This window comes from Apium graveolens, chromosome 5 (assembly GCF_009905375.1).
Source record: "Apium graveolens cultivar Ventura chromosome 5, ASM990537v1, whole genome shotgun sequence".
In the NCBI taxonomy this organism is placed as follows: domain Eukaryota; kingdom Viridiplantae; phylum Streptophyta; class Magnoliopsida; order Apiales; family Apiaceae; genus Apium; species Apium graveolens.
The window spans coordinates 207,109,687-207,181,775 of NC_133651.1; the positions used below are offsets into that span (position 1 = coordinate 207,109,687).

At 35.0% G+C, this 72,089-nt stretch overlaps 4 protein-coding genes across 8 annotated transcripts; 3 read left to right on the forward strand and 1 right to left on the reverse strand.

The window, feature by feature from the left end:
- Positions 1–39,509: 39,509 nt before the first annotated feature.
- Positions 39,510–40,934, forward strand: LOC141661567 (putative galacturonosyltransferase-like 4). Its single transcript, XM_074468578.1, has one exon. It carries the CDS (start codon positions 39,686–39,688, stop codon positions 40,733–40,735), a length of 1,050 nt encoding a protein of 349 aa, XP_074324679.1. The 5' UTR covers positions 39,510–39,685; the 3' UTR covers positions 40,736–40,934.
- A 1,205-nt stretch (positions 40,935–42,139) lies between these two features.
- On the forward strand, positions 42,140–46,721 carry LOC141724739 (putative sugar phosphate/phosphate translocator At3g17430). Of its 5 annotated transcripts, none has more exons than XM_074526984.1 (11): positions 42,140–42,453; positions 42,526–42,642; positions 42,913–43,106; positions 43,854–43,961; positions 44,074–44,105; positions 44,237–44,287; positions 44,545–44,606; positions 44,690–44,951; positions 45,227–45,492; positions 46,128–46,222; positions 46,317–46,721. In XM_074526984.1, the coding sequence occupies exons 3-11, from the start codon at positions 43,023–43,025 to the stop codon at positions 46,506–46,508; spliced, it is 1,152 nt and encodes a 383-aa protein (XP_074383085.1). In that variant the 5' UTR covers positions 42,140–42,453; positions 42,526–42,642; positions 42,913–43,022; the 3' UTR covers positions 46,509–46,721. The 5 variants fall into 5 exon arrangements, with proteins under 5 accessions (XP_074383085.1, XP_074383082.1, XP_074383084.1 ...); XM_074526981.1 differs by having other exon boundaries at positions 42,535–42,642; XM_074526983.1 differs by having other exon boundaries at positions 42,541–42,642.
- A 299-nt stretch (positions 46,722–47,020) lies between these two features.
- Positions 47,021–52,363, reverse strand: LOC141724740 (putative plant SNARE 13). Its single transcript, XM_074526986.1, has 11 exons — positions 52,225–52,363; positions 51,965–52,095; positions 50,328–50,420; positions 50,044–50,137; positions 49,264–49,301; positions 48,734–48,828; positions 48,144–48,223; positions 48,006–48,062; positions 47,816–47,908; positions 47,650–47,724; positions 47,021–47,457 (listed from the first exon to the last, which is right to left on the reverse strand). Exons 1-11 carry the CDS (start codon positions 52,318–52,320, stop codon positions 47,350–47,352), a joined length of 960 nt encoding a protein of 319 aa, XP_074383087.1. The 5' UTR covers positions 52,321–52,363; the 3' UTR covers positions 47,021–47,349.
- Positions 52,364–54,329: 1,966 nt separating this feature from the next.
- Positions 54,330–54,857, forward strand: LOC141660613 (uncharacterized). Its single transcript, XM_074467601.1, has one exon. It carries the CDS (start codon positions 54,330–54,332, stop codon positions 54,855–54,857), a length of 528 nt encoding a protein of 175 aa, XP_074323702.1.
- The last annotated feature ends 17,232 nt before the right edge of the window (positions 54,858–72,089 follow it).

Sequence of the window (72,089 nt, forward strand, 5' to 3'; positions counted from 1 at the left end):
TCAAGGTATAATCTCAGTGGGATTGATAAGAGTGTGAATCAGTTGAAAGACTCCTTTGTAGCTTTGCACAAGGTAGTTCAAGATCACATCACTAAATCCAATAACATATGGTGGAAGTTGGATCAAATGCACACTGCAAGATACACTCCTTTACCTTTGGTCATGGATGAAATTCAGGAACATGTGCAAGCTATATTTGGACCATCTACTACTCTCTCTACTACAAGCTCCTCTTCACTGGACCTTCAAGCACTCAAGAAACGGGTAGCTTCTCTGGAAACCTCCAATGCATCTCTGAATGCTCAAGTTCAGGATTTGACTTCTCTAGTCAAGAGTTAACAAGATAGACATCAAGACCCTGGTAGACTCTCACTAGCATCTCCAAATGCAAAACTCTGTAGCTTTGGGAGCCATCACGGGGAAGCTCAACATCTCTCTACCATCCCTTCTTGAACAGATAAGGCCTGAAATTCCTACTCCCCTTCTCATGCCTGCCAACAAGACTAAAGGGGATATATAGGCTAGGCTAGCAAAATCAAGATCATCTACTCAACATGTCCAAGGTGCTGAAAAGAGCTTAAGTCAAGAAGTAGATATTGATATGGAAAGGCTAATTAGGGCTGCTGAAGGACCAAGTCTGAGCAGGGAATTTGATGAATTGCTCAAGACTCTAAGGGGTTCTCTCAACAATAACCTCTTCACTTACAAAAAGGCCTTGGAAATGACAATAAATTCATTAAGGGTGATTTTGGTGACTAAAGACAATTTTCAGGAGAAGAGGATAATGGTCAATATAAATGACTCTGGGGTAGATAGATCATAGATATATGCAGGTGTCCCTCAATTATCTTATCTCAAGGAGGGCATCTGAGTTGGATATTCTGATAAACAAAGTCAAAGTGGTGATCCATAAAGACACCCTATTGCTAACTGAACTAAAAAATGCTCAAGTGGCTGCTTTTCCAGAAGCATACCTACAGCCAAGCAAGGGAATAGCATACATCTGTCCTACCACCAAACACTTCAAACACTTCCAAATCCCTAAACAATGTGTCATAGCCAATAAGAAGCTAATCATGACTCTAAAAACTGCTTTAAAGGTAAAGAATAATAAGTCTTTTGAAGATGAAGAGATGATTAAGCTATTGGGGAGATATCTAAGGGATGCTGAAGCCAACTTGCCCAAAACTCAAATCAACAAGGATAACTTGGATGATGATGAGCAGAAGAAATATGATCAAAAACCATCTGGCTCAAATCTAAGTTAATCCAGTAAAGAAACTGGAAGCAAGGGTGGATAGAGGAAGGAGGATGAGAAGAAGGATGGTGAAAGTAAGAGGAGAGGTGAAAGAAGGATCAAACAAAGACATGATGGCTCAGAACCATAAAAGACCCTAAAAATCCAAACACAACTAACTCAAACTTTGGCTCAACCTTCAAAGTCAACTGTCTCAAACATCAAACCACCTCAAGCCTCTAAGCCTAAATTTCTATACAGAAAAACTGCTAACTCTTTTTTAAAAATTCCAATCACCACAAGCCAAACATCTCTTAAGAAAATCTCAACCTTATATTCTGTCAAACCATCACACAAAACTCATTTCAAGTCTGTTGTGAGAAAACCTAAAGCTAAGCCTACTGAATGAGTTGAAGTTACTGAAAGGTCCATCTGGAATTGTTTCAAGCAGGATGATTTTCTACCCTTAAACTGGTGCAGTTCAGATGAAGACTATTTTCAATAACTGGCTGAGGAAATAGTTAAAGTTTGGGTTGTTACTCTAAAGGAAATAAGAATCTACTTTCAAGATGGGTCCTTCACTTTTCTAGGCAGCAATTTGATGGAAACTCTCTCTCCAACAGAAATCAAGAGAGTGATAAGTTTGCTGAAGGACAAGGATAATGCTACAAAAGCATGGAGATCAGTTCTAGCTGAATGGTTGATTGCAAGGGAGGAAAGAAAAACAAGGAGTAAAGAAGAATATGAAGAGAAAAGGAGAAAGTATGATGAGGAGACTGAAATGTATATCAAAAGATCAGAAGAACTTAAAGCAAAAGGGATGAGCAGAATCTCCAAAGATGGAAGATTTTTAAATATAAAAGCTGGCTCATTTTCAAGATTCAGAATTGAAATGTTAGATGGTTATCCAAAGCAAGATAGACTCAAACTAATAGAAGCTCTAACATGGACTCCAATCATAGAGGAACTTAAAATTCTTGTATATTTAAAAGACTGATAGGGATAAATAAGTCCTGATTTTATTAATAATGGGCTGCTGGACCCAATAATAAGATGTATAATATTCAGACCAGAAAGGTTAAGCCTGATGGACCAGATCAGGCCTGGTGGAATAAAAAAGGCCCAAAAGCCCTGATTATTAATAAATTTCGTAATTAATTAATAAGGGAAAAATCAGCTATTGAGAAGAGTCCCGATAAGGATATAAATCCTTATAGATTAGCCTCAAGGGGACCTAAAAGGATAAGGGATCAGCTTCCTACTTCCTAGGACTCCTAAGTCTATCCTAATTCAGAGGCTTGTCCACCAAGTCTCCTATACCAAGTCCAATTCAAGGACTCCCACATCTATATAAGGGGCCTCACCCCACAAATCAGAACTACATTTTTTGGCTTGATTCTCTAATTCACAGAGATACGTAGGCATCTCGTAAAGGCAGATTGAGTCACGAAACACGAGAGCAGCCATTAAAGGCCTTGAGCTCCCGAATCTTAGTATTAAATACAGCAAGTAATAACCTTGATTTCTTATCCATAACATTTGGCGCCGTCTGTGGGAAAAACGGAACAACAACCATGGCGAGAACACGGAGAACAACCAGCACTCTGGAGGAGGGAACACCATCAGGGACAACCCAGGTGATTTCATCAACCGTGGAGGTTCCTCCCCATTCAACTTATGCATCTACTCAGGGGGAAGCCCAGACAGGGACAACTCATCCTCAGCCACAAGGGACAACTCCCCCGACTATTCAAGGTACGAATCCTCAAGTTCAACAAATACATATACCTGTGAATTCTCGACCCGTCGGGTATGAATATTCAACTATTGTTACTACTAACCCCCCTTATGGGATGCCCCTTCACCCTGAGGTTGGAGGAAGTGGATATGCTGGGCGAAGCGAAGCACGAGGGCGGTCGACCCCCTATATACGAGGTTTGGATCCTATCCCTGAGGATCGGGAATTTTCTGGTCCATACATTGAGAGAGACTCCGAATCTTCGGATGATGAAGTGGCCCCGAGAAGGAGGCGTCCTGGAAAAGAGCCAATGGCCGATGGAAGGCAACGCCCCCAAAGCACCCCAGGGGCGAATCCCCAAGAAGTGCAGGAAAAGATCAGGGCTCATGAGGCCGAAATCCAAAGGCTGAGGCGTGACTTGGAGGCTCACCAAGCCACCAGAACCCACATACCACCTAGGGGTCTCACCCCCACCTATCAGAACTACGTTTTTTGACTTGATCCTTGGCAATCAGCAAGGTACGTAGGCATCTTGTTAAGGCAGATTGAGTCACGAAACACAAGAGCAGTCAAATCGAGCCTTGGAGCTCACGTTCCTTAGTATTAAATACAGCAATTATATATAGTAGTTTTAATTCCTATCATAGACCTGGATGGTCCGGTAAGAAGAAGGGCTGCTGTCCCAAGAACTGATCCAAGCAATCTCCTTCCCCTTGGAGATCCTGATGATCCAACTCCACCCTTCACAGAAGAGATAATGAATGCCCATATCTCAAGGAAATTCAAGATGCCCACTATCAAAGCCTATGATGGCACGGGAGACCCCGCTAATCATGTTAGGACATTCTCTAATGCACTGCTGCTGCAACCCGTGAATGATGCTATAAAATGTCGGGCCTTTCCTCAAACCCTGTCGGGTATGGCTCAAAGATGGTACAGTCGCCTACCCCCAAATTCTATTGGATCATTCAGAGAACTAAGTCAGGCTTTTATTAAGCAATTCATCAGTGGAAGAGTCCATGAGAAAAGTTCAGCATCTCTTATGAGTCTTGTGCAGGGAGCTAAGGAATCCTTAAGAGATTACCTGAATCGTTTTACAAAGGAGGCTTTAAAAGTCCCAGATCTTGATGATAAGGTAGCCATGATAGCATTGCAACAAGGAACTAGGGATGAGTTTTTTAAGATGTCTTTGGCCAAACGACCCCCTGAGAGCATGTTGCAGCTCCAAGAGAGGGCAGGGAAGTATATCAAGGTTGAAGAAAGTATGAGGAAGACCGTAGTAAGTAATGAGCCCACTGGAGGCAAGAAACGAAAAACTGATTTGGAGTATATCGCTAAGGACAAATATCCTAGAACCGAACAAAACCCTGATTCAACCCCCAAGAAGGGAGGACCTGGGCAAAAGTTCACTGAATACGCTAAGCTGAATGCTCCCAGAAGTCAGATTTTGATGGAGATTGAGAAAGATAGAGATATTTGCTGGCCTAAGCCCTTGAAGGCTGATCCCGCCAAGCTAGATAGGGGCAAGTATTGCAGGTTTCACAAAGATGTTGGCCATGACACCGATGAGTGTAGGCAATTGAAAGATGAAATTGAGTTTTTGATTCGAAAAGGAAGATTGAATAAGTATACTGGAGATGGAGGGGACAGAAATAATAATGGAAGGAAGAACTTTGAAGATCGTAGGAGGGACCAAGATGATCAGGGGCGGAATCCCCAACCTAGAGGACCAGTTATAAACACCATTTATGGAGGGCCGAGACCTCAAGGGCCTGTGATAAACACGATCTTTGGAGGTCCAACTGCTGCTGGATTGTCCAAAAATTCCAGAAAGGCATATACTAGAGAGGTTATGCATATTGTTGGAGAAGCCCCGAAGAGGGCCAGGACAGAAGTAGCATTGGCTTTTGATGATTCCGACCTAGAGGGTGTGAAGTTTCCCCATGACGACCCGCTGGTCATAACACCAATAATAGGAAATAGCCCGGTTAAGAGGGTCCTTGTGGATAATGGTGCTTCTGTGGATATCTTGCTCCACGACACCTTTCTAAGGATGGGGTATAACGACTCCCAGTTAACACCAACCGACATGCCGATATATGGATTTGCTGGAGTAGAATGTCCTGTGGAAGGGATAATCAAGTTGCCAACCACCATAGGTACGGAGCCAAGGCAAGCAACGCAGATGCTGGATTTCGTAGTGGTAAAGGCTAGTTCAACTTATAATGCTATCATGGGGAGAACAGGGATACATGCCTTCAAGGCAGTCCCCTCTTCCTACCATTCAGTCATGAAGTTTCCCACCCGAAACGGGATTGGAGAAGAGAGAGGAGATCAAAAAATGGCTAGAAGCTGTTATGTGGCCTCTTTGAGGGCAGATGGAGTCGGGGGGCAGGTTCTTCCTATTGAAGATATGGATGTTCGAGAAAGTGATGAGAATAGAGGAAGGCCAGCAGAAGAATTGGTTTCGGTTCCTTTAGATCCCAAGAATCCTGAGAGGATGACTTTCATTGGAGCTACATTAGAGGAGCCCCTTAGAGGGAAGTTAGTGAAATTTTTGCAAGAAAATAGTGATGTGTTTGCATGGTCAGCAGCTGATATGCCAGGCATAGACCCGGAGTTAATTACCCACAAGTTAAACGTGGATCCAAGCCGGAAGACAGTGAAACAAAAGAAAAGAAATTTTGCCCCGGAAAGACAAGAGGCTATAAAGCAGGAAGTGGAAAAGCTCTTAGAGGCTGGTTTCATTGAGGAGATTCAATTTCCGGAGTGGTTAGCAAACCCTGTAATGGTGAAGAAGGCTAATGGAAAGTGGAGGATGTGTATAAACTTCACCGATCTGAATGATGCATGCCCCAAAAACTGTTTTCCGCTGCCTAGAATTGATACTTTGATTGATGCCACCGCTGGACATGAGATGCTGAGTTTCATGGATGGGTTTAGCGGATACAACCAGATCAAAATGCATAAGGATGACATTCCAAAGGTATCATTTATCACTGACTTTGGTGTTTATTGTTATCTTGTTATGGCGTTTGGTCTCAAGAATGCAGGAGCCACCTATCAAAGGTTGGTGAATAAAATTTTTAAGGATCTTATTGGGAAGACTATGGAAGTCTATGTTGATGACATGCTAGTCAAGAGTCTAGTAAAGACTGATCATATAACCCATTTGAGGGAAGCTTTTGAGGTCCTGAGGTACCACAAGATGATGTTGAATCCGACGAAGTGTGCTTTCGGAGTAGGATCTGGAAAATTCTTGGGATTGATGGTCTCAAAGAGGGGAATTGAGGCTAACCCCGATAAAATAAAGGCAATCCTGGACATGGAACCCCCAACAACTGTCAAGGATGTTCAGAAACTCACAGGAAGGGTTGCTGCGCTAGGACGATTCATCTCCAAGTCAGGAGACAAGTGCTTGTCATTCTTCAAGTCATTAAAGAACATTAAAGACTTTGTATGGAGTGAGGAAAATCAGAAGGCATTTGAAGAGTTAAAGAAGTATATGGGCCAGGCCCCGTTGTTGGCCAAGCCAGTTCTGAGGGAAGTTTTATTCTTGTACTTGGCTGTTTCAGAAAGCGCCTTGAGCGCGGTGTTGGTTAAGGAGGAACTGAAAGTCCAGAAACCCGTGTACTACGTCAGCAAAATTTCGCATGGTGCTGAGTTGAATTATTCAGCCATTGAGAAATTCGCTTTAGCCTTGGTGATGGCTTCAAGAAAGCTGCGTCCTTATTTTCAAGCTCACCAAATTGAAGTGCTAACAAATCAGCCACTGAGAAATATCATTCACAGTCCCAAGGCAAGTGGGAGACTAATTAAGTGGGCAATAGAGTTGGGAGAGTTCGATCTCAAGTATAAGCCACGTATGGCCATAAAAGCCCAGGCACTAGCTGACTTCGTGGTGGAATGTACCATACCCAACCAAGAAGTCGGGGGGCAGGAAGATACCACACCTCAAGACAAGGGAGTCGACAATGGGGACAAGGAGAAAGAATATTGGGTTCTCTATTTTGATGGAGCATCAAAAACAAATTCCAGTGGAGCAGGGTTGGTTTTGCAAAGCCCTGATGGATTCTTAATTGAGTATGCCATGAAGCTAGACTTCCCAACCACAAACAATGAGGCAGAGTATGAAGCCCTGATTGCTGGCCTTGGTCTAGCTGGGACACTTAGAGTCAAAAACTTAAAGGTCCGTGGAGACTCGAAGTTGATCATATCCCAGGTAAAGGGAGAATTTGAAGCAAAGGATGATACGATGGCAAAGTATGTTCGCCTAGTAAGGGCTGTGATGACCCAATTTAATGAATGCCATGTTGAACACATTCCAAGGGAAGAAAATGCTAAAGCAGATGCGCTATCAAAGTTTGCTTCATCTGAGATTGAAGAAAGTTCAGGAAGTGTGTACTTCCGTGTTTTGAAGACACGAAGCATAGATGTTAAGCTTGTGGCTCCCGTAGGCTTGGGGACGTCATGGATTGATCCCATCAAGGCTCACATTCAGACCGGTTGGTTGCCAAGCGATACAATTGAGGCACGGAAGTTAACTGTTCGAGCACTAAGGTACTCTTTGATAGATGGGATTCTATATAAAAGATCTTTCGTGGTTCCTTACTTGAGGTGTCTCAGGCCCGATGAGGCACGCTTGGCTCTTGAGGAAGTGCATGAAGGCATTTGTGGGCAACACTTGGGGGGTAGGGCCTTGGCTCATAAGATAACTCGTTTAGGCTTCTATTGGCCAGAAATGATGGCTGATGCCAAAGAATATGTAAAGAAGTATGATCGTTGTCAGAAGCATGCACCAGTTGCCAGACAACCCCCCGAGATGCTGACCTCTATCAACTCACCTATTCCCTTTGCTATGTGGGGGATGGATATTCTAGGGCCTTTTCCTATGGCCACAGCACAAAGGAAGTTTCTGATTGTAGCCATTGATTATTTCACCAAGTGGATCGAAGCCAAACCTTTGGCCAAAATCACAACTAAGCAGGTTGCACAATTCCTGTGGGAAAACATTATGTGCCGATATGGAATTCCCCGTATCCTCGTCACTGACAATGGAACACAATTCAACAACGAGGAATTCAAGAAGTATTGCGAAGAAAATGAAATTGAGTTACGGTTCACCTCTGTGGCTCACCCGCAAGCCAATGGGCAAGCGGAGGTAGCAAATCGGATAATCCTGGATGGACTAAAGAAGAGGATCGAGAAGTCAAGAAATAATTGGGTAGATGAGATACTTCCAATATTATGGGCCTACAGGACTACTTGTAGAGTCACGACAGATGCAACTCCTTTCATGTTGGCATATGGGGCGGAAGCAGTAGTTCCCGTGGAGATATCACATTCCTCTCCAAGGATTCAGGCCTTCGATGAGAAAGAAAATGAGGAAGGGCAGAGATTAGCCCTGGATTTAATTGATGAAGTGCGAGATAAAGCACACGCAAAGATAGTAGAATATCAGAAAAAGGCTTCATTCTACTACAACCTAAGGGTTAAAGAGAGGTTTTTCAAACAAGGTGACCTAGTCTTGAGAAAAATAGAGGCTTCTGGTGTCGGACAGAAAGGAAAGCTTGCCCCAAATTGGGAAGGGCCGTATAGAGTCAAGAGCGTTCAGGGTAGAGGAACCTACAAGCTGGAGACTATGGATGGTTTTGAAGTCCCGAGAACCTGGCACGCACAAAACCTGAAGGTTTACTACGTGTAAGATGGTCGAAGTACGATTCTCACTTGTCATTATGACAAGTAGGTTTAAAAGCACCTTGAAGCTTTGTTTGCATAGTATTTTTCTTTTTTAGCTATTATAGATCAGGGTCGAACCCATATTATGTAAGGTTTTGGAAAACCAGACTTGAAATTGAAGAGTTCGAAATTATTTCAACCTATGGATGTTTGAGTTGTGATAATACTTGTGTGGCCCATTAAGCCAAGGTTAGGATCCAAGATGCGATCATTATCAGCGCCTTCAGCGTCCTTCGCAGGAGAAGCGGGAGGAGAAGCAGTGTTAGGATCCAAGATGCGATCATCTGGCTGAGGAGAGTCGAAGAGGGCGTCTATGCTGTCCTCTGACTCAGCCTGCTCAGGACTTATAAAGTCCTTAGGGTCGACTAAGCCCTGGTACTTCTCAGAAACAGCCTTCACAGCCGCATCCCATCCCTGAGTGAACTGTAGGGAGTAAAGACCCTCATCATGAATCTCCATGAGATTCTTAAACTTGTCAGAATCCATGTAGTCATCAATGAGCTTATCCTTATCGCTCCTAAGTTTCACCAGCTCGGAATGAGCCTTAGCCAGCTCCTCTTTCTTCGTGTCCAGCTTCTTCTCCAGGACCTTGGCTCTCTCCTCCCACTTCTTCATCTCCTTCTCAAAAACATCAGAGTTACCCTTCCAAGATCTAGCCTGATGTAGGGCCGCCTGGAAATAGGTATTACTCTGCAAAGAAATATGTATGAGTTGGCGTAAATTCATTGGGATACAAGAAAAAGTTGAAATTCACAAAAGGAAGAGAAGAAAAAAGAAAATTACCGCAGCTTGGGCTTGAGAACCCAGAAGCTCAATAGTCTCGACATCACTCCCCGTAACAATGTCAGTGAAATCATGGGGAGTGATGGAATGGTACGACCAATCCTTGGCATGTTTGGTGGATCCAACCACCGTATCGCTCCTCCTGAAGCCCCAGTTAGGCCTGAAGGAATGTGCCTTAAGTGGAGGATCCACATCGTCCCCTAGCTCGACCACCGGGACGTGGGGCTTAAGGAAAGTAGGACCGTCAGGTTTGCTCCTGGGGTCCCTGTTTAACTTGGCCCTCTTCTGGCGGCCAGATTCCCCCTCCTTGGGCCTATTGACATTATTAATAGCCTCACAAGCTGAAAGGAAAAGCAGAAGGAATATTAAAATCCAGAAAAAAGAAAAAGTGCGATTAAAGAGAAGGGAAGAAATCCCCTAAGATCGATCAGAGTCCTGATCGATACAAAAGAGAATCCTGGTCGATATATTATTCGAACAGAAGGGAAGAAATCCCCTAAATCCGATCAGAGTCCTGATCGATACAAAAGAGAATCCTGGTCGATATATTATTCGAACAGGAGGGAAGAAATCCCCTAAATCCGATCAGAGTCCTGATCGATACAAAAGAGAATCCTGGTCGATATATTATTCGAACAGAAGGGAAGAAATCCCCTAAATCCGATCAGAGTCCTGATCGATACAAAAGAGAATCCTGGTCGATATATTATTCGAACAGAAGGGAAGAAATCCCCTAAGATCGATCAGAGTCCTGATCGATACGAAAGAGAATCCTGGTCGATATATTATTCGAACAGAAGGGAAGAAATCCCCTAAGATCGATCAGAGTCCTGATCGATACCAAAGAGAATCCTGGTCGATATATTATTCGAACAGGAGGGAAGAAATCCCCTAAGATCGATCAGAGTCCTGATCGACACAGAAGAAAATCCTGATCGATATTCCATTCGATCAGAATGATAGAAAATCACTTAATTCGATCAGAGTCCTGATCGAAATCGATCAGGAATCCTGATCGATTAAGCACGTGTAACAGTCGACTAGGGTGTCACTTTGAAGATCAATTTGATCAGAGCCCTGATCGAAATCGATCAGGAATCCTGTCGACCAGAGTGTAAGATCCTGAGTTAATTCGATCAGGATCCTGATCGAAATCGAGCAGGAATTCTGATCGATTTGGCTGAATCCTGATCAATTTCTTCTGCATCCTAATCAATTTTGTATGCATTTTAAACCAGAAATTACGGATAAATCCAGAAAATTGCGGATAAATCTAGAAAATTACGGATAAATCCAGGAAATTACGGATAAATCCAGAAAATTGTGGATAAATCCAGAAAATTACGGATAAATCCAGAAAATTGCGGATAAATCCAGAAAATTGCGGATAAATCCAGAAAATTACGGATAAATCCCAGAAGTTAAGGGAAAATCCTAGAAAATTAGGGAAAAATCCCAGAAAATTGGGGAAAAATCCCGGAAATAAGGGAAAAATTCCTGGAAATTAAGGTAATTCCTGAATAAAAGGAAAATTCACTGTAAATGTGTAGGTCGCTCCACACTTTACGGAAAAACGAAACCCTGTAAGGGAACGAATAGATTTAACTTCTGTGAAACCTAATCAATGTTTCCCAAAAGTTGGGGGGCAAATGATAGGGATAAATAAGTCCTGATTTTATTAATAATGGGCTGCTGGACCCAATAATAAGATGTATAATATTCAGACCAGAAAGGTTAAGCCTGATGGACCAGATCAGGCCTGGTGGAATAAAAAAGGCCCAAAAGCCCTGATTATTAATAAATTTCGTAATTAATTAATAAGGGAAAAATCAGCTATTGAGAAGAGTCCCGATAAGGATATAAATCCTTATAGATTAGCCTCAAGGGGACCTAAAAGGATAAGGGATCAGCTTCCTACTTCCTAGGACTCCTAAGTCTATCCTAATTCAGAGGCTTGTCCACCAAGTCTCCTATACCAAGTCCAATTCAAGGACTCCCACATCTATATAAGGGGCCTCACCCCACAAATCAGAACTACGTTTTTTGGCTTGATTCTCTAATTCACAGAGATACGTAGGCATCTCGTAAAGGCAGATTGAGTCACGAAACACGAGAGCAGCCATTAAAGGCCTTGAGCTCCCGAATCTTAGTATTAAATACAGCAAGTAATAACCTTGATTTCTTATCCATAACAAAGACCTCATTAGAGTAGAATCAGAAGTTCCAATCTTTGTCTAATGCTTGTAAATACTCAAACTCAAAATCATCTAATGTACAATTGCTGTAATTGTGTCAATTTTTATATTAGTCTTATATTCCATTATAACTTGGGGTTAGTCTTGTTAACAGGCATGAATTTGTGTTAAGCAATCTTCTCACAAATTGGGGGAGATTGTTGTGCAAGACATGCCTGTTAGGTCCCGAATTATCGTAGAAGGGGGGGTTGAATACGATAATCACTAAATTAAAGATTCTTTCGAATCTTTAGTGGATATTGATTTAGTGCTCGGTTAGTGTCTTCGTATTCTTGAGAGGAATAGTTTTTGGAACGATAAAAATAAGGAACACAAAATATTGGGGAAATATATATTCGTATATAAATCCTCGAGGGGTGTTGCTACACTCTGGTAAATAAATTATCCGGCTACAATCTAAGAACAACAAAGTTCCTAGCTACTACAAAGATTTACAAATCAAATCCTATACAATAATCTAGCTTTTGTTTGTCTAAGGATTTAATTATCGGGTAAGGATTATAATGCCCCTAAGAATATACAAGAGTTAAATCGGGCATTATAACGTTACTACGGTGAGAAGTTAAACGGATATTCAAGAAGCTTGAACTTCTCTGTAAATCAATGCTGCCATTTTCACTTCTCTTTTGGGAGAAAAGATGAACATAATTTTATCCAAAAATGAATGGCTCTTATCTTCTGCTGCAAAGTGTAGACTTTATCCAATAAAATGTGTGGCTGAGGAGAGGCACTTCTGTGGCGACCAAGTGTACAAGTTCTGTGGCAACCAGGGAATACAGGAGGGAGTAATTTTGCTCTGTGGCAAGAGGGTTGTACTAGTACGTAATCATTTGATTACTTTTATTCTAACACCCCTGTGGCGACCACAGAGGTTACTAGTTCACTTTGTAAACCAAAACAAACAACAATAACTCATGTGTGGCGACAAATGTCACCCGAGAATACTTTTTATTCTTTTGATTTTTCTTTCCTTTTTTTTCTTTTCTTTTTCTTTTTGTTTTCTTTTTCTTTTTCTTTTTGTTTTTCTTTTCTTTTTCTTTTTGTTTTCTTTTTGTTTTCTTTTTGTTTTTCCTTTTTAAGTTTAAATTGAAATTAAATTAATCTATAAAATTAACTTAAATATAACTTATATAAATAAACTAATTTAGATTTATAAAATAAACTTATTTAAAGTTTATAAGATAAATCATTTTAAGTTTATTAAGTAAATTATATTAAAGTCCATTAAATAATTTATTTAATTTAACAATTAAACTTTGAGCTTCGCCAGCCCCTTGAGCCGTTTAGTTGTATACCCCGCGCACCTCTTCTCGTATTTTAACACATAAATATTCAATCCAAGTACGTTTCTCAACTTAACAATCCTTCTATAAATAATACTCAGATTCCTTTCACGAGCTGTTGACGCCTAGTGCAACTGGTCTGGTTCACAAACGACTAACCCCAATTCAGATCTTCGTATTATGGCCTTAATTAAATTGTTAAGCTTGCAACAACTTTATTGCTTCAGGCACTGACTGTCAATAAATAATTGTACTTTCACTGGAATCCTTTCCAGTATTCTAGACAACGTCTTCATTAATCTATGTCTATACCTTGTCTTCAATTCTTCAGATTCCTATGCTTCGAACACTGTCTATCTTCAATCAATGCCAATACACTGAAATCTTCCGGTATCACTTATATACTGAATCTTCAACATTTCTGAAACCCTGAAAGTCTTTAACCTTTGTTCTTCACTGAGGCATGAACATATGAATGAACTTCTTTCAGTGACCTGTAAACAGACTTCCAGCCTTCTTCTAATCTCCTGATTTTTTGTATTTGCCTTGTCTTCATTCTTCCTGATTTCTTGTGTAGACGTAGTATTATTAACCTGTCCTATTCTAGTGTTGTTATCGTGTTGAGTTATCACGTAACTGTTAATACAGCTACGCAGTCTCACCAATAATATCCCTCTATTTGATTGTTAAACCTAATAAACAAATTAAATAGAGAGGATAACTCTACTAACAACTAGAAAAGCTAAAATGCCAGGACTTGTAAATAATGCTACTAGTTTTCTGGTTCAAATACTGCATTTCTAGATTTCTTGAGTAACTGAAATGAACGATGCTTGTTCCTCTAACACTGAACTGATCTTCAAGTAGTTTCATCTTCATTTCATGGGTTCTTCAAATCTCTTCTAGATAACACTTCTCAGTCTTGAAGTAATCATCAGCAGCTTCCTTTGTACAACCACATTTCCTGTTGAGAAGCGCATATCTATCTTACTTCTCCCCCTATGAGAATCAACTTCTTAAAGGAGATCACCTTTGTCTACCACCTCTCCCGTACAATAGGATCCGCAGATAAGAACTAATGGTGCTCCCCTTTTGGAAAACAGCTTCTCCCCTTATGAAGAATAGTGATGAACCAAACCACTTCTTCTGATCACTAGGAAATCACCTTGTGTTTACCACCTCTCCCGTACAATAGGATCCATAGTTACAAACAATAATGGTGTGGTGTAGTGTACATATGCTTTACCTTTTTCCTCCTCCCTGCTATTTCTCCCCCTTAGTTGAGGAATCCTCCAAACTACTATATAAGCTTTTATCTCCCCCTTTGAGAAAGAATGTACGTTGTTATCTGAAGGAGTTCTCATATTTTACTTGGTTGAAAAAGAAATAACAAGTCAGAGTCTGATCAACCATGTCCCTTGAAATTCTGCAAAATGGCTTCACTGTTGATCATCCTGTTAACCAACATTCCCAACTCCTTATACCTCCCAACTGTGAGATCACCAATTGTTACCAATTGTTAGGTCCCGAAGTATTCTAATTCAATATGTAAATGTTAGATCCCTAAGAGTTAGGTTCCGATCATAAACAGTATCAAGACCCGAAGTATCAAGAACCATGTTTAGGGATATGGAATGGGATATGGTGTTTCTCTTTCTTCCTCACTGTGAGTGTGTTATTATGTTTCATGTACCTCACATGTGTTTCACTCTTCTCTCCACTCGTGTTTACACTCATTCTCACAAGTGTATCACTCCTCTCATAGCTCCAAAATCCAATTGTACCTGCAAGGAAAATCACCTTAGCAATCCTTAAGGAGGTCAAAGGTGGTACAATGGGAGTTCGCAAATCCCCATCCTTGTTAGACTCATCGAATAAATCTGAGTCATAATCTACAAGTTTCTAGTTTCCCTTTTAGGGTTCCAGATTTGAACTCTGGGAAGGTAAAAAATGATCCAAAGAATTTAGCATAAAGATCAAAGTTTCCTTCTAATGTCTGTGAACACATTTCCTTGTGATTCATCAGGTAAATCTGAATCATTGTCAACAAGTTGCCGATCTGCACCTATGTCAGATCCACTATCCGCAGATGCATCCAGGTTTATTAGTCCTGGGGAGGTAGACACTGACATATGGCTATTGGATCAGTATCCTCTCCTAACACCTGTAAAGGCACTTGGTCCATTAAAGAACCTTGAACAATCGAATCTGACCTTAAAATGGTCGAAACTCTTATTTCCGTTAACTCTTCCTTTGTGTGTGTAACCTACCTTGTACATCAAGAATTGCTTATATTTAAGGTGGTGACACTACATCGGATGCCTTGGCCGACAGATGAATTTTAATAGACGCACCCTATTGAGAGGATGAATCCAGTGACTATTTTTGTGCCTTTTCAGCCATTACATCTTTTTGAGAAGATGTATGGGGGCTAGAAGTTGTCTTTGTTTAAATACTACTCATCTTTGTAGGAGACAGAGCTACTGGGTTGACTTCAGAACCTTCCTTATGTGGTGCACTAAGGCACTTTCTTTGTCACGCTTATTCATACTTCATTTTAGTGGTAAGAGAGTGTTGATTGGTTCTGTTTCTGTGTTTGTCTTTACAGTCTGGGATAGAAGTTGTGGGTTTTCAACCTCATGACTATCAAATGAAAGAATGCCATTGGAGGCTGAACCTACATCATAAAGCATATGGCAATATAGAAATAAAATGCACTTAAGATCTATAATGAATGAAAGTCATGCATTTAATCTCTTGAGAGAAATGATGTACAATAGTGATTTCAAAAGATTTTAATGAAATAAGAAATCACCACTGTAAAAAGAAGTTTGAGTTTTCTCTTAAAGTTGTTCAAGTGCATGGGTCTGTTTTTATGCATAAGGGGATAAATGATTTGATAACACACAGACTGATGACCTAGCAGTATTAAGAAGAGAAAGAAAGATTTTGTCCTTCAATATGAATGAGTTTTTGTAAAAGCATTGATCACTTAGGGTAAACTCTAAGCAATTCTCATTCATGTCAAAAGCTCCATAATCTATCTTCATAAGATTATAATCAACAAAACTGTGTATTGATAAATAACCTTAATAAGACTGACTATGCTGCTGATTTCAAATTATAATGAATCTGTCAGATATAGCAAAGTGTGTAAATTCACTAGAACTTAAAATCTCACAATTATCTGCAATAAAATATTAACAATATATCATTGTCTGATACTTGTCAAGTACTTTAGATACCAATAATTATATGTTGCATCATATTTTAAATATTAAAATAAGATATCAATGAATTAAATACCAATTATCTATCAAATAGGCATCAGCATTCAATTACATATATCATACAATTGTTAACTCCTAACAACTGTAATATCTCAAACAATATTAGTTCAATAAATAAAGCAACATTAACCAACATTGACTTGTTTGCAATCTTAGAAAAATATTCTAAGTTCCATATACTTTGATCCATTGAGTAATGCATCTATTATCAAAATGTTTAGGAATTTACAAGTAAGTATAAAAAATATTCTAAGTGGACAACATATGGTTACTTCTAATAAAGCAATCAAACATTTTAACCATAGTTGTACTTAAGAAAAATTTCCACACTTTCTATATCAGTATAAGTGACTGAAGATAAGCATTGATTACTGAGAGGAGTTCTAAGTAATGTCACAAATACCAATACTTCACAATTAGTTCATAGTTAAACTCTTAACTAAGTATCATTGACCGACATAAGTCAAGAATTAGCACTCAACTAATCATGCTACAATCATATTCTGATTTCAGTGAATCCTTGAGATATAAACATTGCTAAATTCACTAGAACCAAAATCTCATAATTAACTTATAACATATAAGTTATAATCAATATACTAGATATCAATTATTGACAAATTTAGTTATAATCAATCATGCTACTTATTTATTTTAAGTTAGTTTGAATTATGGAGCAAATAAAATTATTGAATTGCTTCAATTTTCATAATTCAAACTACCCAGAATAAATATTAAATAAATAAATACTAAATATCTATGAGTTAGATAATAGCACTTGAATATTTATAATTTTAGAAATACTTTCTAAGCATATAAAATATTGAGAGTTTTATACACATAACTTAGAAAATACTTTAACTTTCAATATCAATGATTTTAGAAATAAGCATTGATTACTTAGAACAAAAATTCTAAATAATATCACTAATACTAAAAGTATCAAAATTATTCGTACAAGATACAAATAACTATGCTACATATTATTTTAACATAATTTAAATTATGAGACTGATATGAAATAGAATTGTCTACAGTCATAATTTAAATCAATTAAAATAATATTCAAACTTAAAGCTATAATACTTAACTACCACAAATGTATATGATATTGTAATCATGATAATCAAGATAGTAGCACTAAGTACGAGGTACTGGATTTTTGATAAATTCACAAGTCCTTTAAATATGGAAGATTTAATACTTGTGAACTTATATAAAGAATTCCTTACAAATGAGATTTCCAACTAACATGCAATGAATGGTATCCCACACTTACGAACCAGTCTTGAAAAATTAACTTTAACAAGTGATTTAATAAGTGTTTCTGCAAGTGACTCTTTAACTAAAGTGACATGCTCTCTAAAGTGATGATACCTGGTGTGAAGGTGCCTTGTCATAAAGTGTTCCACAGAGTTGTTGGTTTTGAAGTTGTCTCTCATCATAACAAGAAATTAATCTTCTTCCACGAAGTTGACAGCTCCTCGAGATGCTTCTCATGTCACTTACAACCTGCGTAATCTATATCTATATAGCCAAACATGTTAAGCATAATATCTTTAGGGTACTTTAATCCAAGAGTTGATAGTCCCTTAAGATATTTAATAATCTTGTTAATAGCTATAAGATTGGATTCTCTAGGATCCACTTGGAACCTTGCACTTTGGCATCTTGAGAACATTACATGCTGTCTATTAGCATTTGAGTAAAAGAGTGAGCTCGTCATACCTCTATAGCTTGTCATTATACCTGAGTTGCATTGATCAAGCTTTAGTGGTTTCTGTTGGTAAGTAGTCTTGGCATGTTTAGAATCTTCCAAATTTTGCATCTTCAAAAGATCCTTAACTTACTTGTATTGCCATCATTCTTTTGGTTTACTTGTGCTCCTAAAAGAACTGTTCTTTTGGCTTGCTTGAGCTCCTAAAAGAATTATTCTAATGGCTTACTTAAAGTAATCCCAAAAAGAATTGCAACCTTTCCAACATGCTCCTCCATACCTACTCTGCAATAACTTAGCAAATAATATTGCACAAGTCTTTGTTAGTAGACCAACATATAACATTATCATTATATCACTGCACATATAAAGCAATATATTTGTGCCTAGTGATAAGAAAGCTATTAATATGACGACTCTACTAGTTCACATTAAATTGTAACTTCAGTTAGAGTGACATACCATGTCCTTGACGATAGCTTGAGTAGTATACTAGTTCATACCAACCTGAAGTGAGCTTGTGAAGAAGAGATATATAGAGTCCAATATATCTGCAACTGCACAGTCTATGAACTATGGTGCATTGACTTCCTCTTTTGACTCACCAACCAGGAGTGTACTTGTACACATCTACTAGAGTCCAATTCCAAGTGTAATGTGCATCAGGTGCCTGATATGTCGCAATATCCTCAAGTCTCGCCACTGGTGCTATCTGTTAGATACTGCTTCCTGATAATAACCTAGCATCCAGTTTGACCTTGTTCCTCGTAACAATGCCATTGTCATCCATTTTTGACTTCTGGTTATCCTTGTACCAATTACAAAATTGTCATTTGGTTTGGATACCAGCTTCCCTTCAATCTGCTTGTTGACTAATTGAGTTCATCTTGCTTTGCAATCACCCAATCAATCCGGATCTATCAGAGCTTCTGTAACTTTCTTAGTTTCTTCTTCAGATAGAAAACTAGAGAAATAATCATTCGTACTCAGTAGCCCTGCTAATCATTACTCCACCATCTGGATCACTTAAGAACTAGACTCTGGGAATAGACTTGACATCAAACCTTTTGTCTCAGCAGATATGTTCTTGTTGTGTCCTCTAAATTTTCAATGTGGCGTTGTGTCTGACCAGTTGATCCTTCTTTTGCTCCCCCTAAGTTGTTGCTGGGATTTCCTGAAAATCCTTACCCATGCTGACTGGCTTCATTGAAATAATGAGTTGTGTTATACACTACCATTCCACTACTTGGATATAAATCATCAAATCCATTAATTTCTCCTGTAACAGCTTGGAGCATGAAGTTGTTGAACTGTGCACTTAGACTATCTATCACCTTCTGTTGATCAACCACAAATGCCCTGTAGGTTGTATACTCCACTGAGTAGCCATGGAAAATATCCTAACTAGTCTTAGCTACAAATGACAAGATCTTCAAACAACTAAAAACATTTTATTATTTACTTCTGTAGAACATTCTCTCCAAAAACTTTCAGGTTATCCAGTGTTTGCTTCTGTTGGCCATTAATTCATTAGTGGTCTTCATGTATACATCCAGATCAAGGCTTGATCTTACTTGTTACAAACTATTTTGACTACTCCAACCCTTTGGTATTTAGAAAGTCTTGATTAACTTGTCATTGTCCTTGTTGCTTTAATCAAGTTCCGGTTCTTCCTTTATACCACTCCATTCTAACATGGAGTTCTTAGTGTTAAATATGTCTCAGAATATTCTTGATGTTACAGATATTAATCAGAACTGCTTCTTGAATTCAGTCCCATTATCTTACCACAAGATCATTTCTTTTACAATTTCTTCCAGCTTGATCTTCTTTGATGTGATCAATCACTATCTGTGATGTCTTGTCTTAAGAATGCACGAACAACAACTTTGTTTAATAAGAGTAGTCAACCACCATCACTAAGGTATATCTTTGCTTTGATGTGATGTTGTCTTTGACTCCTCTTTCTAACATGCCTCACATTTATCATCCTTCTGAATTCCAGATGAGGCAGTCCTCTCACAAACCCCTTTTCACAAAAGAGTTCCTTGAGTTGATGGTCAAGGGTGAGAGCTTCCAATGTCATAGCTAAACTTTTGTCAGATGAAGCTGTACAGTAGAAACCATTGACTTCACCTTTTCAGAGTTTCTAGTTTAGCCACAAGCATTTCCTTTCCTTATTATAAGAAAAGCAAGCTTCTCAACCTTCCTACTTCAGATGAGACACTAATCCTTCTTTGAATTGATATTTTATCCTTTGATGCAGGACTGTCTGATAAGCGGATTTGTGTCTTGATTTTCCAGCAAGAAAGATGCTTCAACTGTTATCAATGACTCCAATAATTAGTTATTATCAGTGATAGCAATTGTTGAGTTCATGATGACATCCCTTTTCTGTATAGCTTGTCCCGTAATGAAAACCTTTGTTGTCATCTTCAAAGATTATTGACGGAATAGCTTTTGTCAATCACATTTGATTGTGAGGCTCTTTCTTTGATCATATGCCTTGAGTATGAATTACCAAGAATACATATGAATCAATTAACCTGTTATGTCCTGCATTCACAAATGGATTAACAATTCTTGGTACCCAACTTATCAGTTTGGGTCCAGTTGGATTAGAGAATTTACTATAAATAGAGATAACAACAGATGCAACCTTATCATGCTAATTCTTATCTTTGACTGGCCATTTTCTCCATTTTAATACCCTTGACATATTTGTCTCTAGGCTACGGAAAAATGGTTCCAACCTTACATAAGGAGGACTAGCAGTCTTTGCCCTATTATAATTCTAAACATGCTTTCTATAATTAATGCAAGTACTAAGAGATGCATTCCTGACATAAATATAAGCAAGCATTATATTAAGAATACATGGCATTCATTCAGAAACATTACGCATAAGAATTAAGGAAGACATGCATGATATGGAACAAACAGAATTAACCAATAAATCACTAATTCTATCTAGTCCAATCATGTTGATGTATCTCACCTAGATATCTCAGTCCAATTGTAAACTAATACATCTTAACAAATAATTCAGAATAAATGAGCAAATCATATTATAATAGGATACAGAGAATAAGCAAAAACAAAGGTCTTATATGCTGGAAAAACATATACCTCACTAAAGCAATTAATCATGTTCAACAAATATTCAAACACATATTTAAGATCATCTAAAGTAACATGCACAAATTAAACATCAATCCTAGTTACCAGAAAATAATCTAGTGAACTAGTTCAGCATTATCTATGTGTGATGCTATCATGCTTGTGCGAGTGTTAAACATTTAAACACTATGATCTTATCATGCATTGAATGTTGAGAGAAAAGTATTGCAGTGGTTCAAGAATTTGAAACCTGAGATGTGTGAGTTGGACCATCTTCAGAGATTGCTATGAAATCAAGATATTCATTATTCTCATCATTTGATTCATCCCAACTCTTTCCCGTGCACTATAAGTTTTGACTGGATGCTTCCCTAAGAAAACATTCCACCTTTGTCTCAACTCTTCAACTGAATCCCTACTCATCCTTGTTTGTCAAGATTCTTGTTTTGTTGTAGCAAAACCCCTGATAGTTACTTGACACATATTGCTTGTCAAACCTGTAGCTATCAAATCTTGTTAATGTCCCAATCTCGGTCTTGTAATCACCTCTTGAACTGAATCTGTAAAAGCCTCTGCTTCAGAATAGATAGGCTTGATCCTTGGATATAGCTTATGTACTCCTTGTGAATCTGATCCGACTAAACTTCCCTGACAAGTGAAACACTGCCCTGACGTCCAGTCCCTCAAGTACTTCTACCTGAGCTTCTTTTGATTCAGCTATCAGTAACTCTTACATTCTGTCCTGAGGTTTCAACTTTACTACATGTGACTGAGATGTTTGTTTATCCCCATTATTCTCTTTGACCTCTACAATTCCTGCCTGTATGATCTCATTGATTCCCGGATAAATATAGCATTGGTACAAACCATTGTGTGACTGTATAATCTGGAATCATAGAGTTGTCTAAAATCTCTTCTTCAAAAGAGTAAAATCCACTTTAAAAGCCCGGAGGAATCCTGAGTCTGCCAATTCTTTAAGTACCCTTAATTTAATATTTAAGAGAAATTTAAATTTCCAATATTTTTAATTTTCTTAGAAAATAAATTAATCAAAAATAAATATTTACGAAAAATTTAATTTTCAAGATTTTCGAATTTTCTTAAAAATTAAAATAAAACGTAAATTATTATTTAAGAAAAAAATAATTTTAAGAATTTTAAAATTTTATAAAAAAATAAATAAATCAGAAATAATTAAATTTGGGGTTGCAAATGTGCGCTGTCTTTTCTGTGGCGACTCCTAACTTCTATGGCGACCAGGTGTTTGTGCGGCGATTACAACAAGCTGCTTTAGTTTTTAATTTGTCTCCAGGCTGTGGCGACTTCCGCTCCTGCGACCAGCTTTCCTCTCATACGCATTTTTTTCTTTTTTTTATTCTGTGGCGACTGCCTTTGTTATCCCGCGCATGCACTAGCAGAAACTTGTTAGGTGATAACCGAACCATGTGATTCAACAATACAAACCAAGCACTTGAATTGCCAATGTTCATAGAACAAAACATAGGTGAACATATACGCCTTTTATTCAAGTGATTAACTTGAATCAACATATGAATGGTAGCTAATTCTGGAAAATCAACCGCGAAAAAAAAATTAAATTAAAAAAATTTTATTCACTAAAATTTAAATAGTAAATTTACTTAGTTAAATTTATAAAATAAATTTATTTAAATTTATAAAATAAATTTATTTAAATTAAGTTTAGGCAATAAACTTATTTAAATTAAATTCATAAAATAAATTTTCTAAATCAAATTTACCAAAATAAATTTATGTAAACGAAAAATTAATAAAATAAATTAATTTCCAGATCCTGATTTGTGTATCAATTAGTCAGCTCTGATACCAATTGTTAGGTCCCGAATTATCATAGAAGGGGGGGTTGAATACGATAATCACTAAATTAAAGATTCTTTCAAATCTTTAGCGATATAGATTTAGTGCTCGGTTAGTGTTTTCGTGTTCTTGAGAGGAATATTGTTTGGAACGATAAAAACAAGGAACACAAGATATTCGGGGAAATATATATTCGTATATAAATCTTCGAGGGGTGTTGCTACACTTCGGTAAATAAATTATCCGACTACAATCTAAGAACAACAAAGTTCCTAGCTCCAACAAAGATTTACAAATCAAATCCTATACAATAATCTAGATTTTATTTGTTAAGGATTTAATTACCGGGTAACGATTATAATGCCCCTAAAAATATACAAGAGTTAAATCGGGCATTATAACGTTACTCCGGTGAGAAGTTAAACGGATATTCAAGAAGCTTGAACTTCTCTGTAAATCAATGCTGCCATTTTCACTTCTCTTTTGGGAAAGAAGATGAACATAATTTTATCCAAAAATATATGGCTTTTATCTTCTACTGCAAAGTGTAGACTTTATCCAATAAAATATGTGGCTGAGGAGAGGCACTTCTGTGGCGACCAAGTGTACAAGTTCTGCGGCGACCAGGGGATACAGGAGGTAGTAATTTTGCTCTGTGGCGACAGGAGTGTACTATTACATAATCATTTGATTACTTTTATTTTAACACCCCTGTGGCGACCACAGAGGTTACTAGTTCACTTTGTAAACCAAAACAAACAACAATAACTCCTGTGTGGCGACAAATGTCACCCGAGGTTACTTTTTATTCTTTTGATTTTTTTTTCTTTTTGTTTTCTTTTTGTTTTTCTTTTTATTTTCTTTTTCTTTTTGTTTTCTTTTTATTTTCTTTTTATTTTTTCCTTTTTAAGTTTAAATTGAATTTAAATTAATTTATAAAATTAACTTAAATATAACTTATATAAATAAACTAATTTAGATTTATAAAATAAAATTATTTAAAGTTTATAAGATAAATTATTTTAAGTTTATTAAGTAAATTATATTAAAGTCCATTAAATAATTTATTTATTTTAATAATTAAACTTTGAGCTTCGCCAGTCCCTTGAGCCGTTTAGCTGTATACCCCACACACTTCTTCTCGTACTTTAACACATAAATGTTCAATCCAAGTACGTTCCTGAACTTAACAATCCTTCTATAAATAATACTAAGATTCCTTTCAAGAACTATTGACGCCTAGTGCAACTGGTCTGGTTCACAGACGACTAACCCCGATTCAGGTCTTCGTATTATGGCTTTGATTAAATTGTTAAGCTTGCAACAACTTTATTGCTTCAGACACTGATTGTCAATAATAAATTATACTTTCACTGGAATCCTTTCTGGTACTCTAGACAACGTCTTCATTAACCTCTTTTTATACCTTGTCTTCAATTTTTCAGATTCCTATGCTTCGAACACTATCTATCTTCAATCAATGCCAATGTACTGAAATCTTCCGGTAGCACTTATATACTGAATCTTCAACATTTCTGAAACCCTGAAAGTATTTAACCTTTGTTCTTCACTGAGGCATGAACATATGAATGAACTTCTTTCAGTGACCTGTAAACAAACTTCCATCCTTTTTCTAATCTCCTGATTCTTTGTATTTGCCTTGTCTTCATTCTTCCTGATTTCTTGTGTAGACGTAGTATTATTAACCTGTCATGTTCTAGTATTGTTATCATGTTGAGTTATCACGTAACTGTTCATACAGCTAAGCAATCTCACCAACAATGCATGTACAATAACAAGACAAGTCAAATTGACAACCCTAAGTAAGTTGTATTGTAATCTTAATGTGCATTTCGTACTTGTAACATTTAAAGTCCGTAAAAATGTCAAAGGAGCAGACTGGAGTCTTTTTCTTAAAACAGTATCAAGCCTAATAATTCTATTTGGAAGAAGATCAAGAAGATAATGCCTCAGAAGAATTATGAAGAAGCTTGGGGTTGAATAAATCTATTTTGGGAAAAATGTTCTAAGTCAAGATCTCTACAAGTCACAGATTTAGTGTTATAGAGAAGTCATTCGAGAACTTCAAATGACTTATAGAGAACTCAGGAAAGCTACTAGAGAACTCAGAGATATCAATCAACCAAATTGAAGATATGAAGATTGGAGATATCGACAAGTCAATTCTTCACTAGAGAACTCAGAGTTATCGACAAGTCAACATTCATTAGAGAACTCTGAGTTATCGATACGTCAAATTTGACTAGAGAACTCTGAGTTATCGACAAGTCAATGTTAGTGTTTGTGCCCTAGAGACAACACTATGATGTTTTAGTTTAAGACACTAGGATTATTAATGTTTATGTTCTATCGATTATTCCCTTTATAATTTATTAATTCTTAATTTACTACGATATAAATGTTAGATTAATAAATGTCCTTGGAATATGATATACAATTCTATATCTCTAAGTACGTGACTAAGAAATGAGATTATGAAAATAGTATCAATATTCCTAAAGGTACCTAGTCGAGTATTATTATTAAGAGATAATAATAATGAATTAATACCGGTGTGTTTGTTGACTGATGATCACATCTCATTGATCATAGGTATAGTGATACTAAATTCAAAAACACAGGCAGATGTATATGTACATGGTGTTGGACAGACACGATGTGAGATTCTACATGTCTGTTGTGTCATAAGTAATTCTCACAGTGATAATGATGTAAAATGGTCCTTAGACCTGAAGTCATTATATTTCTATACGAGAATTAATATACATTGATTCCATTAAAAGTTATCCTTGACCGGGTAATGATAAAAGTGGACATTGGGTATATTATGAATTGTATGAGAAATATGAATGATCTAGATGGGATTTAACCCTCCTATTTTAGGAGTGATATTATTGGCCTCTTGTGTGAGCTAGACTATGAAATGCGTGGCCACGCTCAAATATTGATTTGATATGATAGTCTACTCATTGATCAAGGAAACTTGGATTAAACTATGATGAGGATGACACATTACATGCCTCTAGTTTAATCTATAATATTTGGTTAAAGGGATTATATTATATTGTACATTATTCACGAAAGGTTTAATCGGTCACCGATTCAATTATTATTACTTGGGTAGCAATGATGTATTACTAGATGTCGCTCATTGTTTATGATTTTAAATTAGATTTAAAATCCGTTGCCAACGTAATAATAACCTATAGGGTCATACACTAAGAATGCTTGAAGGATTTTTTAATTTAAATTGGATTTAAATTATAGTAAAGTAATTTGAATTATTTATAATATTAATTAAGTATGACTTAATTAATTAGATAAATATTGATATTCGAATTTATTAATATTAATAATGAAATTCACTTGTTAAATAATTAAGTGTGACTTAATTATTATAGAAATAAGAATTTTGAATTAATAATAACTCCTAATTAGTTAAGAGTTATAATTCTTATTATACTCTCTAAATAATATCTATTGTGTAGCTGATTTTAAATATAATAAGACTTTTACTAAAATCCTTCAATGGCATCAGAGCTACTTGCGAAAATGTTTAGTTCATGTATGTGTTTACTTGTTTTATGATGATAACATGTATACAATATTTCATTACTGTTATTTATGCGATTTTGTATGTTTTACATGTTGTTATGTTTATATATGCGTATGTATGTATATATTTTGAATATATGATATTCATGAGAGTTGTATAATCATATGATGATTATATAATCTGTATATATACTGATACATACAAGTTTGTTCTTATTATATGACTCGTATTTGATACGATTCTGAATCGGATGTAGCGGATTTGCTGAAATCTGGGTCTTATGTCCGATTTTGGCAAACAAATATGCTATTTCATATGGAATCAAACGTATGAACTAAAGCTATTAGCGACTGATCTGTAAGGCGTTTGACATCGTTAAGACCCTGTAATCAGCGATATAATATTTTTAAAATTTGATTCTGATTTTTCTGATTTTTTCCATATTTTGTTTTTATGATTAGGTCTTGATGGGTATGATATGTTAAGATAATATAATGTGTTTTAACATGTTCTTATGTGTTAATTGAGCATGGTGGATGGTTATGGCTTATGACCTTAGGTTAATGGTTTTTTTTTAAATACGGCTTGCATGTCATTTAATCTTGTAATTTTTAAATCTCGAATGTAACTCGAGTTCTTCTTGTAAGTTTATTAGATTAGTTATTGTATTTCATTCTTGTAATGTACATGAAGACATGAAGATTTGAAGATTAAGGGTAATCCCGCATGGAGGTCATCCAAGAAAGCAATACAAGAAAGAAGACATGTCATAGTTAGCTTGTATTTACTTTTTCACCTTAGATTGACCTAGATCTTTGTCAATAGCTTGATGAAGATCAAATAGCATAAAGCCATAACCAACCACGTTTATTTATTACACTTTACATATATATGTACATATGATGAAGGTATTGTAGAGTAGTTAATAAAGATGCATGCTTAATTAGATTAAGGATGTATGTATTAGATACGACACTCATGCCATGCTTGCTAAATAAGATAAAATCTGTAACGATTCAAGACTTTAAAATGAACAAACGATTATGAGATTCTCGTGTTTATGAAACACGGAATAAAATACAAATTTTCTTTGTTTCTGACATGTGGCGATTTTGTCAAAAGTGAGTTCATTGAATGTTAGGTCACACACACTGTAGAAGGAGGTTGAATATAGTGTATAGCACAATCAAATCGAATTCTAATAACACAAGTAACAGAAAACAGACTTTATTCAAAGCAATAAAATATGTTACAATATGGAACTGTCCTCTCTCAGTGATAAACAAATATCACGAGAGCTGTTAGGGTTATAATGAATAATATTCTCGATAACGATAACACTTATAGTGTAAACCCTATGTCTGTGTTTATATACTACACAGTTACAAGATAATCGCTAATTGATATGGAATATAATTCTGCTTCCTAAAATATATCAATCAGATATCTTTTCTTCCAAGTATTCTATTCTTCATAGAATTCCTTCTTCATGCATATATTTTCTTATATTTATCTCGATCTTCTCTTCAATCAATCAGCCGCCTTCCTTATCTGAACGTTTCCTTTAAGTCCTGATATTATCTTCTGATAAATATCTCATGAACCTTAAGTACTGATGACTTAAGTTCTGACTTCAGTATAAGTGCTGATTTCAGTTAAGTACTGATTTGTCCTGTTTAAGTAAGATCTGAAAACTAAACATAAATCATATTAGTCATGACATTATCAAATATATCTAACATTGAACTTGTAAGGTTTTGGGTTTCAAGCAAGACCGTTGTGACACCCTCACTACCTGGAAATCAAACCATTAACGAATATTAATTTGAAGTATTTTATTCAAGGAAAATTTGGGAATCTCTTTATGATGGGATCATGATCGTTTTAAAATTAACAAAACCCTAAAGTTAATATTAAGTTGATCAGATGCCTTCCAATGAGTCCAATGCGTTAACCTCTATATCGACCAGGAGTGGGTTCGCCAAAGCGAAGTACTCCTATCTATCGTGAGAGATGTGTTGAAGTATATTGATATTTTTTGACTATTGGGTTTGACTTAACTAAGTTATCACAATAGGATTGTGAACTTAGAGGTATAGAGTTTGGCGAGATTTATGAGATAAATATGAACAAATGTTGTTCCACCAAGCTATTAAAGAGTTATATAGTTGATATAATTGACAAACGTTGTCTACCTAAATAATCATATTTTAGGAGAAAAGCCAAAACTGACCTAACGCGTGGTGAAATATGGATCTTGGCTCACTAGAAATGATATAGAAGATATTTTTTCCGAATTAATAGTTAGGGCTATTGATTTGATAAAAATAGTGGGAGATATATATTGTGTGTGTATATATATATGAATAATCACTTGAACATAATTTAATGATCATCTGTAGACTAAGTCATTTTATGCACTTTAATATTGTAGATATCAAATGACAAATAACATAAATAACTTCTCTATGTAATAGTCCTTGAGAAGGACAAACTAACATGAAATAATTTCCTCAATTGACATGGGAACATGAGGATTGTCCTCAGGTTCAAGGATATCACTCAAACCCCTCCCTTATTTCTTCTAGATGAGAATGAAACATGTGCTAAACAAAATCCTTACCAGAAGCAAATTAATTATGCAACTGATGTTTCATGTCTCATGCTTGTAATTATGAGTGCTTAGCTTTAGAAGCAACAAGAGCATAATGATGCTTATGATATGATTGAGCACCTTCAAAGGATGTTTGAAGGATAGGCTCGTCAGAAAGATTTGACAAGAAAAAGGCACCATACTTTTGCATTAATGGGAGAATGATATCCGGTTGGACCACATGTTCTAAAGATGATAGATATATGTACCTTGATATTTTGGATTTCAAGAATGGTATAGAGACTCATCTTGATTTGATCAAATAATCTTTGAACAACTTCTATTCTCGGTTTGTTAAGAACAAAAGGAATGAGATAGACAAAACACTCACTGAGTTGTTAGGCATGTTTAGAACTGCTGAAAATAACACGGTAAAGGCATGAATTACGTCCATAGTGATGATGTACACATGGAATGCAAATGGGATAGAAAAGTGGACAGACAAGGTGAAGATTATCTTATTTGGTTCCAAACCAAAGTCCAATCCCAAAGGGCTTTTGAAGCCTAATAGTGGTGTTGCTAAAGGAGATGATTGTCATTTCTGTGGAAATAACTGGATGAATGGAAGTTAAATTGTCGAGCTTATTTGGAAGATCTAAAGAAGAAGACTAGCAATGGTCAAGCTTCAGGTATAGGGTTAGAATTGGAGCAAAAGTTGTTGCTCTGGTTGAAGGAACTCGATACCTAATTTTTCCCATAAGGCGAGATTGAGAACTTGATAAATTGTTATTACGTGCCTGCTTTAGCGGATACATTAAGTCAATTTCTTTCCAGGACAAGAAAGGTTTTCATTTTAATTAAATAAACAATAGTTTTTTATTCTATTTCAATGATAAGACTTATAATGTTGCACAATTAGTTAACAATTTATATGTTCTAAGTTGACTCAAATCAAACATTACCTCTAGCATTGTCGTTAAACCATATTAATGAGAAACGTATTTCTGAGTTACATATAGAAGAATACTTGGATAAGTTTGATTTTGAAGCATACGGAAGATGCGGACTTTGTCTCATTGGAAAAATGACTAAAGCTTCTTTTACCTGATCAGGTGAAAGGGCCACCGAACGACTATGACTTATACATAATGATGTATATGGTCAAATGCGTATGATGGCAAGTGGGGGCTTATACTACTTCATAACATTTACTGATGATTTCAGTAGATATGGATATGTGGTTCTTATGAAGAACAGATCCGATTCTTTTGAAATGTTCAAAGAATATAAGGCCAAAGTAGAAAAGAAAACAAGGGAAAAGTATAAAAGTTTTACGATCAGATCGTGGAGGAGAATACTTAAACCTCATTTTCAAAAGTTTCTTGAAGGAGTGTGATAGTGTATCATAACTTACTCCTTCTGGAACATCTCAATAAAATAGAGATTCTGAGAGGAGAAATCGTACCTTGTTGGACATAGTGCGATCAATGATGAGTCAAGCGGATCTTCCATTCAGTTTCTAGGGTTATGCTCTAGAAACAGTTGCATATACATTTAACCAATTTCCGACTAAAGCGGTTCAAAATACTCCGTATGAGATATAGAGTGATGAATGTCATAGCATGTCATTTATGAAAATTTGGGGACCTGAAGCGTTTGTAAAACGTTTAGCCTCTGACAAGCTTGGACCAAAATTAGATAGATGCTATTTTATGGGGTATTCAAGTAAGACTAGGGTATAGTTTTATAATCCTTTCAAGAACAAAGTGTTTGTTGCTCGGGCCGCTGTATTTTTTGAGGGATAACTACTTTCTAAGAAAATCAGCGGGAGGATAATACATCTCGATGAAGATCGAGAACCACATGATAACATTGAACCAGAGTTGGAATAAGATCAGAATGTACATCAAAATGTTGAAATTAATCATGTTTAGGAAACACAGGTTATTCGTAGATCTAGTAGGATTCACCATGAGTCCGGGAGAAATTATGGATTTCTTTTTACTCTAGATGGTGATGTGATGCTTATGGATAATGATAAGCCTCTCACATACCAAGATGCTATGAACAGTTCAGACTCTGAGAGATGGCTAGAGGCCATGAAATCCGAGATGGAATCCGTGTATCAAAATAAAGTATTGACTTTAGTTGATCCACTCGAAGGGGTAAAACCTATAGGGTGCAAGTGGGTTTTCAAGAAGAAAACTGATATGGATGGTAAAGTACAGACCTATAAGACGCGACTAGTAGCAAAAAGTTTTAAACAAATTCATGGTATAGACTTTGATGAGAAATCTTCACCGGTTACTATGGTCAAGTCCATCAGGATTTTGTTAGCAATAGTTACTTACTTTGACTATGAGATTTGGCAAATGGATGTCAAAACTGTTTTCTTATATGGGAGCCTTGAAGAGGATGTAAATATAATACAACCTGAGGGTTTTGTCGATTCAAAGTTTGCTAAGATAGTTTATAAGTTGCTTCTATCTATTTATATATTGAAGCAAGCCTCAAGGAGAATGAATATTTATTTTGATGAAAAGGTCAAAGAGTTTGGCTTTATTCAAAATGAAGATGAACCATGTGTTTACAAGAAGGTTAGTGGGAGCCATGTGACATTCCTAGTATTACATGTAGATGGCATATAACAAAGAAGGAATGACATACCTTCTCTACAGGCTGTTAATACTTGGTTGAGAAATAGTTTCTCAGTGAAAGACTTAGGTGATGCTACCTATATATTAGGGATCAAGATCTATAGAGATAGATTGAAAAGATAAATCGACCTAGTCGTAATACATACATTGATAAAATATTGCATCATTTTAGGATGCAGGAGATAAAGAATGGATATGTTTCGATGTCTCATAGGATAGTGATCTAAAAAGATAATTGCCCCTAAATTATTAGATGATAAGGGCCGTTTGAGAAAGCTCCATATGCTTTAGCAATTGGATCTATAATGTGTACAAGGATATGTATTTATCCTGATATTTCGTATGCTTTGAGCATGACGATCAGATACCGGTCTAATCCATGTGAGGGTCACTGGATAAGTTTTAAGAATATTCTTAAGTACTTAAAGAGGACTAAAGATTTATTTTTGGTGTATGGAGAAGATAGGGAACTGGTTGTAAAGGGTTATACTGATACTAGTTTCTGAACTTAATTTCTGGATAGATAAGGATGATTATGTGTCTATGTCTGGTTTTTGTTTTGTCTAAATATAAGTTATGTTAGCTGGAATGGTTCATAGCAAGAACATTGATGATTCTATAATGGAAGCCGGATATATTGATACTTTTGAAACATTCAAAGAGACTGTTTAGGCATGTCCTTAGGCGAGATCACCTTATTAATGAGATTAATGATCAAGGAGATATAAATGTAAAGTGCATAGTAATGATAGTGTTGCAGACCCACTGACTAAAGCTTTTTCGCAGCAGAAGCACGATGGTCATACTAGTTCCATGAGTAATAGATTTATGGGTGATTGGCTTTAGTGCAAGTGGGAGATTGTTAGTGTTTGTGCCCTAGAGACAACACTATGATGTTTTAGTTTAAGACATTAGGATTATTAATGTTTATGTTCTATCGATTATTCCCTTTATAATTTATTAATTCTTAATTTACTGCGATATAAATGTTAGATTAATAAATATCCTTGGAATATGATATGCAATTCTATATCTCTAAGTACGTGACTTAGAAATGAGATTATGAGAATAGTAGCAATATTCCTAAAGGTCCCTAGTCGAGTATTATTATTAAGTGATAATAATAATGCATTAATACCGGTGTGTTTGTTGATTGATGATCACATCTCATTGATCATAGGTATAGTGATACTAAATTCAAAAATACAGGCAAATGTATATGTACATGGTGTTGGACACACCCGATGTGAGATTTTACATGTCTGTTATGTCATAAGTAATTCTCACAGTGATAATGATGTAATGGTCCTTAGACCTGAAGTCATTATATTTCTATACGAGAATTAATATACATTGATTCCATTGAAAATTATCCTTGACCGGGTAATGATAAAAGTGGACATTGGGTATATTATGAATTGTATGAAAAATATGAATGATCTAGATGAGATTTAACCCTCCTATTTTAGGAAGGATATTATTGGCCTCTTGTGTGAGCTAGACTACGAAATGCGTGGCCACGCTCAAATATTGAATTGATATGATAGTCTACTCATTGATCAAGGAAACTTGGATTAAACTATGATGAGGATGACACATTACATGCCTCTAGTTTAATCTATAATATTTGGTTAAAGGGATTATATTACATTATACATTATTCACGAAAGGTTTAATCGGTCACCGATTCAATTATTATTACTTGGGTAGCAATGATGTATTACTAGATGCCGCTCATTGTTTACGATTTTAAATTAGATTTAAAATTCGTTACCAACGTAATTATAACCTATAGGGTCATACACTAAGAATGCTTGAAGGATTATTTAATTTAAATTAGATTTAAATTATAGTAAAGTAATTAAAATTATTTATAATATTAATTAAGTATGACTTAACTAATTAGATAAATATTGATATTCGAATTTATTAATATTAATTATGAAATTCATTTGTTAAATAATTAAGTGTGACTTAATTATTATAGAAATAGAAATTTTGAATTAATAATAACTCCTAATTAGTTAAGAGTTATAACTCTTATTATACTCTCTATATAATATCTCTTGTGTAGCTGATTTTAAATATAATAAGACTTTTACTAAAATCCTAGCCACCAAGGGAGAAGATGGAGAGAGCATAAAGAAACGAGTTTGTGCTAGTACACATTCAATCCTTGCGTTCAAGCATTTGTGTGGATACCAATAGACCGTAGATCGCGAGAGCGGGATGCGTGGTTACTGAACAAGCTTTGGATCTCCATTAGTCAACCAATTTGTAAAACTTTTTAAGGTAAACAATCTGATCTACGAATTAAATATCTATTTTTCGCATGGATCCTGCAGCGGGTTTCGAAAATTCTGATTTTTCATGTTTTTAATTATTGTTTTCGTTGCGTTTATGTGCTCGAAACCCAACAGTCAATAAGTCACTAGAGAACTCAGAGATATCGATAAGTTAAAGTGAAGATATAAAGATTATAGATCTCAATAAGCCAAATTCTCTTATAGAGAACTCAGAGACCTCTACAAGTCAAATCAACAATAGAGTGATTAGAGATCTCGATAAGCCAATATACTTATCGAGATGTCAAGTTCTCTATATGCCTAACTGGAGATCTCAAGATAAAATCTTAAAGTACAAATTGCGAACCAGTTCAACATCCAAGATTAACAATCAACAAACAATTCAACCAGTTGGATTGACAAGTCTACAAAAAGCAACTTGAAGAGTGTGCAAGATCAAGGGTGAAGATTAACTGACAAAGGAATATCAAAGTTAACACAGTATGCAAAGATATGCTAAGCCAGAAATGGAAGATATATTTTTCTTAAAAATGGAAATGATTAGTGACAGTTTACTAAAGTGAAAAGCATCTCTTATTGTACATTGTGTAAACCAGCAGTTAACTAAAATATAAAGTTAACATTGGTCCTTTGTTAGTTGTAACAATTTAGATCAGGAATTCTTGTATTCTCTCAAGATTGAAGCTAATCTCTTTAACAACCAAAAGCCTAGAAATTTTGTAGCAAAACATTCTTAATTTTAATATAAAATTAAGTGATTTTGAAAGATCTGTGTTATTCATAGCTGCATGTTTAAAATCTGTTATAACACATCTTACTACAAGATTTGATTTACTTTGTTCAAAACTAAAATAGTTCAAGAAAGGCATAAAAATACTAAAACGCATTCATCCCTCTGTCACAATGTATATATGATTCCGTTTATACAAAAATAATATAAAAATATGGTATATAAGAATCAAAAAATGGGTAAAATATTACATATAGAATTATAAGTCATATATAAATAAAAAAAGAATAAAAATGGTATAGTTAGAGTTATAGTAAGATTTAAAAAGGGTGAAATCAAAAATTCGTAAAACTGAAAAGGGGTGAAACCAAATGATCTCTTAAAAGATGGTTTCCATAAAGGATTCTAATTTATTATTTTAATAAAAAATAAAAAATAATTTCTATGAAAAATAGAAATATTGTAATTATAATATGATTCCAATCTATATTTTGTTAAAAACAACATAGAACTTATATGAAAGGGGAGTATAAGGGTGAAATCAAAATAGGACGTAACTGTACTAAGATGAAACCAAGTACCCTGTCAAAGAATAATTTAGAGTTTTATGAAAATAGAATTGTAATCATATTACGGTTTGAACAATTTTATTATTTTTTATTAGTGAAACCAAAATACAGTTTTTATAATATTCATACCATTTTATTAAAATGAAATTCCACCAACAAATTAAAAAATTCTAAATTAAAAAAAATTTCAGTTTAAACACATGGTCTATTTACTTGGTCGTGGTTTATATTTCTCGTAACATATTTAGTTCAACCAATTTATGAACTTATTTATTTTAAAATATAATTAAAAATAGGATTCAAACCTATAAAAATAATAAAAAAATCATGGCTTATAAAATTTTAAAAAATGAGTAAAAATAATACATATAGAATTATAAATCATATAAGAATAAAAAAGGATAAAAAATAATACAGTTATAACATGAATCATAAAAGTTGGAAACAAAAAGTGGTTAAACTAAAAAATAAGTGAAAACAAAGTACCACTTAAAAATAGGTTTCAGTTATTAATAAAGAAAAACAGGTAAAAATAATACATATAGAATTATAAGTCATATAGGAATAAAAAATGATTAAAATAATACACTTATAGTTATAACATTAATCATAAAAATTGAAAACAAAAAGTGATAGAACCAAAAAAATAAGTGAAAATAAAGTATCTCTTTATTAATAAAGAAAATGGGTAAAAATAATATATATAAAATTATAAGTCATATAGAAATAAAAAAGGATAAAAATAATACACTCAGAGTTATAACATGAATAATAAAAAGTGAAACCAAAAGGTGGTGATACCAAAAAATAAGTGAAACCAAGGTACCACTTAAAAAGAGGGTTCGCTTATTAATGAATACTAGCATAAATCCCGTGCGATGCACGGGTTCCCATTAATATTTTAAATTTTTTATTTATTCAGTTATATTATATTTTTAAAATATTATATAAATATATAATGATTATAAATTTATAATAAAAATAATTGAATAACATGTGGTCGTAATTTAGTAGAATAAATAGACTATTTCTAATAGTTTAACAATTTAGTAGTTTAGCAGATATATAACACTATTATTTATATCTTTTAATAATAGGATAAGTTGTATTCGTAGTTTAGTAGGATAAGTATATTATATTTAGTAGTAGTTTAATAATTTAGTAGTTTATTAGATATATAACCCTATTTATCTATTTTTGTAATAATCAAAATTAGGGAATTATCGTTGAACCAAACCGTTGAACCAAACCGTTGAACCAAATTATCTCTATTCCGGCTATAGTATAGTATAGACTAGCTTAAAACCCGTACGATGCACGGGTTCCGTTAATATTTATATTTTTTAATTTATATTTTATATGATTTTATTGAAATTCTAACATAAATAAATACATACGTTAATTAATAACAATATAATTATAATTTGATTGTGTATAACTTTTAAGTTAAATCAAATAGTATAGTATAAAATTGTATATGGTTGATGAGATTTGAACCATTAACCTTATTTATAAATAATAATTAAATGTTTGATGTTGGTGGGGTTCGAATATGTGAACTTGGTTAGTGTATTTATTTATAAATATTAATATAAATGTTTGTTGTTGGCAGGAATCGAACCTAGAAATTTATTTGTAATTTTATAAATAATAATAAAAATGTTTGTTGTTGGCAGAATTCGAACCTGTACGTTTGGCTGGTGTATTTTTTTTAGTATTCGGATCCAACGGTTATGATCATTTGGTTAAGAGATCTGACGATCGTGATCGAAAGGGATAACCAAAAATAGGGTTAACCAAACTACAAATTATACCCCACTTCGGTTATTATAATTTAGTATAGATTATTAAAGTGAAACTCCTTTTTAAGTGGTACAAGTATTAATTTTGATTTCACCAATTTTTGGTACCAACTTATTTCACTTATTCGTTCATGTATATCTTAAAATTCTACTTTTGTATGTCTTTTAACTCTACTCAATCTTTTGGTTACACCCTTTTTATTCCTGTATATATATCTTATACTTTTACATGTCTTATGACTCTATTAAGTTTGATTTTAATTTTGTTGTCTTATACTTCTAAATGTGTTGTGATTCTATTAAGTTTATTTTTATTTTGTTATCTTATACTTCTACATGTATTATGTATTATGATTTTATTAAATTTGGTTTTATTTTTATTTCACCATTTTGGCTTTTAACCTTTGTGTTCCTAATTCTCACATGTATTGCTAATTCAATATATTATATATTTTCGGTTTCATCAATTTTTGATTTTACCCCTTTTTGAATTATTATAACTCTAAATGTGATATTTTTATTATTCATTTACTTCTATGTGACTTATAATATTATATGTATTGTTTTATCCATTTTTTAATTGTATTTTTTATATTGATTTCAACTCAGTAATCATATTTCTAATATGACTCAATAATATATTTTAATGAATTAATTTATTTTTGAAATCGTATAAAAATTATAATTTTTTTATTATAATCATAACACAAGTATTGTACTCAACAATTTGGGTTGGATTTTCTGAGTAAAAATTAGAAATTTTGACATGACACTTATACTATTGTGATTTTTAAAAATTATTTAAATAAATTAACTTGGCCCATGTTTGGCACGGGTTATAAACTAATATTAATTAATATATAAAGAATGAAGATATTGTTTCCCAGAACACCCTCGACTTATGTGTGTGTATGTGTAAAAATTATTAAAATGATAGCAATTAGAAATACACTGATAATATAAAGTAAATATAGGCCGAGACAAATCTTAGCCCATTAATATAGGACTTACCGGATTCAAATGCACTTTTCTCTTGAACCCGAAATTAGAGAATCTAATACCTTTGATAATTGCAGTGACGATTGGAAGCCGCTACATACAAAGAATTAAAAATACATGCTAATAACTGTCAGAACCATCTTTTGTATGCAACTCCAGCCCTCAACAAAATGTTGATCCATCTGCAATTGTTGATCCTTCTCTATCAGCCGGTGGCCACAAACGTCGGGCGTCGACCATGATTTCTTGTTTTTATAAATGCTTTTCAAACTGAAATATTCCATCAGAACCATCTTTAGGCATTAATGTTGGATGGTCCTGATTATAGTTGATTCTCTCTATCTTTATTATCTAACTGAAACCATCGCTCGACATTATTTTTACATACATAATCCACCACGCTGTTTCAACAGTAGGATCCAAAGCATCCTTAAAGCAGATACGTGTATGCCTACCCCGCACGTCCGCTCATAGGAACCATCCAAAAAATTAAAATCCTAAATGAATATTTCGTGGGTTTTTTGAGCGGAACATACAGTCAATTCGTATTTTGGACGGTTGAAGCTGGAAATTAGTATATTTTGGACAATTTTTCATATTTTATTTTATTAAAAATGTATTCTACTGCGAAACCCATTATTTTAATATAATGCGTTCAAATATCAAAAGTGATAAATACTAAGGCAAGCGAATTTTCTTTCTTTCATTACTTCTTGTTAAAACTTTGATAGAAAATAGAAAATGGGGCAACTGATATTTACTAGGATTTTATAAAGCAGCAGATAATGCAGGTGAATTATACTAGAACTTGACACTGTGATCGTATTTATCGAACACCTTAAAGGCCCAATATCGGCCCATGAAATTTTTATTGCAAATTTGTTATGCTGTATTGTAGTATATTTTATTTTCTTTTGAAACCAAATTCAAACAGCGTATGTGTCAGTATTACTGTTATAATTGATTATTGATCCCTTGAATTGTAATGTGTTGGAAAGGAGTGTCTTAAAGGCATCAGAATTCAGAAATGCGGACAATGAGCAATGTGTACATTGAGATTGTTGAACAATAGTATAAGATTATGTTGGACTCTTTCCTTACCATTTTAAAATTTAAGATTTACTCCATTTACTTAATATAGGTCAATATACAGTATTTATGTTGATACCGTTTTGGGAACGTTTTTGGGAATCCTAAAATTTCTCTTATAAGAATTTTATATATACATAGAGTAGCAAGATTTTGTATTACCTTGATTATAAAAAAGTCTTTACAAGTCAAAAACATTTTTATCTCAACCCCATATGCACTTGTTCCGCAAAATCAATTCACCAAATTAACCAAATCATATACATCCTTGTATGAGTATCTCTTGTTCCTTTGAATAATTGATGATGAAAAAACTAATAATGTTCCAGCTAGGCAGGGTCTAACAAACTCTCAACCGTGACAGGATGGCCTTTGGGAGTTTCTCTTCTCATCTCCCATTACTCCTTGGCCTCCTGTCTCTCCTCTTCCTCCCAACCGCTATCGGGATTCGTGTCTTATGTAGTAGCATCTCTGATGATTACATCCCCTTATTTCGACAAGCCCCTGCATTCCGCAATAGTGACTCTTGTGCATCACACAAGAAACCAAACAATCATGTCCACTTTGCGATGACTCTTGATGAGAATTACATTCGAGGCACCATGGCTGTTGTGTTATCAATCTTACAACATTCAACATGCCCTCAAAACCTCTTCTTCCATTTTCTCTGCCTTCATATCCAACCTAACATTTCGTCAAACATTAAATCAGCTTTTCCTTACCTCAACTTTGATGTATATTACTTCGATTCAACTAGGGTTCAAGGCAAAATTTCAAAGTCCATTCGACAGGCATTGGATCAGCCTCTGAATTATGCAAGAATATATTTATCTGAAACCCTTCCACAAGATGTGCATCGTGTTATATACCTCGATTCTGATATAATCGTGGTTGATGACATTGCTAAGCTATATGAAGTTGACATGCAAGATAAGGTTGTTGCTGCACCCGAATACTGCCATGCAAACTTCACACATTATTTCACAGATGATTTTTGGAAAGACCCTATATTTTCGAGAACTTTTCAAGGCCGAGCACCTTGTTACTTCAACACTGGAGTGGTGGTTGTGGATGTCGATAAATGGAGGAAAGGAAGGTACACAGGCAAGGTGGAGGAGTGGATGATAATACAGAAAAAGAGGAGAATCTATGATTTAGGGTCTTTGCCACCAATTTTACTTGTTTTGGCAGGCGATATTAAGGCAGTTGATCACAGGTGGAATCAACATGGCTTAGGTGGTGACAACTTTGAAGGAAATTGCAGGGCATTACATCCAGGCCCTATTAGCTTGTTACACTGGAGTGGCAAGGGAAAGCCATGGCTACGGCTCCATTCTCGGAAACCTTGCAACATTGATCACCTATGGACGCCATATGATCTTTATCGTTCGACAAGAGTTGCTTTGGAAGAATAATGATTATCAACTACTATAACCATTTCTCATACATTTGTGAAATATGAATACTTGAAACTAGAAGCATGTAGTTGGAGTTTTGTTCAGAAAATGTCAGGGAATTTTTGTAGGGTCATGTTACCCGGCAATCATGTGTTGGTTAAATTTTACATCGGATTTATATTTTAAGGGCTTAGATTTAGGATTTTTTTTTAGCTTTCCGCGGACAGTTTTCGCGGAAGGGCATTTCTCTTTTCCACGGGTATTATTAGCGGAAAGGAAAAATATCTTTTGCGAAAAATATCCGCCGAAGACTTAAAAAAATTCCTTAGATCTGAGTTTTTGAAATAATGATCTAAGAATTCTGAAGCAGTGTGTTAGATATGGTTTATATAAGACACAATATTAATACAATCACATTGAAATTAGTATGAAGAGTTGACGGAAGTTCGCCAGACTTAAACTAATCCGCACATCTTTAACAACGCTTAACTGGGAATAAGCCGGATATTATGAGTTATGATGTACACAGTGAAGTTAAATCGGATGAACAATATCTAGCATTTTTTTTTCTGCATGTATGACCCAAGAAGGATCCTGATAATCGTCCTTGCATAATTCTGATTCCAACAAGTTCACAACAAGTTCAAAAATCCGAAACTTTTCTCATCAATTTGTTTAGGGAAAAAAAATATATATAAACGAAAGAGGAATTTAATATTTTGGGCTACAAAAAATAGGGAGCATCGATGAAAAACAAAGTGTGTTTCAAAAGATTAATATATGGTTAGTGGACAATACCGTTTTAAAAAAAATATGCTAACTAAGAAAAGTCTGATAAAATAACTATCGACACCTAATCAGTAATTACAGCTGTATCAATTACTATGAAAGAACTCCGGCCAAAGAATAAACAGACCAAACCTGCAAAACAATCAAACAAACTCAAAAATAAAACATACCACAACTATTGTTGATTTATTCGCTAGTCAAACAAAAACAAAACAGAGTCACAATTATATGACCAAAGATCTGCTATAAAATTGACGGATTTTTCAAAATTTAAAAATGGGTCAAAAATATTTGACAAGTTTGTTAAATTGTCAATAAATCATTTTATTTATCAAAATCATCTGGTAATTCACAAAGCAATACATTCGCCAAATAATTCTCATCTCCAATTATGGACCAAAGACATTGGCCACACAGGGAAGAAAAAGTAGAAAACATATAAATGAAGAACAAAAACAAACCATTAAAGAACAAAAAAAAATTATGAGTTACGAGTAATGAGTATTTATATCACTCATTAATCCCCATACGCAAAAATAGATAAAATATATATTCCCACCTAAACTGACATACCCCAGTCCCCATAATATGACACATGATATAATAATAGTAACAGTGGTTTCCAGTGGTTATAGAAATTAGAAAATGATCTCACCTTTTTCTTCTTACATTTCACACTTCTCTGCAGACAATTATTCCTCTTAATCTAAACTTTTCTAAACATTTATTACTGTACATTGCTCTCCTTAATTTCTTTGCCTAGTCTAGGGCCTAATCTACAGTCTAAACTACAAGTTACATACTCCTATGCAAGTACACACAACATGTATCATGTATCTGTATCAGTGAACTAAGCACACCTCTTCTTTAACCCTTTATTCTTTCTCTAAAGTGGTGCTTTTTAAGTCAAGATTTAAGCTTGGTTTGACCCCTTTGTTAATCTCAAGGTAAAGGTTTTTAAGTACAGTTCATTAGTGCTAACTTTATAGTATTAATTATGGTTTATATTTACAATGCAGTTTTTGTAGTTGTAGGATACTAGGATTCAAGATTCAATGTACTTTGAGATCAAGATAACCCATTGCTAGTTTCTTTGACATGAGTTTTAGTTCCAGATAGATCCAGTTGATTAAGTGGTAATGTTAATAACAATAGTTTATTTTCAAGATTGATACTTTGCTTCTTCATTGATGTTACTTTGAATGTGATCATATGATTTTTTAATGAAATGAATGTCAGTGTGAACCTTATAATTTAATGTAGTAACTTCTTTACATTGTTCTGAAAATGAATCTTGTTAATAGTGAAAGACTGTAAGGCTTTATTATTTGGATGTTGCAAGTCTTTGCAATTTACCTATCATTTTTTATGAATTTCCCCTTTTAAGTTTAATCTATCTATATCAGGGATCAATGCTATCTAGTTTTTGGTGAAAACTAAGAAGGCTATTTAGATGGTCTAACATTGTTTCGAAACTGTTGATGATACGCATTTGTTGAAGAAACCAACAGGATAAATGATCAACAAGTCGATTCTTTACACCTATCTGTACCTGCTAATCTACATTCTGCTCTCTTCTGGAGTTATTTTGTATAACAAGGTAATGCACTTCAATTTACTTTTTTTTGGCTCGTCTTATTTGACTGATTGTTAGATCACTTATAGTTTGGATTTAAATTGAAAACTTTTCAATAGAATTTTTGGGTTTGAAACCAAAATTAAATGAACAAGCTTTCAACACGAAAGGTCTACTTAAAAGTAGTTGTAGACGATATCGGGAATAGGTATAGAAAGAATTAGGATCTCTGTTGATGGACAAATGCACGATTTGATGTGAATGAACCACAAAGGCGACTGCTGAGTGTTTCTTTTTATAAACTTAAGTTATAGATTATATAGTGACTACAAGCTGGCGCCTTTTTTTTTGGTATATATTGTAAACATGTTTGTTAGTATTACTGGATGCTCTAAGGAATAATACAAAGGGAGAGACTGGGAGATCATTGAAGACTTGAACTTAGTCTTACTATTATTGCTTGGTCTTATTGAGCGGATATTAAATGTATGGCTCTTATGCTCCAGTATGGTTGGTGACCTTTTCTTTGACAGGCCAGATCGTCCTGGATGAATATGAAATAGAATCTCACAAAATTGACTCTAGAACTGGATCGTAATTTACCTTCTGCGTATTTGAAATGATCACCAACCATATAATGGATGTGTCGTTTGCACAGTTTTCTCTCATCTTTCGCTGAATGATAACTTATCTACGACTTGATGCCCGTGTTTACACTTGTCAAGGAGATTGATAGCCAATATTTTATTATCTGATAATTTTTTATTGCAGTGGGTTCTGTCTCCAAAATACTTCAATTTTCCATTTCCTATAACACTAACTATGATTCATATGGGATTTTCTGGAGCTGTTGCCTTCTTTCTTATTCGCGTTTTTAAGGTACTGCTATTTTCTGATATCAAATGTATGGAGTTCAGTATAGTGTTTTTCGTGTTCATGTGATCTGTGATTTTATATATTTATTATTTCTTTATTTCTAATATTTTCTCAGGTTGTGTCTCCAGTAAAAATGACATTTGAAATGTAAGAAATGTACTGGTTCTTTTCTTCTTTTTTTGTCAGAATGCCTGTTTTGCGGTGTTATATTTCTTCAGTTCTCTTTAAACTTAGCAGATAAGACATTTATTCTTCTTCTCTTTTGATTAATGAAACAGATACGCTACATGTGTGGTTCCTATAAGTGCCTTCTTTGCATCAAGTCTTTGGTAAGTCAAGTGTGCAGATGTTTAGATTAAACCATTATAACATAAAGACTATAAATTCCATTAAGAGAAAATTGTAAACGAAGACAAGTACTTTCAAGATATTATCATTTTTAAGCATGTCTCTGATCCATTAAATTACTAAACAGAAAGACAATTTTAGAAGTTTTATTATATGTGAATAGACTTTATTATTTAGCTCTATGCAATTTCTGAATCACAAACAATAATGTCGACTTGCACTTCTTTTCTTGCGACAGGTTTGGTAACACTGCTTTTTTGCATATATCTGTGGCCTTCATTCAGATGCTTAAAGCCCTGAGTATGACTAACATTTTCATGGACTTTGCTTAAGCAAGTATTTTTCATAAAGAGTTGCTTAATTTTAACTTCTGGATGTCACAGTGCCCGTAGCAACACTTTCGGTAGCTGTTCTAGCCGGCACTGATAAACTAAGATGGGACATTTTCTTGAACATGATGCTGGTTAGTGCTGGAGTTGTCATCTCCTCGTACGGGGAAATCCATTTTAATGTAATTGGTACGACATACCAGGTTACGGGTATCTTCGCAGAAGCCTTGAGGCTTGTTCTAACTCAAGTCCTGCTACAAAAGAAAGGGTTGACTCTAAATCCAATCACCAGTTTATACTATATAGCTCCATGCAGGTAACTTGTACTATTAATCTTTAAAAAACTTCTACAAAAAAAATACTTTTAACCATTTACATTTACAGTAGATGGTAAAAGTTATGCTACACCCTGATACTTTAAAGCTATTCCTGATTTCCCATGTTCAAACTTACTTTTCATTACTATTATGTTCTTATAACACTGTTGCTCATAAGCCTTAAGGGCTACGAATGGCACGATAGAGAAGTCTTTGCCACTGTAAGTGTTGTGGTCATGATAGGTGATGCAACATTTGCTTTTCTCATTTGCAGTTTTGCATTTTTGTTTGTACCATGGTACTTCCTGGAGCAGCCTGGAATGGAAGTTGCACAGCTTCAGTTTAATTACTGGATCTTTTTCTCCAATGCATTATGTGCTTTAGCGTTAAATTTTTCAATATTCCTTGTGGTCGGTAGAACTGGAGCAGTGACCTTTCGAGTTGCTGGTGTTTTGAAAGACTGGATACTGATTGGCCTTTCAACCATAATATTTCCAGAGGCTACCATTAGTGGACTGAACATCACTGGCTATGCAATAGGTATGTTGTTTATTCATTAAAGATCCCAAAAATTATCAACCAAAAATTATCAATTATTGTAACCATACTTGTCAAGGCACAAGGGACTGCCAAGACACCTAGAAGGCGATTAGGAGAAGGCATATATAAATACAAGATTTTAGAAATTTTATACCCCCCACCCTAGAAAAAATAATTTTGGACTGTTTGGTTCAAGTTCATATATGACACTGCTAAAAGACACACCACCAATAAAAATAATTGAAGTCAATCTGTATATTGAAAAATAATCAACATGAAAAGCTAAATGCCTAAGCATCAGGTGTACATAGATTAGGCAATATTAGATGTCTAGAATCAACAGAATGTGCCCTACCCTATTAAAATCAAGGCCGCCTGTAAGCCTAGTTGCCTACTCATAATTATATCCACAGGGTGTGCCCTGTCCCGTTAAATTCAAGGAGGCTTGGACGCCTACATAATAATCACCATTCCGACCTAGGCGAAGGGCCCTGCCCTATTAAAATCAAGGCGGCTTGGGTGTTACCTTAAATTATCACCTTTCCAAACTGGCGAAGGCTTGACAATTAATATTTATAAATTGTAACAAATTTAATGATATAAACTTCAATTCCCGCGTATTTTACTGTCTGCAGCACTGTGTGGTGTAGTCATGTACAACTACATAAAAGTTAAGGATGGTCGGTCTTCTCAACTTTCTCTTGAAGATATGCAGGAAAGAAATGCGAAGGTAAGTTGATGTACTAACTAATAATTTATACCCTCAGGACTGCTATTCTGTATCAAGACATTTTATATATATATATATATGGCTTTTGCTCCAGGAATGGAAGCTGGAGAAAAAGTTGTATGATATATATACGCCAGATATCAGCAATGGCGACAATGGAAGAACTGGAAGAGGAATAAACTCTGTCTCTGATCTGAATGTAGATGAAGAAGCGCCTCTAATTTCTTCATTAAGAATGTCTCATCTTGGACGGACTCAAATAAGCAGCAGAGATGCATCGTTATGAGGGCACTTATTGACTAACATCAGAGATAATTCTAGCACTGGATGGCTATACACTGCATCTAGAACATCAAATTATATATGCATTGTAGTGTAATTTACTACAGGATTATAGATGCTAGAGCATCTTCAACCTTTATAGGCAATAATATATATGGAAATTTTACTTTCCTAACTTGTGATTGAATGTATATATGTTTGTATACTTGTTTTGAGACGGCAGCTTCATCTACTTCATAACCCGTATTGCATCAGGCCATTGTAATCTCGGCCATTTCCTCCCCACAAATATAGCTGATCCTGCTTCGCCTGCACTTGTTTGTACAGCACTCCTTTCCCCATAATTTTTTAGTTTATCTATACACCTACATATATCACAAATATATACTAACAGGCTAGAACATAACCTCTTGTTCAAATTATTTAATCGAAACAATTTGAGAATTCGAGGTTACAGGGAAAGTCCAATTGGATGGATAGGCCACTCATATGAAGAATAAACAAACACGACCTACATATAACAAATAGAGACCACAATTCATTTCTAAAAACATTTTGCTCGGAATATATTCATACAATTTGCAAGTGTAGTTTTCCTAGCGTTACATCTTTGAGATAGTTAACAAAGAGAACCATGCATGGATTTCAGATCAATGGAAAAATAAGAACACAAACAAACAATGATTTACATAAGAAAATCACTCAGGATATTCACATCTCATCTCGGGTAAGATCAAAAAAATCCAGACAGGAGCATAATCATCAGTTGATCCGGTCCCTAAAGTCTCTTGCAATGAAAACACCAATAGGCCGGAAAAGAGAACATCCGCTCTGTTGAAAATAATTTATACTAGATATTGCCCACTCTTCAAATACAATAGTCTCCTCGCGGTTGGGGCAGGAGGAGCCAATCCTGGAATGTCCCTGATGTCTTTGTTGTGGGGATTCACAATCTGTGTTAAATATTAGTTAGTCAAGAAGGCGGATTTTGGCGCTTTTGAACATTTTGTAATATATAAAAAACAAGTAGCAAGATGCAACCAAGCTTAAGAACATTTGAGGACCACAAGTGCAGTGCTTGACATAACAAGATATCAGATAAGCAAGGTCAACAAATTGTATAGATTGAAAATTTATAAAATTACCTTCACAACAATTACAGCGATCACACCACATACAACTAAAAACAGAAAAAGCATAATGCATTTGTCGGTGGCCACCTGAAAATATATGTAGGTCAGCTTGTTGCAGGGAGAAAAAATAATCAGGAGGATATGAATTATGATCTACTACGGGAAAATAGATGGCTACCTGCCTACCGATCTCCTTTACAAGCTGTGAGGCCTTTTTAATAGAAAACTGGATTGTATCCAATTCATTAACAATACGTCCCATTTGGTCAGTCTGCAAAAAATGAAAACAGGTTGTTAGACTGATCCATAATAGAATAGGGAACAGACATAGCTTTGGAGATGCCTAGTCATGACTCATGCACACTCACTTGTCCCTTCAAGGTAGCAGCAGTCTGTGTTCCCACTTCAACTGTTTGATGGACAACCTGCAAAGACATAGTTTAGATTACAGTTGCATCACCAAGCATTAAGGTAACTATACAAATAATCATAAACTGACAATTTACCTGTTTTGACCTTTCTATTGCCCGATCTGTCTCATCCATTGTCTTATTTCCAGAATCAATAAGCTCCTGGTTCGACATCTCTGCAGAACAGCTCATTAATGTTAGCTACTGTAAATGAATATGAAAATATTCACCTAGAAGTTTCAGAATATCTTATGTATTTTTGGTTTTTGTCAATAAAATAAGAACAGCCCCTACATTCAAAGCACCCTTTTTACCATTAGCAAGAACTTGTTTTAGTTGCATATCATAAGGGATTCGAACATATATAGCTTCATAATATCTAGAACATACATTATAAACAGACATGATTTTCAATTAAAAGTTTTATTTTTACGTATGTATCAATTAAAATAAATATGAACTGTAATAATTTGCCTTCATATACTCTGCCCTAACAACAATGGGCACAGAAAACAATTGAACAAAATAAAAGAACTGGAACCAAAATGACTAGAATTGAAGTTAGATTAACAACTTGAAAGTTAAAACATTTCCATTTTGATGATTGTTTTTTAAACTATAATATCTTAATTTTATCTTTTAGTACATAAGGAGACATGAATTAAGTAGCTTCAGAAAGCAATTACTTGAAGCCATTTGAACATTGTCTTCAGCAGTAGGTTCACCATCACCTCCGGTATCATAAAGTTCGACTTTCTTATTGCCAAGGCTGCTCATGTACCTGTCTTGTAAACAAAATGAGTGAAATATTTATCTAAATGCAAGTCCACTTACATGATGAAGATGCAAGTCTACTTACAAGATGAAGTAAACATGACTGGGATGAATATGAGACTGCGACCAATGACTGACTAATGTTCAATAACTTGTCGTGACTAGAATGAAAATTTGTCTCCAGTTAGAGTAACATTAACTAACTCAAAGAACAGAACTGGACTACTGGGATTATGCATAATTGACATGCTCATGAGTAGAGCAGATTACTGAAGAAAATGGAATCCATCTCAGGGGTCCAAAGGTTTTTCGGTATGAGCTATAACCGTGACAGAAAGAAGTGCATATTAGAACCACATTGGTTCAGATATATTTCTTGGTTCCATGGATATAGTAATAGTAAACTAGTTTAAAAAACAGAAGAATCAGTAAATAAACTTACGTTTTTCTTAAGGAAACATACGAATTCAGCTCCTTGATCTACAGCAGTACATGAATCCAAAAAGGAAAAAAGGTCAGGACAGAAGCTTGAATTGCTGGAAATCTTATAGCTGTCTTATGATTTTAAGAATATTTACACAGATTTCAAACTGCCAATGCAATATATTTCATCATATAATCATAATATGTACTGTCTATATCCTTCAAGTTAATTATTTTTCATCAGTAGCTGGGATAACAAAAACATATGCATAAACACTTTTTCAGCTTTTGAAAACAAGACATCGAGCACACGCAGAGGAACATCATTGGATGCAGTTACATTGACCACAATATGAATTCCCCTATAACAGATCAGACTTGGTCTCAGTACAATTGCATTACATTATGACAAATAACAATTGACATGCTACTTGTTGCTTGCTCAACAATACTGTTCCTTCACCTCGTCAGGAAAAACTTATTAGTGAGTTTTATGTATGCCAAAGGGCTTAAACTTCGTTCACAAAAAATCACAATTAGCAACAGCAAACACTATCATATATGGTTTACAAAATCCCCTCTAATCCCTGGAGTCCCAGACTATAATCCCGAGTAACTTTTTACAAAATATAATGACGATAAATTTTTTTAAAGGATTATGGTCAAATGCCAAACTTGATCCTCAAAATAAACATAGCCTAGCTATAATCAATTACAAATAAGAAAAGAAAAACTAAAAACCCGAAATCCAACAATCTATTAAACAATTTGCATATTGAATGAGTTTAAATGATCTTACCATTGACTGCTTCTCATCGTTGAGCTGTTTGCTGACCTCAGGAGGATTTCGGCCCTCCTCATCTTTTATTTCACGATCAAACTCTTTAATTAACCTGCACAAAAGGTAGAGTTGTGAGATATGAATAATCCATCAGATGCAGTAGAAAAAAAGGTCTCAAACAGCCATCCATGGACCCAACATGCACACATAACATGTATTCACATGCAAAATATACTGATCCCGAGTTATTAATTCATAGAGGCTTAATGTACTTGTTACATAAGAGGAAACACAGAACAGACCTTTTACATTCTCTCATCTTTCCTGTAAGTTCCTCCAGCTGCTTGCTTTGCCTACTGGAGTCTTTAATCTTGTCCAACTTCTGGAAGCCATTTCTTCATCAGCAATATACCAATACAAAATGACAGAAGTTAATATTCATTAAGCAACGAAATCCATCACATAATTGTTATTAAATGAATATAAAATTGTCCGGAAAAGCCTAAAGAAGAACGAGAATATACTGTCACTAAACATAGAATGTCACTCATATTTACAGGAAGACTAGGATGCCTTAATTTATAGAAAAGGTTTCCATTTCAAGATAGTTGTATTTTCATTTAATATCCAAAAATTGGAGAGGGTTCGGAACTCAGCTTTAGGTTTTGCTTTTTTGGTGCATAACATGGCCTCTCATCCTACTCAAATTCCTTCCGTCAATTTGAGTTGACTTATAGTTGGTCATTGCTCAGTACTTGATCCCCCAGGTTACAAATCGAAAAAGTAAAAAATTTGTGAAAAACAATCCGCTGAATACCCTAATTCAATAAGTGACCCCCCCCCCCCTCTGCACACACTTGCACCATCGGATGTTGATCCATTTTATCACGATTTTATAACGATATGACCAAAATAGGACTATTTAAAAATTGTACCTCACATAGAACTTCGTTAACGAAAATATAGCTTGTGTTATAGTGTAACGCATTTATTACTAATGTTACCGCACATTTCATACTAATGATTGCAGGAAATCATTTTAAAGGACACAACCAGTAGCAGTGTTAACATCAGTAACGCATTTATTAATGGTTGTTGGGTGAACAAATGCATATTAAGTTTACGTTATATTTGCTTTTCATGGAATTCAGATGGTTTCAAAAACTTTTGCCTTTTACCTCAATACTATCAACTACTTTAATCGTAAGCATGTGTGTGATCCTCATCTCTCAACCTCAATATATGTAAATGTATGTAGTTCATATGTAGGCAGCAAATGGCTGAACCTATGACAAGTAGTCCCGTATACTCTTTGCGTTACGTTTGTGCCATTGAGGTGCCAACGTATAATTCTGTGCGGTTTTAGACATTATTGTTATTATGTGCCTTTTTGGGACTTCTCTGTTCACAATCATTCCTGTATCACCTTACAACTAGTTTTGAATATATAAGAACCACAACCGACCGCAAAAAACAAGGAAACTGAAAAAGAAGGTACAATCTTAGTCCATGCCGTATACAAACAAGGATCCGAGAATTAATCAAAGCAACGCACCTCAACACCCTAAAGCACCAACAACATTCTAACATGGACTAACTTTCCGCAAAATTAGTATAAAACATAACAATGCTAGTAATCCTGCACTCATAAAGTCGTAATAAGGAGTGTCCTCTGTTTTCAGTTGACATAATTTTTTGGCATAATCAAAATTCAAATAATAAACTAATGAATTAAATTATAAGCACCAATAAAATTAGAACAGATCCACATTTAATAATAATACAAATGATAAAACTACCATAGCTGATGAAAAATACAGATAGGAGAGAGAGAGAGAGAGAGAGAGAGAGAGAGAGGGAGGGAGGGAGAGAGAGAGGGAGAGGGGGAGAGAGAGAGGGGAGAGAGAGAGGGAGAGGGGGAGAGAGAGAGAGAGAATACGCTAGGGCACGAAAATTGTCGCGAATTTCACCGTGGATCTGTTCCAACTGAGGAGTCATGGGCAAATCGGAAGTGGACATTGTTGGCGGTAAGAAGCTAATATTGGTTGGTATTAAACTTGGTTGAAATCGCTACAAAATTTAAAAAATTACGACATTGTAAACTCAAAAAACACAAAAAATAATCAAAAATTGTATTATTCGGTGCGTGTAATAGATAGAAGATGTTGAGGGGGGTGGAGAGAGTTGTATGAATTGTACAGGTGTGTCTTGTTGCTGAGAATGTCTTTCTTCTTTTTCTCTTCTTTTTTTTTTGCAATGAGCTGGTGACAGAGTCATGTATAGAAGACAGATCATCAATTTACATTTATTTTATTTCCCTTTTTTTAGTAGGCTGGGATATTCGCTGTCTGTCAATCGTTCCTCTCCTTTTTTTTTTTGGGTTTTATTGAATTTTATTTATCAGAACCAGTATCATTATCATATCCATTAATACAATATTTATTTAATTGAATATGTTAAAATAAGTTGTAATAATAAGTGAATTTTACAATATGAATATACTACAATAATTATTAAAAAAAGTAAAATTACTTAAAAGATTTAAAGTTAAGTTTTTAATGTAAAGATGTGTTATTATTAAATCCGCCAAGTTTTGTGGGGCATTTTTACAAAACCTCTTGTCCAAAACAAGAAGTGAGGAAAGAATTTGTGTAAATAGCATGCTCTTTCAAACACAGTCCTTGATCAAGTGAGAGATCACAAACTTCGTGACAATAGAACCAAAATTTTGAGTATATGTTGGTAGCTAAACTCGTAATCGAAATCGTATATCAAAATGTAATGATCATGTCATTTTATATTCAATTTTGTGGATGTAGCATTATTCCATAACTAAAGAAGGATATACGTGGAACTCGACAACCAGCAGTTATTTATGGAAAGTAACTCGCCTCCCATACGGTTTTATGGATGACGCATCGGGGTGTTGGGAGGTGCAGAAGAACGTTTTCCGGTGTGTGCATTCCATAATAGTGTGTGAAGGTGCAAGGAAGAGAAGAGAGAGCAGTACTAGGTGTGTGAGTCATTAATCCTACAGAGTTTAGGTGCAGTGATTCTATTGTGTTTGTAAGTTTGTGCTGTTAGGCCTACAGTCCTTATGCAGCAGTGTTTACAGTAAATTCCTGTGCCTGTGTTTACGAATGCAGTGTATAAACAAGTAGGCTGTAGGCTGTAGGCTGTAGCCATCAATAGCCGGAAGTTTGCTGATCAGTAAGCCTAAATATAGAATCCATACAACTATCTCTCTTATGAGTTAACCATGTCAATTTTAAGCACACAACCCCGAGTACTCTGATGTTTTCAATTAATGTATTATGTCGGTCTTCATATACGTCTATCAAACTTCAACTAGCAATTTCAGCTTGGAATTAAACGCTATACTACATTATTTAATGCTAATCTCCTTCAACTGCCGTTTTTCTGTCAAATATATATATTGACGGACAAACAGTTTTCGGTCAAAATTAAACCATAAAAAGATTTTTCACTCCGGAAAGACACGAAATAATACAAGACCCATATAACAAAACTATATATACAAATATTTTATTTAGAAAAGAAAATTACTTAAAAAATTATGTCTGTGTATATATCTATACTATACTATAATAACCGTAATATAGATAATTTGGTTCAACGGTTTGGTTCCGATAATTCCCTAATTTTGATTATTACAAAAATAGATAAATAGTGTTATATATCTAATAAACTACTAAATTATTAAACTACTACTAAATATAGTATACTTATCCTACTAAACTACGAATACAACTTATCCTATTATTAAAAGATATAAATAATAGTGTTATATATCTGCTAAACTACTAAATTGTTAAACTTTTAGAAATAATCTATTTATTCTAATAAATTACGACCACATGTTATTCTATTATTTTTATTATAAATTTATAATCATTATATATTTATATAAATATTTTAAAAATATAATATAACTGGATAAATAAAAATTTAAAATATTAATGAAAACCTTGCATGGGATTTATGCTAGTTAAAATTTAACAAGAGGGTCCAAAAATGTTATATTTGGAAATATAGCAGAAGTAACCCGCTAGTATAGCTCAATCCAATATAGCTAGAAACAAGATTTATGATGCTAAAATGAAGGAGAACCCAAGAAAGCTTTAGTTGTAAAATTGCATTCCTTTAAATATGCATAATTAGAAATCGCATTCATTTTTCAAAAACCATTTTGCAGATTTTAGGTCTTCACCCTTGGAACTTGGAACAGAGGTTCCGAGGGCAAAACCACGACGTTGGAGACCTCCATAAGTAAAATCGTTAAAATGGCTTTGAAAATGCAGCGACATTTTGCAATATTTTGCCTGGCCATGCTCATGTTAGGCCTCTTTGCTTCACCCACCGAAGCAAAATTCAAGGGCATTAATCCGTTCTGCAGAACAAGCGATTATAGGCGAATTTGTAACATCATGGTTGGAGGTGCAACGAATTGGCATGACGCGACCAGAAATGGAATTCAATCAGCTTTAAGAGCTGCAATGGTATTGCAAAAATTGACACCTCAACTTGATCAAGCACTCGTAGGAGTGGATCAAGCCTCCAAAGCTGACGCCGTGTCTACGTGCAAAGAGATATTTGATGGAGCTGTTGATAACATGAAACAGGCTTTGGTTTATTTCGATACTGATGACATTGGTGGCCTTAACTCTTATTTATCTGCCGCCATTGGTATTGATGATTGCCAGGAGGCTTTCAAGCAGGCCGGAGCTGAATTGCCTCCGGCTGTGACCAAGATTTCGAACAATTTATCCATGCAAGTTGGCAATTGCTTGGCAATTACGCAACAAACCTAATTGTAAGCATTTCATGGGGCTTCACATATGATCTGAGAGGGACTTTTATGAATTTATATTGTGCTAATTCATCTGTATAGCCTGCTGTTTAAGTGTAATTGCGTCTAAGATTGTGTCATTGAGGTATTATATTTTGATCATGCATCCATAATTTATAAATATATAATATGATGAATTTATTATATACTCTTCTTTAGAGCAGGAAACAAAATTCTGGGTTTTTTACAGTAGATTGCTGCAGTTTGATAATAGAAACTAGAGTCGGTAATTTCGTACACGACAAGACAAGATAACACGACACGAAAATAACGGGTTTGGCTTGACATTTTTGGTACACGAACACGAATGTACACGAACACGAAAGTACACGGATAAATTTAGTGTCGGTTTTGGGTTTACACTCGGCTACACGACACGAAATGAAAGTACACAAAATAAATAAATATTTAAATAAATTCATCAAAATTATTATGAATACATATATATTACAATAATATTTTACATATAATATTTACAGAAAATAGATACAAAATAGATTTAAATTTAAATTTCATAAGACTTGACTACGCTTGAGTCTTTATTACTTATTGACTTAAAACTCGACTAGTAAAAACTTTATTTAAATATATATTTTATTTATCTTTATTTTTATTATTAATTTTTAATTACACGAAACACGACACAAAACGTACACGAAATGAAGGTACACGAAACGAAACGAATCATTAACGGTTTTGGTTTAGGTCAGGCATTCATGACACACAACACGAAAGTATACGACACAAAAATACTCGAAAGGAACGAATTACCGGCTGAAAATAGAAACATGCATAGAGTATGTTTACATCTATTTTGGCCAACTGCTATGTAATACAATGATCCCAATGAGTGAAAGTTCATTACCATATTTTGAATAAAGTTTATTTTGAATAAAGTAATGGTCTAATGAATAATAAGAGGATTGGTAGTTTCTCAAAAACAGTTTCCTAATTAATATTTACTCATAAATAAAATGCACATTTTTCGGTTAATATGAATTTCATATATAAAAAAAATTGACATGTGTTATTTTAAAAAAGTTTCAAAATTATTTTTTAATATATAGTTGTGCATAATAAAATAATGATTTAACTTTATACAATAATTTTTTAATTAATATTAGGCGTTAAATGTCCTAATATTGAAATTTAATATTTTATCACATTAATGAATCATATATGTATTATATCATTAGAATTGACTTAATTATCTTTATTTAATTATTTATATTCTTAATTAAATCTTCGTCAACCTGTTTGACACTATTTGTGCAATCGATTTAGATTAAATTTTGTTACTTGTATCAATTACTGTTTCATAACGCTCATAATGTTTTAACAAGAAACAATATAATTTACTGGTTCCCATGTTTAATGTACACATTTATTTATATGCGTGATTTAAAATACATCTAGTATTTTAAAATTGAATATACTTCAAAATGAACGACAAATGTGTACATATTATTTAATAGAATTCTAATATTATGCTATCAAACAAATATGCGAGAGTATTTCATGTATTAAGGATTGATGATTATGAAAAATGTGAAGAAAAATGAAGTTTCGTGATAGGGTATAGGACCTTTACTGAATCCGGGACTAGATCACTTAGTCCAAGACCAACAAGGTCCGACTCCAGTATGCCGACTCTGGTGCTAGATCACTCAGTCCAGAATCAATTAGGTCTGGCTCAATAAATCCCGCCTAATCCAGGATTGAATGGGCCCAAGTCATGTCTCATATTTCAGAAAGTTCCATTAAAACGCAACATATGAGGTGCATATGAAGCGATTCCGGACACGTGATACTAACATCTATTAACGATAAATTATTAGAATAATTAAGGCATGTATCAGAAGATCCTTGAAATATTTCTCAGCAATCCCCGCATAGACACGTGTAAGACATTCATCCTAGTCAGGTGTCCTCCGCTCCCAGGAACGAACGATTACGATTGAAAGATACCAACCTCCAAACCCTATCATTGGGCTACAAATAGTCCAAAAAAGAGAGGTTTGCGGGTTAATCGCTCTTTTCCACACACACTCATACATACACACAACCATCTTATAATTCTATCTGCATCATCTGAAAGCGAGTTCTTACTCACACTGGAGACGTCGAGGGGCTCAAAACCCCCTTTTGTTTTGCAGAAACTCAACCGCAACTACCTCGCAAGAAGGGTTCAGGAGCGGCGTCGGAAGAATCAGACCGTGGATTGGAGTTATCATTTAGCGCTAGAAGGAGGGGTGGCTCCGTCCTTGGGTCTTGGTGCCCCTGAGCTCATCTTCATTTGCAAGCTTTGAAAAGAGTCTTTCATATAACCCGTAAGAATCCAAGCAACCTAGCTCAGTCATAACTGTTAATGCTCTTTATTTAAGTATCGTTTGTTTGTGCTCGCCATTTTAACCCACGTTTGTGTGAGTTTTATTTTATCTATTTTAAACCACGTTTGTGTGAGCTATAGCTAGATTTGCTTATTTATGAACCTATATTTGCTTCACTCTTGAATACTCAGTTGCTAGATTAAACCCAGATTTAGCTGTTATACGATATTGTTGACCCAACAACTTGGCTGTTATTGTGTGGCCTGGTGTGGATTCCTGTTGAAAGCGGCCATAAATCTATTTTTAAAGCTTATAGTCTGGTGTTAGTTGTTATTGGCAAGGCCCATTTTCTCGCAAGACCTTATTATTTGCAAATCTATACTCTTGTACTTCGAGCTGTTAAAGCCATGGTTAGAGGAGGTAAAACCATGGCTGAAAAACCTTTTGCAAGCACGCATAAACATGACCCGGACCCCTTCCTAGACCCGGATCCCAACCGGGACCTCTACTAAGATTAACCACCCGGTAACCAGATACCGAAGAGGGTAGTCTCACCTACAGATGCCCGGACCCTCATATTTAGCTCAATCGGTACAAATATGCAAACGTCACGGTGGCTGCCGAACATATGGCCTATATGACCGGCAACGATTTAGCAGAGGCAGTCCGCTCTTCCAGGAGCGACAAATCCAGGCCCAGAAAGAAGCAGAACAGGAAGACTATCCGGAAGAATCCGGGGACTCATACCGGTCTCGACCCTCTGTCTTTGACCGAATTGGGGGGAAAGGCAAGAAGTATCAGAAAGCTCAAAGTAAGGACAAATGCACAGAGGAATCCAGGAAGAAGAAGTTGGAAGATATGAGAGAACAGATTCGTAGGGAAGAAGAGGAAAAGATCAAGCTCAATATTCAGAAATTAGTGTAACTAGATGAAGAAAATTTATTGGCTAATGCCAAGACCAAAAGAACCCGGAGAGACCCAACCCCGCAAGCCATCTCTGATGATGATGAAGAGCAGCAGGATCTCAAGGACATGACTTATGAGCTCCAAAGAAAAATGGATAAAGACTATGGAGTGGAAGTTGGGGAAACTCTAACACCCTTCATCCATTCCCTAGAGGCTATTTCCCGGCAAAGAGGCCTCAAACACTAAAATTTTGACTAGTTTGACGGAATGGGAGATCCTGAAGAACACTTGAATTAGTTTGAACGGATAGCCCGGATATACTACTATAATGACTTAATTTAAATTATGTTATGCATTGTGTATCCTAATTGGCAATTGACAATTAGAACTAGATTTACTTAAGTAATCTCGATATTTAATTGTGAGTGTTTTTAGCTTGTGCAACTAAACAGCTAGAATAATTTGTAGTGATAAAATACTAAATTTAAATACAGAAGCAATTTATCAAAAACTCACTTGATTTCTAATAAATTAAATTTATCTTAATATAAATATGTGTGCTTGAAAATAAGAACTCATCTACTTCTCTTGAGAGAATTGCAAGATTTCCTAGATATGTTTGTTACTTCTAAATAAAGGACCCGTGACATGTTTTATAGATCAACATGCACGGTTTACACAACTTGCACTAAAATAGATTAACAAATTTTTTAAAGCTCCTTTGTCCATTTCTATTTCTAGTGCAGCATATCTGTGCAGAATCTACTAGGTCTGTGACCCTCTTTTGTCAAGTTCATCTTGGCCCTTGATATTATTTTCTTCAAACCGCATTTTTAGGCTTTCTAATTCAGTGATAGAATTATTTATTGATTGATAATCCTAGATCTTCAAGTTGTCTGTATTCTGAATTCTGAGGTTGTTTGTCGAGATCTATTTTGTTGTGTAGAGATGTCCCATGTCGATAAGTAAAATGACTTATCGATATCTTCAGTTCTCTACATAGATTTTTGACTTATCGAGGTCTCCAGTTCTTTATAAGCTTTTTGACTTTTCGATATCTCCAGTTCTCTACATAGGCTTTTGACTTGTCGATATCTCCAGTTCTCTGCATAGACTTTTGACTTATCGATATCTCCACTTCTCTACATAGACTTTTGACTTATCGATATCTCCAGTTCTCTACATAGACTTTTGACTTGTCGATATCTCTTGGGACTTCTCTACATAGACTTTTGACTTGTCGATATCTCTTGGGACTTCTCTATAAGCCATTTTAGACTTCTCGACATACTTCTCTATATTCCTTGATCTGTGACTTGTCGATATCTGACTTAAAACATTTTTCCTAAAATAACATTATTCAACTCCAAACTTCTACACTTCTCTCTAAGACATGATCAAGATTGATCTTCTTCCAGAGTTTAATCCTTAGCTTGATGGTTATTCATAGAAACTCTAGAAAAACTCTAGCGGTTTCTCTCTAAGGAATAAACTCTAGAAGAAGATCAAATCATGATCATGTCTCAGAGAAAAGTGTAGCAGCTTGGAGTTGTATACTTCTATTCTAGGAAAAATATGTTCTAAGTCAAAATATCGACAAGTCATAGATCAAGGGATATCGAGAAGTTTGTTGCGAAGTCCAAAATGACTTGTAGAGAAGTCCCAAGAGATATCGACAAGTCATTCCTGCATGTAGAGATCTAAGTTGATGACAAGTCAAAAGAAGATGAAGAGCGCTGGAGATATCGACAAGTCAATTCCTCATGTAGAGATCTCAGAGATATGGACAAGTCAATTTCCGCATGTAGAGATCTCAGAGATATTCACAAGTCATATTCTTCATGTAGAGGTCCAGAGATATCGACAAGTCAAATCTTCATGAAGAGAAATCAAGATGTCGATAAATCAAAAGTCTAGATCGAGAACTAGAGATGTCGATGATAAGTGGATTTTATATCTACTTGGAACGCTTCATTACAAGTTTAAGTTGATGTTTTGGACTCAAGTTATTGGTATTTTTGATGTGTTTTTGTGTTTGTGCATTACAGGCATTAGTTAGAGGAATAAATGAGCTTTTAAAGGAAATATGCTGAAAAGAGGTCAGAATCTGAAGTCAAGACCATTCTCATATTGAAGAGCATCTCAATAACTTCGCGTGGACTATTGGATCGTCGAAATCGGACGAACGGAACTCAATCTACAGTCAAAGCAAGAAAAGAAGCCAAAATCCAGTAGCACAGCGCGCCCGCGCTGAGAAGCGGGGCAGCCGCGCCAGATGTCCAGGAGGCGAGCGCGTCTGCGCTGAGAAGCGGGGCGGCCGCGCCAGACTTCTAGAAACAGCGCGCGCCCACGCTGGTATGCGGGGTAGCCGCGCTGGTCCGTTCAGCCAGAATCCTATTTCTACTTGAATTTTGAGTGTTTGAAGAGCCCTGCTGATCCAGAAGCCAATATATAAATAAAAAGATATTTTTAATAACAAGGAGGAGACAAGGGAGAGCAATAAGAAGACCTAGAGAGCACGAGACGGCTACGGAGAAGAAGACTTTTGTTTTCTTTAGTATAGTTGATACTTGGATGCTTGTTTTCAATTTGTCTGTGAACCCTAGTACTCTTATATTATTTATTATCATGCTTTCATTGGAATCCATGGTGGCGATTATTAGATTATGAACTAATCGTTATTATGGGGTTCTAACGGATTTACTTATGGATTTCTATAGTTAACTTGTTTCAATATCTTGGTGTGTGGTGATTGATTGATATCCTAGTATTGGTTGTGCTTATTCGTCTTATGTGCGTAGCTAACATATAAGATAGTGTGTTAATCTCTATTGAAGCGAAATTGAATATAGAGATTTAGAACTTGCCATGCTAGCATAGGTTCATGTATTTGTTATGCATGATTCGTAGGTAATTTTAACCATCTTACTTGCCCTATGTAATCACGATAGATAACTTGCACATTAAACCTTTATGTTGCCAAATTCTATAGATATATAGGGTCTCAACATAATTGGTGTCTATTCAGCTTCTATCTCTTTTGTGATGTCTGGTAGTAGGGTATTCGTACAACGAAAATTGGCATTTACTGGTTTCATGTTATCTGAATAGTTGTCATCACCATCACATGCTAAGGTTAAGAATAATGACTTTGAATGAAGTAATTCATAAAGTTAGAATCCCATGTTTGTCTCATATAGTTAATTCAATCATTTTTAGTCTCTTAGTTAATTGCATGTTAGTTTAATCTTAGTTATAAATATCTCAACTTGTTATTGTCTTAGCATTGAGCGATAGCCATACCATTGTTGCATATGTGCATAATCTTAAGTTAACTAAAAAGAGTCTCTGCGGGTACGAATCTGATTTATATCTTATACTACTTGCGAACGCGTATACTTGCATGTAATTTTAGCGCGTGTTTCCGTCCTAACAGTCGACAAGTTATTTTACATGTCGAGAACTAGAGACCTCGACATGTCATTTATATATGTCGAGAACTCGAGATATCGATAAATCATTATACTTATCGATATGTCACTTCTCTACAGAACAGTAGAGATCTCGACATACTATCTCAAATTCATAATGCAAACAAGTTCAAGATTCAAGATTATCAGTCAATAAACAAATCATTCACTAGATTGGAAATACTACAAAAGTAGTTTAAAGAATACAAGATCAAAGGCCAAGATTCACTGGACAAAGGATGGTCACAAACCTGTGAAATTCTGCACTGATATTCAAATACCAGAAAAGATAATAATCAAGGTTGCTTTAGAAATTATTTTATAATATTTTAGTGCAAGTTTTGTAAACCCGTGTTGCTGGTCTATAAAGCATGCACAGGTTCTTAGTTTAGAAGTAAGAAACAGATCTAGAAAATATTGTATTCTCTCAAGATAGTAGCTGAGTTCTTATTTCTTAAGAATACAGATTTGTAGCAAGACAAACTTAATTAATACAATTAAGTGAGTTTTTGATATATTGTGTTTTGTGTGATAACCGTTAAACATAATATCTCTACATTTGTAAACTGCTTTGTTCAACCATAATTCATATAGTTTTGATAGCCAAGTAAAATCCAAAAAACACATTCCCCCCATGTGTTACATTTCTTTGCATTCAATATCTAACAAGTGGTAGGGCAAAATATGAAAGAAAATGGATATAGATCTTAGAAGAATGAGTGCTTAGAAATTAAGCAGAGTCAAGTACCTGCCTTTGACAAGATCAACTACACACTATGGAAAAAGAAAATATTGTTGTTCATAAGGATGACCAACCCTATGTACATTCAGATTCTCAAAAATGGACCTCCATTCCTATGTAAAGGGTTTCTGAATTTACAGATGGAGACATGGTCATACCACCACATTTTGCACCTAAAGATCCCTTAACCTACACAGAGCCTGAAAAAGAAAAGGTTTCACTGGATAGCAGTTTACAACTCATATTAATTGAGTCTCTTGATAATTTAATGTACAACAACATTATCAACTGTGATTATGTTAAACAGGTTTAGGAGAAAATTAAAATACCGTGTGAGGGAACATAAGAGGTTAGATCTAATCAAAGAAGGATCTTGGTGTCATAGTATGAGGGTTTTATGGCTAAACCTAAGGAAAATATAACTGATGTTTTTGAAAGGTTCAATAAGGTGATAAATGATTTGCAGCTTCATGGCAAGTACTATGAAGCTGAAGATGTCAACCTTAAATTCTTGATCACCCTTCCTGACCATATGGAACAAAAAATATTTGTTATTAGAGAAGAGAGAGATTTAAGCAGAATGACACTGGAAGTCTTGTATGGGATCTTGAAGACTTATGAGCTGGAAATGTTACAGAGAAAGTTATTGAGAGATGGTCAATGACATTTTATTGATGGAACTAGTGCCTTGGTTGCCAATGACAGTAAATCATCTGAAGATGAACTAGAAGCTCAAACTCCGGCTGTTCAAACTGTTGAGCAGAAAAATAAGGAACCACGGAAGCAAGTCATACTGGAAATAGAAAATGATGAATTCTACACCCTTGATGAACTGGATGAGATGGACCAGGCAATGGCTTACCTTTTCTCTAACATTAAGGTTAAGAAGCCAAAGTTCTTTAAGAGCAAGGGTCAGACATCAAATAACAACATCAATTGGAAAGGAAAAATTCAGTTCAACTCAACTGGAAAATGTGGCTATAGAACAATATATGTTGACAGATCAAAGATAAGATGCTACAATTGTGATGAGTTAGGTCACTTTTCCACTGAGTGTAGAAATCCAAAGAAGGTAAAAAAAGATAAAACTTATTTAGAATTGGAAGTAAAATATGAAGCATTCTTGAGAAAGCAACAAGGAAAGTATTACATTACAGAAGGCAAGAGTTGGGATGATACAGATGAAGAGGATGACAGTGAGGAATTTGAAAATTATGCTTTCATGGATCTAGAGCAAGGAGAATCATCTACATCCAAATCAGAGGTACCAACTCTAACCACAATTGATTTTAATGCAAGCCAAACAAAGAAACTGTTGAGAAAATGAGTGTAGAGATGTTTCATATCCATACAAGCATGATGGAAGCTACTGAGAAAGTGAGTAGGCTGTCAAAAATAAATGAGAAGCTTGAAATTGAAAAATAAGAGCTAGAACTGCAGTTTGTTGGTCTTGAGACAGTCAGATAAGAAAATGAGTACCTGTTAGGACGAAAATAAGTGCTAATATTCACGCAAGTATACACGATCACAAGTAATATAGAATTATTTCTAGTTCGTTCCCACAGAGACTAGTTTAGATTAATTTCAATCAATGCATTTATGCAACAATGATATGGTTATTATCCAATGCTAAGACGATTATTAAATTGAGATTGTTTATAACTACGATTAACTAAGAGATTACACTAAAGAACATTAACGAAGAGATTTAATAGGATTGATTACTATATGACACAAACATGGGATTCTAACTTCATTACTAATTCATTCAATAGCCTTTTTGTTCTTAACCTTAGCATGTAATGGTGATGACACTAATCAGATAACACGAAACTGAAAATGCCAACTTTCGTTGTACGAATACCATACTACCAGACATCCACAATAGAGATAGAAGCTGAATAGACACCAAATATATTGAGACCATATATGTCTATAGAATTTGACAATATAATGGTTTAATGCACAAGTTATCTATCATGATTACATAGGGCAAGTAAGATGGTTAAAATTACCTACGAATCATGAATATCAAATACATGAACCTATGCTAGCATGGCAAGTTCTAAACCTTTAAATTCACTTTCGCTTCATTAGAGATTAACACGCTATCTTATAAGTTCGCGACGCTCATAAGACGAATAAGCACAACCAATGCTAGGCTATCATACAATCACCACACACTAAGGCATCAAAATAAATTAACTAAAAAAATCCATAAGTAAATCCGCTAGAACCCCAAGATAACGATTAGCCCATAATCGGACTCATCATTAACGTGGATTCCGATGAAAGCATGGTATAACAAACGTAGTCTTTATACTGAATAAATAATAAAACCAAGTACGTTACACAGGAGTATAGGTTTATAAAATAAGAAAACTAGCATCCAAAGTTCCAACTTAAAACAAAGAATCACAAGAATAAACTAGATCCTCTTCGTCTTGGTTGAATTGTGTTATACGGTCTTCTTACGCCTTCTCCTTAAGCTCTGATATGTCTTGTTATAAAAATGATCATAAATTATGTTTATATAGCAACCCATGCAGATTATAAGTCCAGCTGATCAAAATTAGAGTAGAATCAGGATTATGTGATCCCGACCTGGCGCGGCCGCACGCTTCACCAGCGTGGCCGCGCTGTAAATCTGCATCCTGGCACGGTCACGCGCTACTACAGCGCGGGCGCACTGACCTTCCGGAAAATCTTCTTTTTCTTATTTTCTTGGCTGGTTTGAGTTGACAATCCACGAGATTTTATTCAAGTCACCATCCTAACACCAATTTAGCATCAAAACAATGCCAAATCACCTGAATCCCTGATATAAGCATGAAATGCAAAAACACTACAAAACACATCAAAAACACAAATAACTTGAGTATAAAACGTCATTCAAGCCTTTATAAAGCATCCCAAGTGGACATAAATGCCACTTAACACCCCCCCCAAACTTGAACCGATGCTTGTCATCAAGCATAAACAGACTCAAAGAACAAGAAATAAAAATGCATGAATGCAAACTATATGAATACAACGATCCCCTTAGATTAACTAAACCAACCGATGAGCAACATCTCAACAAATGCAGTTATTAGCACAAAGATCAATCAAATCCTACAAATCAACTTAAAAGCAAAAAACGTGTGTGTGTGCAAATGCTTACAGATATACTATCGCAACTAGATCAGTAATCATGACTCACTACTCATCAAGGCAATCATAAGGTTATAAATAGAATAAAAAGCTAAACTCAAAATGACTTATAACACTTCAATTCTTATATCAGAGTTATACATGGATTCATGCTTTTATTCACAACACATAAATAACACAAATATACTTATTTGCTCGTGCAATGAGTGAGGTCCATAAAAGACTTATACAATAATACCCATATAGCGAGCGTTAGGTTAGTGGATCCCAGACTATAAAAGCCTTAGGTCACTAGGCACAAAGTCCCTAAGAACTTAATAACTCGAGTATTAAATAGCCCACTCGTGATCAATTATGCATAACACATATTTTTTTCTTTTCTTTTTTTTCCTTCATAATTTCTAAACGAGTGCGTTTCACTCCATCTCGTTCAACCCTAGACTACTAATATAAAATGATCCTGCTACTAGCCATTTGACACCTAGCCACAACAACTAGCAATAAAATCCAATGTTTTCCTCCATTTTTTAAATATCCATGTTATTTTATCATTAAGAGAATATCATCAATTCTAAATATAAACAAGTGATTAAACCTCGATAAACAAATAAACCATGACCATGATCTAGCCCTCAAGCAACCTATAAGACTTAGTGAAATTACAATTATCTCTAGCATGCAAATCAACTCGATAGGACTTAACATCACTAAATACGACATCACGACACTAGCATCAATATCACAAATCAATCGAAAAAATTATCTAAGGGATTATGTTAAAATGTAAATGCATAAACCATATGAACAAACTATAACATAAAAAATAAAAACAACTACTATATGGAAAATATGCAACTATATGAACTAAACTATCATGAATCTGCAACTATATGAACTAAACTATCATGAATATGCAACTATATGAGACTCACACATAACATATAATTCTTAACTACTACCCCCAAACTTAAAATATTCAATATCCTCAATGAAGGTAATAGTAAGGAATCAGGCATACCTACTGGCCACTGGATGTCAACTCACGTGGCTCTGAATGCAGTCCCCAATGCCTGGGTATGGTCCTATGCAAACCGACTATAGATGTCATGCATCGTATCCATCTACCTCATCAAGCGCCTATACTATGCTGAACTCAAACCAGCACTGCCCTGTGCTTCCTCTGTTGCTGCTGCGAACCCGAAGGACCGGTCTCCTCAACCAACTGAGCTATCCAAGTTGCTCTACGGGCCTGCGAAGAACCACCAGCATATGTCTGAGCAACTAGCCTTCCACCTGGAAGATGGTCATAAGAATGACCAAGCCCCTTAGGATTGGGCTTCCCACCATACCACTCCTACATACTCAACAGCGTCGAACTATCGATCAGGGCACTCGAGAGTTGTAGCTGCTCGTGTGCGGGCCAATGAAATCCAACCGCCACACACAGCTTCATCACAATGGACGCATAGGGTATAGAACTCGTAGTACTACCTCGCAAGAACCTCAAAATACCTTGATGAATCACCATCTCGAGATCCACATAATCTCCCTGAAGAATTCCCCACAACAAACGTGCACGCACCACGGTAACATCATACACGTAAGAAGATGGCATGATGTTGGCACAAATAAAAGAATTCCATGCACGTGCAAACATGTTCATGCATGAGGCATGGAAAGTGGCATACTCATTTGTTCCCTTCTTGAACTTCCAATGAGTCTCAGGTACACACAGGGTAGCAACGATCAAATCCAAGTTAAAATCATCCCATGTCTTCTCGTTCCAGTTCTCCTGCTCTGGCCTCCTCCCGGGCTGCTCAATCACCCTCTGAATCACCTCAGCACTATATTCCACCGTCATTCCCATCACCACAGTAAAACCGTCCTTCTCCGCCTTTGCATTCGCGTAGAACTCGCGAATCACACTCATAGGCACCGCAACAGGTGCCTCACATAAAGCTATCCACCCCATCTCCAGTAGTTTACCATCCCTCCCCGATGGCAGAAAACCTCGCTCCTTGGTTATAGGCTTCGAAAGCAGCCTCGTATACTCTCCCTCAGCCTCCGGAGTTGAAAACCCGGGCCTCACACCACCCACACTCGAAGAATCAGTGGTGCTGCTGCTAACTTGGGTTCGTTGTCTTTTGGGTGCCATTAAGATTGAATAAGAGAGAATAAGAGATGTGTGTATAAGAGAGATTTGTGTTTGAGAATTTGAGAAGTGATGGGGAAGTTTATGTATAAGTGTATATATATATATAGGAATTTGGAGAGAATTATTTATGTAAAAGAAGTGGGAATTGATTATGGGTATAATGGGATGATGGAAATTAATCTGGAGAGGGAAATATGGGATATAGGAGAGTAAAAATCGGGTTTGAATTGATACTGTAATGAAGTCCCCGATTTTCTGTATAATTTGCTGACTTTTTTTTGACTACAGGGGCTCAGCGCGGCCGCCCCTCCTAGCAGCGTGGGGGCACCGTGTTTCTGGAATTCCAGCGCGGGCGCGCGCAATTACTAATTTTTCAGCGCGGCCGCCCCGCTCTTCAGCGCGAGCGCGCCGTGCTTCTGTAGTTTAACTCCAATTTTTTGCTTTTTTGGGTTTTTCTTCTTATTTTTTTCTTCCTCTATCTACTATTGTACAACAAATATAAGCTGCCTCCCAAGAAGTGCTTGCTTTTACAGTTGGGTTTCGAGCACATAAACGCAACGAAAACAGTAATTAAAACGTAAAAAATCAGAATTTTCGAAACCCACCGCAGGATCCATGCGAAAAACATATATTTAATTCGTAGATCATATTGTTTACCTTAAGAAGCTTTACCAACTGGTTGACTAATGGAGATCCAAAATTTGTTCAATCACCACGCATCCCGCTCTCGCGATCTACGCTCTATCGGTATCACACGAATGCTTGAACTCAAGGATTGGATGTGTACTAGCACAAACTCATTTTTTCTTGCTCTCTCCATCTTCTCTCTTGGTGGCTAGGGTTTTAGTAAAAGTCTTGCTTACAAAATCAGCCACACAAGAGATATTATATAGAGAGTAGAAAAATGAATTATAACTCTTAACTAATTAGGAGTTATTATTAATTCAAAATTTATATTTGTATTATAATTAAGTCTCACTTAATTATTTAACAAATAAATTTCATAATTAATATTAGTAAATTCGAATATCAATATTTATCTAATTAATTAAGTCATACTTAATTAATATTATAAATAAATCAAATTACTTTAATATAATTTAAATCCAATTTAAATTAAATAATCCTTCAAGCATTCTTAGTGTGTGACCCTATAGGTTATTATTACGTTGGCAACGAATTTTAAATCTAATTTAAAATCATAAATAATGAGCGGCATTTAGTAATACATCATTGTTACCCAAGTAATAATAATTGAATCGGTGATCGATTAAACCTTTTGTGAATAATGTACAATGTAATATAATCCCTTTAACCAAATATTATAGATTAAACTAGAGGCATGTAATGTGTCATCCTCATCATAGTTTAATCCAAGTTTCCTTGATCAATGAGTAGACTATCATATCAAATCAATATTTGAGCGTGACCACGCATTTCATAGTCTAGCTCACACAAGAGGCCAATAATATCACTCCTAAAATAGGAGGGTTAAATCCAATCTAGATCATTCATATTTCTCAAACGATTCATAATATACCCAATGTCCACTTTTATCATTACCCAGTCAATGATAACTTTTAATGGAATCAATGTATATTAATTCTCGTATAGAAATATAATGACTAAACATCTAAGGACCATTACATCATTATGTGAGAATTACTTATGACACAATAGACATGTAGAATCTCACATTGGGTCTGTCCAGCACCATGTACATATACATATGCCTGTGTTTTTTACTTTAGTATTATCATACCTATGATCAGTGAGATGTGATCATCAGTCAACAAACACACTAGTCTTAATGCATTATTAATGTCCCTTAATAATAATACTCGACTAGGGACCTTTAGAAATATTGATACTATTCTCATAATCTCATTTCTAAGTCACGTAGTTAGAGATATAGAATTGCATATCATATGCCAAGGACATTTATTAATCTAACATTTATAGTGCAGTAAATTAAGAATTAATAAATTAGAAAGAGAATAATCGATAGAACATAAACATTAATAATCCTAATGTCTTAAACTAAAACATCATAGTGTTGTCTCTAGGGTACAAACACTAACAATCTCCCACTTGCACCAGAGCCAATCACCCATGTATCTAATACTCATGGAACTAGTATGACCATCGTGCTTCTGCTGCGACAAAACCTTAGTCAGTGGGTCTGCAATACTATCATTACTATGCACTTTACATTTATATCTCCTTGATCATTAATCTCATAAATAAGGTGATATCTCCTAAGGACATGCCTAAACAGTCTCCTTGGCTGTTTTAAAAGTATCAATATATTCGTCTTCCATTATAGAATCATCAATGTTCTTGCTGTGAACCATTCCAGCTAACATAACTTATATTTAGACAAAACACAAACCAGACATAGACACATAATCATCCTTGTCTATCCATAAATTAGGTTAAGAAACTAGTATCAGTGTAACCCTTTACAACCAGTTCCCTATCTTCTCCATACACCAAAAATAAATCTTTAGTCCTCTTTAAGTACTTAAGAATATTCTTGAAAACTATCAAATGACCTTCACCTGGATTAGACTGGTATATGATCGTCAAGCTCAACGCATACAAAACATCAGGATAAATATATATCATTGTACACATTATAGATCCAATTGCTGAAGCATCTGGAACCTTCTCAAACGACCCTTATCATCTAATGATTTAGGGGGCAATTATCTTTTGAGATCACTATGCCATGAGACATCGAAATATATCCTTTCTTTGTCTCCTGCATCCTAAAATGATGCAATATTTTATCAATGTATGTACTCAGACTAGGTCGATTAATATTTTCAATCTATCTCTATAGATCTTGATCCTTCATATATAGGTAGCATCGCCTAAGTCTTTCACCGAGAAACTATTTCTCAACCAAGTCTTAACAGCCTGTAGAGAAGGTATGCCATTCCTTATTTGTTATATGTCATCTACATATAATACTAGGAATATCACATGGCTCCCACTAACCTTCTTGCAATCACATGGTTCATCTTCGTTTTGAATAAAGCCAAACTCTTTGACCGTTTTATCAAAATAAATATTTATTCTCCTTGAGACTTGCTTCAATCTATAAATAGATATAAGCAATTACAAACTATCTTAGCAAACTTTGGATCGACAAAACCCTCAGGTTGTATCATATATATATCCTCTTCAAGGCTCCCATATAAGAAAGCAGTTTTGACATCCATTTGCCAAATCTCATAGTTAAAGTAAGCAACTATTGCTAACAAAATCCTGATGGACTTGACCATAACAACTGGTGAAAAAGTCTCATCATAGTTTATACCATGAATTTGTTTGAAACCTTTTGCCACTAGTCGCACCTTATAGGTCTGTACTTAACCATCCATGTCAATTTTCTTCTTGAAAACCCACTTGCACCCTATAGGTTTTACCCCTTCAAGTGGATCAACTAAAGTCAATACTTTATTTTGATACATGGATTCCATCTCGGATTTCATGGCCTATAGCCATCTCTCGGAGTCTGAACTATTCATAGCATCTTGATAGGTGAGAGGCTTATCATTATTTGTAAGCATCACATCACCATCTTGAGTCAAAATAAATCCATAATTTCTCCCGGACTCATGGTGAATCCTACTAGATCTATGAATAACCCGTGTTTCCTAAACATGATTACTTTCAACATTTTGATGTACATCCTAATCTTATTCCAACTCTGGTTCAATGTTATCATGTGGTTCTCGATCTTCATCGAGATGTATTGTCCTCCCATTGATTTTCTTAGAAAGTAGTTCTCCCTCAAAAAAATACAACGGTCCGAGCAACAAACACTTTATTCTCAGAAGGATTATAAAAACTATACCCTAGTCTCACTTGGGTATCCAATGAAATAGCATCTATCTAATTTTGGTCCAAGCTTGTCAGAGGCTAAACATTTTACAAACGCTTCACGTCCCCAAATTTTCATAAATGACATGCTATGACGTTTATCAGTCCATATCTCATATGGAGTCTTTTGAACCGCTTTAGTTGGAATTTGGTTAAGTGTATATGCAGCCGTTTCTAGAGCATAACCCCATAAACTGAATGGAAGATCCGCTTGACTCATCATCGATCACAATATGTCCAGAAAGGTACGATTTATCCTCTCAGAATCTCTATTCCATTGAGGTGTTCCAGAAGGAGTAAGTTATTGTAATATCCAATATATTTTCAAATATTATTATTATTATTCGGAATTGTTTATGTGATTTTATGTGAACTTTGGTGAATTATCTGAAAAGTAGAATTGATATCTGAATGTTTATATGTGACATTATTTGAATATTTGAATTTTTATATGTCCAGAATAAAATATAGATAATTGTGGTATTTTTCTGGTAATTTTTGGAATGTTATATGATTTTATAATGATTTATGAATTATTAATTATTTT

What these genes read in the sequence shown, in the direction of transcription:
- LOC141724739 (XM_074526984.1), top strand. Translation starts at nt 43,023, where the DNA reads ATGATCAACAAGTCGATTCTTTACACCTATCTGTACCTGCTAATCTAC. An exon ending in TTCTTATTCGCGTTTTTAAG is followed by an intron (nt 43,962 to 44,073) that starts GTACTGCTATTT and finishes ATATTTTCTCAG; the next exon opens with GTTGTGTCTCCAGTAAAAAT. An exon ending in TACTATATAGCTCCATGCAG is followed by an intron (nt 44,952 to 45,226) that starts GTAACTTGTACT and finishes TCTCATTTGCAG; the next exon opens with TTTTGCATTTTTGTTTGTAC.
- LOC141660613 (XM_074467601.1), top strand. Translation starts at nt 54,330, where the DNA reads ATGGCTTTGAAAATGCAGCGACATTTTGCAATATTTTGCCTGGCCATG.
- LOC141661567 (XM_074468578.1), top strand. Translation starts at nt 39,686, where the DNA reads ATGGCCTTTGGGAGTTTCTCTTCTCATCTCCCATTACTCCTTGGCCTC.
- LOC141724740 (XM_074526986.1), bottom strand. Translation starts at nt 52,320, where the DNA reads ATGATCTGTCTTCTATACATGACTCTGTCACCAGCTCATTGCAAAAAA. An exon ending in CTCAGCAACAAGACACACCT is followed by an intron (nt 52,096 to 52,224) that starts GTACAATTCATA and finishes TAAATTTTGTAG; the next exon opens with CGATTTCAACCAAGTTTAAT. An exon ending in CTGCTACCTTGAAGGGACAA is followed by an intron (nt 47,909 to 48,005) that starts GTGAGTGTGCAT and finishes CATTTTTTGCAG; the next exon opens with ACTGACCAAATGGGACGTAT.